The sequence below is a fragment of the Oncorhynchus clarkii genome, chromosome 17 (assembly GCF_045791955.1).
Source record: "Oncorhynchus clarkii lewisi isolate Uvic-CL-2024 chromosome 17, UVic_Ocla_1.0, whole genome shotgun sequence".
In the NCBI taxonomy this organism is placed as follows: Eukaryota; Metazoa; Chordata; class Actinopteri; order Salmoniformes; family Salmonidae; genus Oncorhynchus; species Oncorhynchus clarkii.
In genome coordinates this window covers 24,637,467-24,709,555 of record NC_092163.1, presented here as the reverse complement: position 1 = coordinate 24,709,555, position 72,089 = coordinate 24,637,467, and the positions used below count along the sequence as shown (strand labels likewise).

General features: G+C 42.6%; 2 protein-coding genes across 2 annotated transcripts; one reads left to right on the top strand and one right to left on the bottom strand.

Moving 5' to 3' along the window:
* Window positions 1-15,059: 15,059 nt before the first annotated feature.
* LOC139370589 (GTP-binding protein 2-like) lies at window positions 15,060-23,951 on the top strand. The gene is made up of 12 exons (XM_071110174.1): window positions 15,060-15,461; window positions 15,913-15,939; window positions 16,083-16,267; window positions 16,478-16,589; window positions 16,987-17,184; window positions 17,449-17,623; window positions 18,004-18,223; window positions 19,207-19,342; window positions 19,682-19,740; window positions 20,168-20,339; window positions 20,891-21,055; window positions 21,864-23,951. The coding sequence occupies exons 1-12, from the start codon at window positions 15,246-15,248 to the stop codon at window positions 22,056-22,058; spliced, it is 1,860 nt and encodes a 619-aa protein (XP_070966275.1). The 5' UTR covers window positions 15,060-15,245; the 3' UTR covers window positions 22,059-23,951.
* A 4-nt stretch (window positions 23,952-23,955) lies between these two features.
* Window positions 23,956-68,642, bottom strand: LOC139370588 (tumor protein p53 binding protein, 2b). The gene is made up of 18 exons (XM_071110173.1): window positions 68,126-68,642; window positions 52,054-52,201; window positions 51,469-51,582; window positions 46,942-47,018; window positions 46,752-46,853; window positions 45,646-45,817; window positions 44,914-45,095; window positions 43,248-43,412; window positions 42,441-42,654; window positions 42,114-42,239; window positions 41,120-41,235; window positions 40,141-40,489; window positions 39,120-39,883; window positions 30,463-30,600; window positions 29,822-29,955; window positions 29,378-29,544; window positions 28,945-29,144; window positions 23,956-26,071 (listed from the first exon to the last, which is right to left on the bottom strand). The coding sequence occupies exons 1-18, from the start codon at window positions 68,150-68,152 to the stop codon at window positions 26,030-26,032; spliced, it is 3,237 nt and encodes a 1,078-aa protein (XP_070966274.1). The 5' UTR covers window positions 68,153-68,642; the 3' UTR covers window positions 23,956-26,029.
* Between the last annotated feature and the right edge of the window lie 3,447 nt (window positions 68,643-72,089).

The window sequence follows — 72,089 nt, the reverse complement described above, 5'->3', positions numbered from 1 at the left end:
ACGCTTATCACCTGTGGAAGGCGGGACTTCCAGCGGGATTGTATATCCTTCAACCGAAGTTGCGAGAGTGCGTCTCCCCCATAGTACACAACATGACCAAAAGTATGTGGACACCTGCTCGTCGAACATCTCATTACATGGCATTAATATGGAGTTGGTCCCCCATTTGCTGATATAAATAACCACCTCCACTCTTCTGGGAAGGTTTTGTAACATTGATGAAGGCACTGATGTTGGGCGATTAGGCCTGGCTCACAGTCGCCATTCCAATTCATCCCAAATGTGTTTGATGGGGTTTTGGTCAGGGCTCTGTGCAGGCCAGTCAAGTTGTGCAGGCCAGTCTCAACAAACCATTTCTGTATGGACCTCGCTTTGTGCACGGGGGCATTGTCATGCTGAAACAGGAAAGGGCCTTCCCCAAACTCTTGCCACAAAGTTGATAGCACAGAATCGTCTAGAATGTCATCGTATGCTGTTAGGTTAAGAATAGTTTATCTATCAACAGCAATTAGAGCTGCAAAGCAAGCAATGACATTAAAAATCACAGATGAATCTAACACGCATTGAAGTAAAAAGCAAAGGCCTAAAGTAACTAACTATACATTGCATACAAAAATATGCCAAACAATCAGGCTTCCATGAGGGAAAACCAATGAATTATTAATTTCTGGCATGGCGGCCAGGGCCATAAAGGTTGTAACGTACCATTTAGAAGAGTTGCAGCCTCTTCGATGATGTGCTGAACATCATGAGAAGTTTCTGATTCCATTCTCCTTCCTGGCAAAATTTGGTAGTCAGTTCCCTCTCGAATGCCAGCTGAACAAGCTGTATCTGTGTTCACTGAATACGTTCTTTATGATGAAGGCATTTTTACACATAGCTGTAAATGCCCCCAAATGTTAATCCATGTTGCAGTACCAATAGCGCAGTCTGCATTACTGACAAAGGCCCGCAATATCTCTGAAGAACACTGAGCGTGGTACATTTGTTTTGTTGCTGGCTGTGGTTGCAATTTCACTTTACAAGAATGTGCAAGCCACAATAAACTCCTCTTCCACTGGTTCAGTTTTGGTTAGATCCAACAATGGCTTGACCATGTTCACATCCAAACAGTTTGGGCTCTCAGGATCCATGGCACATAAGAGCTTCCCACCAGTTGACTATTTCCTTCGCTAAATCGTGATGCCATTTCCCCCAGCACGGCATCGAAAGTGCTCAAGAACAGTCATTTTACACTCCTTCTGTTCTCTATCAACAGGCTGACCCAGTGTTCTTTCAACTACATACTCTTGCAGAGTTTTACTCATGAGGCTCTGTCATACGTACTGCGGACAAGTTTGACACCAGTGTGCAGATCAATAGCTTCATACTGCAGTAACTTGTTGAACTTGATTTTGTTGTAACTTGATTTTGTGAGTCAACTTAAAAAACTTGTCTCTGTCACTGCTTTCAATAAGCCTGTGGCCTCAAGTCTCACATCTGTGCCATATGCACAAGTAGATCTGATTTCAGCCAACATCTCTGTGATATTGTCACTTGATTTCAAAATGACTGACACCGTGGCCAGGTGGCCAGTCTATCTCTGATCAAGAAGTAATTTCAAATTTTTCCCAGTGTACTGTGCAGCCATCGTGGGTTTCCTAAAGAAATTGTACTGGGAGCTACACACATTGAAAAAGTATCGAGTAAGTGTCAAGACAAACCTGTACTGGCTCCTCATCACCAAGGTAGTGAGGTGCAAGTGGCTGGGGTAACAGAGGTGCAGGTGCTTGTTGTGATCATACTCTCGTGCTGCTGGTGCTAGGCCATGGCTCTTCTTGATCTTGTTGGTCAGCAGGCAGCACGGGGGGAAGGGTGGGTATTGCATTGGCTGCTAGGCTCATCGACCTCTGTGGTCGGGCTAGCAAGCTGCTAGGTGAGCTCAGCATCGGTCTCGACATGGTGGTCCTCCAGTTTTTTTTTGCTCTTGGCAGTGCCCAGCTATTTTCGGATACCCATGCTGATCAAAGCTTAGCCAACTAGCTATATTTCATAATTCATAATAATTATGATTCATTGCTGTCACGCCCTGACCTTGGAGATCCTTTTAATGCTCGATGTTGGTTAGGTCAGGGTGTGACTAGGGTGGGTAATCTAGTTGTCCTACTTCTTTTTTTGGCCTGGTATGATTCCCAATCAGAGGCAGCTGTCTATCGTTGTCTCTGATTGGGGATAATACTTAGGCAGCCTTTTTCCCACCTTAGTTTGTGGGATCTTGTTTTTGTGTAGCTGCCTGCGAGCAGCCCAGAACTTTACGTTTCATTTGTATCTTTTGGTTTTTCGGTGTTCATTTCATAAATTAAGATGTACGCCTACCACGCTGCACCTTGGTCCACTCATTCCATCAACGAGCGTATTAATTGCGCCACTACCAAAACGTGTAATTGTTTTTAATAACCTGCCCAGGGACTGTGGTTGAAAGTTAGCTGGCTGGCTAAAACCGGCACTTTTACTGAAACGTTGATTACTGTGCACTGTCCCTGTAAAAATTAAATAAACTCAATGAAGCTAGCTGTAGCTGACTGTGAGAAGAAAATAATAATAATTTGACAAATTCTATGTGGGGGGGTCCATTCCCAACTTTGCCATCCCATAAAGGCGGTCCTAGTGGAGACGAAGAATCAGTGAAATGTATTCTTAGTGACATAACATCACTGAGACTTTTGTTCACAAACATCTTGTAATACTCTAGTTATCTTCTTATCTACACACACACACTCGCTCTCTCACACAAACACACATGCACACACTCACGCAGGACCTCCTCCCAAGCTTACTCAACCACCAAATCTTCAGAAACTTTGTAAAAGCAAAGGAACTAGGGCTTTACAATGATGGTGAAAATAAATCCACTAAAATACATTTTAGTTTAAGTGGATTAAAATCTTACTATAAGTTGGAAAACCATGAGGAGGGACATGTCAAAATGCAGATTTTCTGAGTTTTCCATGTGGACTTACATATTGGTGCAGAATTTCTACTTCAATTATCTAAGTGGACCGACCCTTCAAGTAAGCTGTATCCACAGGGAATGGTCACTGGATCCTTCAGTATTTTTTTTATTGTTTAATGTAACCTTTATTTACCTAGGCAAGTCAGTTAAGAACAAATTCTTATTTACAATGACGACCTACTGGGGAACAGTGGGTTAACTGCCTTGTTCAGGGGCAGAACGACAGATTTTTACCTTGTCAGCTTGGGATTCGATCCAGCAACCCTTTGGTTACTGGCCCAACGCTCTTGAGCTCTAACCTGCCACGCCAGTAGATCCAGATAGATTGAAAAACGGATCAAGTCTATGGCCTCTGCCATGTTGATACACAAACTAACAGTCTGAGCAGCGGAGTGCCAGTATAAGTTACAACTGTTTGTTCTGAGGAGTAGGAGTGGCTTCCACTGAGCTCAGCTGTATACTGTCAAAGGTCACTTCCTGGTTTTGTGAAACCTAACCCTGAGGACAGAAAGTATTTGCGTTGGGTTATACAGTAAATAAAGGACTCCTGAGTCATCATCCAGCAAGAAATGTGTTGTTCTGCTTTCTCTCTCGAGGCAAACTGGTCAAGGGAAGCAGACAGAAACAAGTTGCAGTCTGCTGCAGCAGTAGCGGTGAATCACCTCTGTGGAAATGATTAATCATTGGAATTCAGGGCCAGCTGAACACAATAGATGTGAAAGTGGAAGAGAGTCACTGATGCTATGTTTCGCTTGAGCAAAGAGGGGGACGGCATATTCTCACCAGGGTAAAGTAGAATAGCTGCTGGAAGATGACTCAGCATTCAGGCAGCTTGCAGGTGAGCATGTTTTTCCTGTTTTAAAGTCTCTCTTCTCAAGGCAAATGTGTCACCTTAATGTATCTAGATGTACAGTAGCATATGGTAGTACAGTAGCATATGGTTTCTGTTAAGACATTTTAAACAATGTTATTATTTGACACAGAAAATATTTTACACAGCAAATATAGGATATTTCATGCCAGTTTCTAAATGCCAGCTTGTTTGTATAATGCCTAGGTCTGGTTTTGACTGGCATTATATCCAACAACCTTACCACCTGCAATCATGTATCTCATAATTCAGGGATGTCTTATCCGGGCTGAGTATTTTGTTGATTTTTAAGTGCTCAACGTTCTCGCACAATTTACAATTTCGTTTTATCATAAAATATGCTGAACTCTCTCTCAGACGATATTCTTATATTGTTCTCAACCTGCTCCATTGTTCAATACGTGCTGTTTCAAAACCTGAAAGGGTAGCTAGTCCTGATGCCTCATATACACTTACACTTAAAGAATGAAAAATAGAACAAATCTCTAAAGGCAAAGTGTGTCAAAGATATGCTCTCTTTCTTCCACAGACTTGAATGGTACAGAGATGAATGCTTTGTGCACAATTCTTGCGGCACTCACCGTGATCTCTTGTGTGTTGGGGGACAAGTCCGGACAGTACTCCTACGGCTCTGGTGTCACAGAGGCAGCCAACTTTGCCATTGACTTCCATAATCGCATGAACAAATATGCTTTTGCGTACAAGGTCGTCGACATTCTATCTGCCACACCACAGGTCTGTAGTAGACTGCACACTTGCACACCACTTGCAATAAAATCTTATTTGTTTTATAATAGTTTTACAGTCTTCAGAACTAACTGAACGGAAAAAATACTTAATCACTAATTGAGCTAAAATTTTAATTAAGTCCTCGGATTTGGCACTAGACTTGAATGAGAATATTTAAAGTACAAACGTAGATTAAAGTACAAACGTAGATATTTCTGTTGACTTTTAGATTTACCCTCCTGCTCGGGTGAAGCACATCATGACTGTCAAAGTGGGAGAGACTGTGTGTAAGAACGAAGCCAATGTAAACTTGGCTGATTGCAGACTGCAGAACTCTCCGAATCTCAAGGTAATGTATACTTTACCTGCTAAATTACCATTCACCTTGAAGTAAATAGTTAGCCTACAGTATATATTAATACTGAGCTTTTAAGATATACACAGTATTCGCCAGTTTCCCAGACCAAGATAAAACCTAGTCCTGAACTAAAAAGCACTTTCAGTGCAGATTCTACTTTTTGGTCAAGGAATAAGCTCATTGGGGCCAAGGAAACTGGCCCTAAAATATTCAAGTATCTGATGATGTCTGTCTCTCTCTTTTCAGACTATGATTTGCCATTTTGTCGTGCTTGATGTCCCACATTCTGCCTTTCCGACTCCAAGCTACCTTCTGATGGACCAGTGTAATTGACATGGACTTGGAATTTAAGTTTGTCAAAGCATTCTGGAATGAACTAACCCTGCTGCTGCATCACCACCATACATCTACAATTCTTTAAAAGCATCGTATTGTCAACACAAACACAATATTTGAAGCTTGACATTTAAACTTTGATTCACAGTCTTTGAACTCCTTTAGTATGTTTTACATGTTATACATCTTCAATAATCCTTTGGCCACCACAGTCTAGTTCTACTGATTTAATTCAGAGGTTAATAAATGACTTTGAAAAGGGAGTTTTGGTGTTGTTTTTTACTTGATTTCATTGACTTTTAATTGTTCATATTTCTTAGTAGTAGGAACACATTGGTATACTTTATTTCCCCATGGTTTTAAAAAGTGCCTTTGATGTAGGCCTATAAATGTTTCCATTTAGAATGGCAGACAAACTATTACACATACTACACGATTTCACAATACACATAGCTTGCATGCCCTATTTACAGAAAAGCCATTCTTCATTACTATGTAAGTCTACCTTTATGAGCACTGGAAGCAACACTTGTCAATGTGTTTGAAAGTTGTCTTGCTTCCCTTTGTTTACTTTGGATGACTAAGCCATAAAGGCTGCCAGCCTGCCACACAGGTCAGAACAGGAAGGGGAGAGACCAAACACAGGTCCACTTCTTCCACCGCTGTAAGGAACATCAGATATAAGAGACATGAGGTCTTCTTCAGCAATGTTCTCTCAGAGTGTTCTTTCTGTCACAGATGTGTTAAATTCTCATGCAGTCGATACCCAAGCTGTGTATGTATAAGAAAGGGCACTGAGCCCTAGACTACATCATTTCAGTAGAGGTGTTCTTTTAGAATGAGGGGTGCTGTAGCTCTGCTGGTGTTGCTGTTCTGTCTGTCTGGGACATGGGCTCAGGGAGACACTCGGACATAAATTACAAATGAAGCATTTGTGTTTAGTGAGTCCGCCAGATCAGAAGCAGTAGAGATGACCACAAATATTCCATTGAAAAGTGTGTGAATTGGACCATTTTCCTGTCCTGCTAAGCATTCAAAATGTAACAAGTACTTGTGGGTGTCAGGGAAAAAGTATGGAATTAAAAGTACATTCTTTTCATTAGGAATGTAATGAAGTAAAATTAAAAGTTGTCAAACATATTAATAGTAAAGTACAGATACCCACCAAAACTACTTATGTAGTACTTTGAAGTATTTTTATTTAAGTATTTCATACCACTGGATAGGTGCAGTGACGTGTTGTTTTAAGGGGTCAAATAAAAAAATAGAATCAAACTTTGTCACATGCGCCGAATACAACAAGTGTAGACCTTAACCAACAGTGCAGTTCAAGAAGCGTTAAGAAAATATTTACCAAATAAACTAAAGTAAAAAATAATAAAAAGTAACACAATAACAGCGAGTAGCAGCAGTGTACAAAACACTGGGGGGGGGGGGGGGGGGTTCAATGTAATAGTCCGGTGGCCATTTGATTGTTCAGCAGTCTTATGGCTTGGGGTAGAAGCTGTTAAGGAGCCTTTTGGTCCTAGACTTGGCGCTCCGGTACCGCTTGTCGTGCGGTAGCATAGAAAACAGTCTATGACTTGGGTGACTGGAGTCTGAAAATTTTATGGACTTTCCTCTGACACTGCCTGTTATATAGGTCCTGGATTGCAAGAAGCTTGGCCCCAGTGATGTACTGGGCCGTACTGTAGCGCCTTATGGTCAGATGCCGAGCAGTTGCCATACCAGGCGGTGATGCAACCGGTCAGGATGCTCTCGATGGTGCAGCTGTAAAAAACAAATTAGGGTCTGGGCACCCATGACAAATCTTTTCAGTCTCCTAAGGGGGAAAAGGTTTTGTCGTGCCCTCTTCATGACTGTCTTGGCGTGTTTGGACCATGATAGATCATTGGTGATGTGGACACCAAGGAACTTGAAACTCTTGACCCGCTCCACTACAGCCCCATCATTGATGTTAATGGGGGCCTGTTCGGCCCGCCTTTTCCTGTATTCCACGATCAGCTCCTTTGTCTTGCTCACATTGAGGGAGAGGTTGTTGTCCTGGCACCACACTGCCAGTTCTCTGACTTCGATATAGGCTGTCTCATCGTTGTCGGTGATCAGGCCTACCACTGTTGTGTCGTCAGCAAACTTAATGATGGTGTTGGAGTCGGGTTGCGCCACACAGTCGTGGGTGAACAGGGAGTACAGGAGGGAACTAAGTACACACCCCTGAGGGGCTCCAGTGTTAAGGATCAGCCTGGCAGATGTGTTGTTTTCTACCCTTACCACCGGGGGGGCGGCCCGTCAGAAAGTCCAGGATCCAGTTGCAGAGGGAGGTGTTTAGTCCCAGTGTCCTTAGCTTATTGCTGAGCTTTGTGGGCACTATGGTGTTGAACGCTGAGCTGTAGTCAATGAATACGTGCGTTGAAGATGTCGTTCCCATAGCCACGATTAAAACATTCCCTAACCAGAAACCGTGGATTGATGGCAGCATTCGTGTGAAACTGAAAGCGCGAACCACTGCTTTTAATCAGGGCAAGGTGTCTGGTAACATGACCGAATACAAACAGTGCAGCTATTCCCTCCGCAAGGCTATCAAACAAGCTAAGCGCCAGTACAGAGACAAAGTAGAATCTCAATTCAACGGCTCAGACACAAGAGGCATGTGGCAGGGTCTACAGTCAATCACGGACTACAGGAAGAAATCCAGCCCAGTCACGGACCAGGATGTCTTGCTCCCAGGCAGACTAAATTGCCCGCTTTGAGGACAATACAGTGCCACTGACACGGCCTGCAACGAAAACATGCGGTCTCTCCTTCACTGCAGCCGAGGTGAGTAAAACATTTAAACGTGTTAACCCTCGCAAGGCTGCAGGCCCAGACGGCATCCCCAGCCGCGCCCTCAGAGCATGCGCAGACCAGCTGGCCGGTGTGTTTACGGACATATTCAATCAATCCCTATACCAGTCTGCTGTTCCCACATGCTTCAAGAGGGCCACCATTGTTCCTGTTCCCAAGAAAGCTAAGGTAACTGAGCTAAACGACTACCGCCCCGTAGCACTCACATCCGTCATCATGAAGTGCTTTGAGAGACTAGTCAAGGACCATATCACCTCCACCCTACCTGACACCCTAGACCCACTCCAATTTGCTTACCGCCCAAATAGGTCCACAGACGATGCAATCTCAACCACACTGCACACTGCCCTAACCCATCTGGACAAGAGGAATACCTATGTGAGAATGCTGTTCATCGACTACAGCTCGGCATTCAACACCATAGTACCCTCCAAGCTCGTCATCAAGCTCGAGACCCTGGGTCTCGACCCCGCCCTGTGCAACTGGGTACTGGACTTCCTGACGGGCCGCCCCCAGGTGGTGAGGGTAGGCAACAACATCTCCTCCCCGCTGATCCTCAACACTGGGGCCCCACAAGGGTGCGTTCTGAGCCCTCTCCTGTACTCCCTGTTCACCCACGACTGCGTGGCCACGCACGCCTCCAACTCAATCATCAAGTTGCGGACGACACAACAGTGGTAGGCTTGATTACCAACAACGACGAGACGGCCTACAGGGAGGAGGTGAGGGCCCTCGGAGTGTGGTGTCAGGAAAATAACCTCACACTCAACGTCAACAAGACTAAGGAGATGATTGTGGACTTCAGGAAACAGCAGAGGGAACACCCCCCTATCCACATCGATGGAACAGTAGTGGAGAGGGTAGCAAGTTTTAAGTTCCTCGGCATACACATCACAGACAAACTGAATTGGTCCACTCACACAGACAGCATCGTGAAGAAGGCGCAGCAGCGCCTCTTCAACCTCAGGAGGCTGAAGAAATTCGGCTTGTCACCAAAAGCACTCACAAACTTCTACAGATGCACAATCGAGAGCATCCTGGCGGGCTGTATCACCGCCTGGTATGGCAACTGCACCTCCCTCAACCGTAAGGCTCTCCAGAGGGTAGTGAGGTCTGCACAACGCATCACCGGGGGCAAACTACCTGCCCTTCAGGACACCTACACCACCCGATTTCACAGGAAGGCCATAAAGATCATCAAGGACAACAACCACCCAAGCCACTGCCTGTTCACCCCGCTATCATCCAGAAGGCGAGGTCAGTACAGGTGCATCAAAGCTGGGACCGAGAGACTGAAAAACAGCTTCTATCTCAAGGCCATCAGACTGTTAAACAGCCACCACTAACACTGAGTGGCTGCTGCCAACACACTGACACTGACTCAACTCCAGCCACTTTAATAATGGGAATTGATGGGAAATGATGTAAATATATCACTAGCCACTTTAAACAATGCTACCTTATATAATGTTACTTACCCTACATTATTCATCTCATATGCATACGTATATACTGTACTCTATATCATCGACTGTATCCTTATGTAATACATGTATCACTAGCCACTTTAAACTATGCCACTTTGTTTACATACTCATCTCATTTGTACATACTGTACTCGATATCATCTACTGTATCTTGCCTATGCTGCTCTGTGCCATCACTCATTCATATATCCTTATGTACATATTATTTATCCCCTTACACTGTGTACAAGACAGTAGTTTTGGAATTGTTAGTTAGATTACTTGTTATTACTGCATTGTCGGAACTAGAAGAACAAGCATTTCGCTACACTCGCATTAACATCTGCTAACCATGTGTATGTGACAAATAAAATTTGATTTGATTTGATTTGATTTGAATAGCATTCTCACATAGGTGATCCATTTGCCCAGGTGGGAAAGGGCAGTGTGGAGTGCGATTGAGATTGCGTCATCTGTGGATCTTTTGGAGCGGTAAATTGGAGTGGACCAAGGTTATCTGGGAGGAGGCTGTTGATGTGAGCCATGACCAGCCTTTCAAAGCACTTCATAGCTACCAACGTGAGTGCTACTGGGTGGTAATCATTTAGGCAGGTTACCTTCACTTCGTTGGGCACAGGGACAATGGGGGGCCTGCTTGAGAGATGTAGGTATTACAGACTCAGTCGGGGAGAGGTTGAAAATGTCAGTGAAGACACTTGTCAGTTTGTCCATGCATGCTTTGAGTACACGTCCTGGTAATCCATCTGGCCCATGGCTTTGTAAATGTTGACCTTTTTAAAGGTCTTGCTCACATAAACTACAGAGAGCTACAGTTATCACACAGTTAAGCTACAGTTAAACTACAGTTATTACACAGTCATCCAGAACAGCTGGTGATCTCGTGCATGCTTCAGTGTTGCTTGCCTCGAAGCGAGCACAAAAGGCATTTAGCTCGTCTGGTAGGCTCGTGTCACTGGTCAGCCATAGCTTTGAGTTTGCTGATGACCTCCCTCAGGGATTCTCGCTCGCGAATTTATCCCACATTTCAGCGAATTCGCCGTGGGGTGCCAGGCTTTCCAATAAATCATGACCATGGTGCCTGCGGACAAAGATTTTGTATTATAACTTGCACACTACCAACTATTTCCGTTTTATGATAAAAAAATCTTACACCATTGATTTAACTGTAATATATTAATAATCTCAACTATCTATCAGCTGGGCATTAACTCTTGATTATTAGGAAAACATATGAATGAATTTGTGCAGTGCCTGGCTCATGCGGCCATTGTTATCAAGGAAGGCACCAAATAGAAGAAAAGGGACTGACTGACACAGGGAGGGGAACTACCTGGACTTGTCCAATAAGAAACACTTATTTTCATTTTCCGTTGCAAATGTTTATAAATGTTTTCCGTTGTGTGCCATCATGCACATGATTCAGTTCAATTAGCTGGAGGCTCTTCCCACACACTGAGGTATAAAGAACTGGAGACTGCATCCAAGATGCCTGACAGTTGTTGGTGATCTACTCACGTTAGTATAAGCAGATTCATGGATTCATGTAACATTCGGTTGACACAGACAAACATCCACGGCCGATCCTTGCCATTCTGCCACTATAGGCGGGATCCCCGGATGTTGAAATCAGGCTCAATTTTGGTTCTGAATGAAAGTTGAAAATAAGTAATTTAATCCTTGGCCCAAATCAAAGCCAGTCTGGATCCGCACCAAATCTGGACCAATTATAGTCGTCTATGATTGGTTCAGATTTGGTCTAGACCAAACCAAAAACCAATGTCTGTGAATGTGGAAATCAAGGCCAGTCCTGAACTGCACTTAAAAAAGAAGTCCAAAAGGCGTCAGTGTCGGTCAGTCTATACTGAGGTGTAGCCTACAGTGTTGTCTGAAATGTTATTTTATGAATGTCCATCAATGTGGAAAACCTACCATTTGTAAAACGCCAAAACAAGTGGTAGGCTACTGGGGTGTAGCCTACCACTGCCCACCCTTTGTAAAAAACAGGCCACTGCATTGAATTTATTAGTCCTGATTCCCGTGACTAATCAATTTGGCTATTTAAGCTCTGAATATCAGCTACCCAACTTTATCAGAAGTTATCGTCAGCCTATTTACTCAGCAGGAAATATAGAAGTATTTTCTTTTTTGCTATGATCAGTTTGTGAAAAATGTATGGATACAAATGTGAACCCTCTGATCATGACAATGTGGTGAAACTCCTGGACAACAGTTGTGATCGTCCATTCAATATTGTCCATTTTACTTTGACCTGTCCTGTCTTTAGGATATGTTGTTTGTTAATATTGTCCCTCTCATTACATTGTCATACATTTAATCTCCAGCCTGTAGGCTACAGAAAAGGCCACATACTCTCTCTACCATATCCTTTATGTGCTACATGATTTAAATCAGATAAAAAAAATGTTTGACGGAACGTTGGTGTAGCGCTGCAGAGATGCGTTTCTTCAACACCACCCTGGAGAGGCGACAAAAAGCAAAATATTTTGTCCCTTGCCTTTGACAAAGTGGGCACTGTCAAAGGGCGGCGTGAGGAGCGTCTTGGTCAGTTTAGCTCAGAAAATGGCGCCCTCGTCAATCTGCTCTGTGGCGGCTGCCTAACGAGCGGGCCGGCAGTGCAAACATCACATACATGCGCACTAGCACCCAGTGCGCTCAGGGAGCAATGCAACATGGCAGGCATTGGATGAAAATAAAATGTTCATATCTTCGGCAGTGAGTGATGGAAAAAAATTCTGCCTCAGCGACAATTATTTGAATAATTAAATTGATGTTTTGTGCACAAAGGCGGTGACTGAAATGTCATATTAGGAAATTTCAAATCGGACTCTGGCAGTCAAAATAAATTGTCTTCCTGGACCGGACGTCAGTCAAACTGCAGTACAGAAGCAAAACTGTAGGTGCAAACACCCCACCCAACAGACTGTCGACCAATCGCGTTCACGTTATCATGTTGCGTCACGCGGTTACTAAACTAATCGTCACGCAATCCCTTCTTCAGGGTATGAGTCGAGAAACGTGCCTGTCTTGACAGTAAAATAAGCAGAGATAGATAGACCAGATGCTTTTCAGCTTTCTTTGGAGAAACCGTACCCATTACATTAGGAAAACTGTTGTAATGAACACTTATGAGAATGGTGGACTGAATTTTCTGGACTTTACTACTTTAAATAATACTTTTAAGATCAATTGGATAAAACAATTCCTAAGAAGACCCACTTCTATCTGGAATTGTATTCCTCATAATGTCTTCTCTACTTTTGGTGGCCTTAACTTCATGTTGTTTTGCAATTATAATATTGACAAAGTTTCAGTGAAACGTTCTGCTTTTCATTGGCAGGTTTTCTTATCATGGTCCTTAATTTATCAACACAATTTTTCTCCACACAGATATTATATATGGAATAATCGGGATATATTGTATAAAAATAGTTATTTGTTTTTAGAATATTGGTTCTGAAATAATATCTTATTGGTGAGCCAACTGGTAAATGCAGAGGGTCTTTTACTCAGTTATAAGGAATTCTTATCGCTTTACAAGGTCCCTGTAACACCTGAAGATTTTGCAATTGTTTTAGATGCCATTCCCCCAGGTGTTGCTATGTTATTCAGGAACGTGTCAAGACCTGACCCTCAGAGCCTACCTTCTATTTACCCTGTTGACTCATGAGTAGGAAAGATTTGTTTCTCTTTTGGTCCATTCAACAACAGAGCGATACGAACCTTGTTTCAGCAGGATGTTGTACCTTATGTCATGCCTTATTGGAATGGATTTATTGATAATATCTGTTGGAAAAAAGTTTGGATGTTGCCACACACATACCTACTTGTTAACAAAATTAAGGAAGTTTCCTTTAAAATGATTCATAAATATTATTCTGCCAACCACTATATGAAGAAGTTTAAGGAAAACATCAACTCAAATTGCTCCTTTTGTAATGACCACCCAGAAACAGTTTTGCATCTTTTTTGGCATTGTATGCATGTAAGAAAACTGTGCCAAGACATCAGTAGGTTTATAATTGAACACATTTATGAAGATTTTACACTATTGTGGAGAGATGTACTGTTTGGATTCTTAACATAAGATAGAAATAAGCTGAAACATTTTTATGTAATTCATTTAATTATTATTTTGGCCAAATTTCATATACACAAATATAAATTTACAAACAGAAAACCACATTTTCTTACCCTACAAAAAGAAATTGAACTTTATTTTAAAACGGTTAAATGCTCTACTAACAAAAAAGCTGTTCGAATTGTAAGTATATGTATGTCCCTTAAGGTCCTTGTGTAATTGTAATGTGATATTGTACCCCCTAGCTCAATTGTCCATTGTTTGTAACCTATGTATGCTTGTGTTCCCTCATGTGCTTTATGTATTGATTTGTTGTTAATAAAAATAAAAATAAATGTTGTTTAAAAAAAATAAAAAATAAAAAATAAGAGTCGAGAAACTTGCCTATTTTCCTCGAAAGTACCTAATGTCACGATTCCAGAGCTATACAATATTACAGATAGTAAGTTAATTATCTTATATCTTGGAAAATATTTCCAATGTTGTACTTCTTGTTGACGAAATTCATGCTAATGTTGGGGTTTTGAGCTCCCTTTCACTCCTTGAGGGAGAGCTCTTCTTACCCCTTGAATCGCCCAGAATGCACCTTGCGACCCATTGACCCATTGACTTAGCATGGGAAACGTACACAATGGGGGTTAATTCGATTTCAATGGAGTTTCCCAACTCCTCAAAGGTATCTCTGACCTGGCCCGTTGGTCAGGAAGAGACCCGGGAGGTCCTTCCTTCCGGTCGTCACCAGTTACCACAGCCACAAAGTCTCTTAAAAATTGCATTTTAAACCTAACCTTAACGACACTGCTAACCTTATGCCTAATCTTAAATTAAGACCGAAAACCACATAAAAAAATGTAATATTTTTTTTACCATATAGCCAATTTGAACATTGTGATTCTGGTAACTTTTGCAAACCCCGAAGGAAAACCCCAGATCACACGGATACTAGTGGTGGAGGCTCGTTTAAGGCAAGAGCGTCAACCTATTTTTACAGTCCGCAGGGATCATCTGCAAGATTTAGCAGCGGGACGATTTTTTTTGTTGATGGTTGGTGACCAGAACATAATTTGTAGACTGCAAATTGACTGCAAGAAGCCCAAGCAGATATTATATTTGACAACAAAAAAATTGAATAATTTCAAACCTTGCTTACATTTGTTTGAGATCAAGTCTCTCTTTATTATGTGTGGTAATTTGGGAACATAATTCCAAAATTAAAATCACTTGAATCTGATTTCCTGGTGTTTATAATATTGTATGTCCAACAATTAGAACAAATAATAATAGTATAACATTTGTAACATAAATAATATAATATAAATCGGGCCGCGGGCCGCTAGTTGGGGAACCCTGGACTAGTAGAAGGCAAGTGATGGAGAGAAGGCCAGCCTCAGTTGGACCGATTGCGTTAGCTACCCACTCTGAGCCCATATGTATGTGTATTGATTCATTTGCATGAGTAAAACTTTAAGTCCGTTATATTCTTACTGACAGAAACAGTGTGGGTTCGCGTTAGCTAATTCATTTTCGTGATGGATGCGCGAATATCAGGCGGGACTGGCGGTGGTACAGTCGCTAACGTTAGATCAAATTTGCCTAACGTTAGATCAAATTTGCAAGGACCCAGTTCAGGTAATGGGAGAAGGATGACGTCCAAAAAAACGCGTTCAAAAAAAGGGAAGAGAAGAAAAAGACGGAGGAATAAAAAGACAAAGACCAACAAAACCCCACCGTATTTACCACCGGAGGTAAATTGGCTAGCTACTACTGTAGCAGATGTACAGCTACTGCTAGCTGGCGATGTTATCCAATGCTAGACTAGCCAGAGCCTAGCTATTTACAAATTCTGACATTATTTTAGCTAGCATCTGGCAGATGGTGTCGCCTAAGCTTTTCCATGGTAAGAAACTTTTTGGCCATATGTAACGTTGTTATAAGCAGGGAATGGACATTTGTTTGTTTGTTGACATCAACAGCTGGCGTTCGCACATAACAATGTTGTGACTAGCTGCAAGAGAGCAGCTTGGCAGCTCCATGATGTTGCAAGATACATTGTTCCCCTGGTGGTGCATAGATGTAAAATACTGTAGTGATAGCTTGCTGTGGTAGAAGTACATTAGTCAGGGGTGTGTGCTTGTCTGTCAAAATACAGTACAGGCACACATTTTCAAAACATGTCCATCCCTCTGTTTCTCTCAGGCTGAAGAGGGAAACATTGAATATAAGGTACTAGTATACATTTCTTTCTTTTTGCATGTCATCTTCCCTTTCACCTGTAGCTAGTAATCAAAAGTCAAAACACATCCACGTTCACTTGTTGGACACTTGTTGGTGGTGAAGTGCTGTCCCGTGCTCTACCTTCACTGCAGCTGAAGCTGGTGAACCCCACACAATACCGCTTTGAGCACCTGGCCACCCAGTTAAAATGGCGTCTTCAAGAGGGACGGGGCGAGGCGGTGTATCAGATTGGGGTGGAAGACAATGGCCTGCTTGTCGGACTGTCAGAGGGAGACATGAGAGCCTCGCTGAAGACCCTACGGAGGATGGCAGAGAAGTATGTCACTACCTTGTTTCCAAACATCACCAAAGGCACAATCTGGGATACTTTCTTCAACTCCATGGTCATTTCAATTATACCCATTGATTCTTGAAGAAACTAGTTTATAAATGTCTAATTTGACAGTTTGCCATTGTTACTGTATTTAACAGTTGCCCCTCAGTTTGGTGGGTGTTGGTTAGAAATGTGCTATCTCTGCCTCACCAGGGTTGGTGCTGACATCACACTTCTACGAGAAAGAGAGGTGGATTACGACTCGGACAGAAACTGCCGGAAAATCGCAGAGGTTCTTGTCCGAAAAGTTCCAGACGACCAACAGGTGAGATTAAACAGCACCTTGTCTTATTTAAGAGACAATTCACCCAAATTACAAATCTCAAAAGTAAGGCTAGCCTATGGACTACAGAGTGAATAGAGTAGAAGGGCTGACTGTGTGCTGAGACGTGATCCAGTTGTAACACTACTGGCTCCTTGCACATATGCAACTCCCCACTGGAGTCTGTGGTTCAATTCACTTCTCACTGTCTCCTCCTCACCTATCTCCCATTGTTTATTTTCTGTCTGTCAATTAAGCATTAAAATGCAAAAGGAGAGTGACTCTCTTGTTTTGCACTCAATCAATGGTCAATGGTAAGCTGTACATACAATGAAGGATTTCTGCCACGTCAATCTGCTGTAATTTCACTGCAGTGTCTCTTGTGTGTGTATGAGAGCAGTTCTTGGACCTGCGTGTGGCGGTACTGGGAAACGTGGACTCAGGGAAGTCCACACTGTTGGGCGTGCTGACGCAAGGCGAGCTGGACAACGGGCGAGGCCGGGCACGCCTCAACCTCTTCAGGCACCTTCATGAGATCCAAACGGGCAGGACATCAAGCATCAGCTTTGAGATTTTGGGCTTCAATAGCAAAGGGGAGGTGGGTAACAGCGTCTAATAGGTGACGAGATAAAGAAGGAAGGATAAACACGCATGAGTTTTCCCTTCCTTTGAGCAAAGACTATAAAAATACAAATAATCTTATTCCTCAAAAACTACACTGATATAACAAAAAAGTGTAATAACACAAAAAACTGTGTAACAGCACACAAATGTTTTGAACACCTTCCATTTGTTACTAACCCATAAAAACAGTGTAACAACACACAAGTTAATTGAACTTCCTCTCTTGTGGCTTTTGAAGGTGGTGAACTACAGTGACTCCCGTACAGCCGAGGAGATTTGTGAGAGCTCTTCTAAGATGATCACCTTCATTGACCTGGCCGGCCACCACAAGTACCTGAAAACCACCATCTTTGGCCTCACCAGCTACTGCCCAGACTTCGCCATGCTGGTGGTCAGCGCCAACACAGGCATAGGTAAGCCCGATCACATAGCTATAATAACAGTGTAGATTGTGCCGGCCTTTTTAACTTCTACAGGATTTGTTTGGCCCAGCAAGCTATGAAAAGTGATGTGCGTTTAACTACTTACAGTATGTGACCACTGACTAGTGTTACAAAGAGGGCGTTAATTGCAAATGAGGTCCTTGTTGATTAGATGTTTTTCCATAAATCTTCCTATGAACCATATGGTCTATTTACTAGAAACTCATGGACAACATTGACACCATTTTTTTCTACTCAAGTATAAATTACCAAAGTTACCAACATTTCTGAAGTCTGGTAACTTTGGTAAATTACTGGGAGTTTTGCGACCCTACCACTGACCCAACCAGATACGATTTTCTCCCCCTTAGCTGGCACCACCCGGGAGCACCTGGGCCTGGCCATGGCACTAAAGGTACCCATCTTTATCGTGGTCAGCAAGGTGGACCTGTGCGCCAAGGGCACTGTGGAGCGCACAGTACGCCAGCTGGAGCATGTCCTCAAGCTGCCTGGCTGTAACAAAGTGCCGATGGTGGTGGCCAGCCCGGATGACGCCGTCACAGCCGCCCAGCAGTTCGCTCAATCCTCCAGGTAGCTGCTGAAAAGGAGAAAAGACCTATAAGGAAACTAGAATTGAGATTCAGAACCCAATATACACCACATAGGCCTTAGTCCAGAGTGACTAGAAGGGAATTGACTTAGCAAGCATGTACGGCAACGTTGTTTGTATTGGTGGGGGGGGGAATCAATACAGTTACATATTGGGATATTATTTTTGACGATATATCATATTGTTTTGACAAGATCTCAATATTATTGTTTGCGATAGCTGCACCAAAACTCCAGTATTTTTCCTTTTTTGTTCTCCTATCTTTTTAAATAGAGAGCCAATTTGTTTTAGCACTTTTATTTCCATGATTGATCAAAACTTGTTTTCTCATGGCTCTCGCTTGTCCCTCTGCAGGAGACATATGGTGAGAAATATGTTTGGAACATCGAATCACAATAAAATTGCTGCATCAAATCGCAATACATATAGAATTGTGAGAATCGCAAAACATATCGTATCGGCACCAAAGTATCATGATCATATCATATTGTGAGGTCCCGGGCAATTCCCAGGCCTAGTTGGGTGTATACACCCATTTCAGCATCAAGGGACTAACTATCTAAGTGGGCAGAATTTGGCATGGGACATCATAATGATGCAATTTTCCCAGGTGTAAACACATTTTATGGAAGTCAGATAACCAGGTGAGAAGTTTTTTTAGACATCTTTTGAGCAACCATTAAAATATGTCTATCTGGTTGTTATTTGGTTATGTGACCAGATAACATCCAAAATATGACATTTTTATGACTTGATGTAGCAATGAAAAACATGTCTTTACCTGGTTGTAATCTGGTTATCCAATGTCTCCTCAACCAGATAACCAGTTGACATCCAGAGAATGACGTTACGATCACCCAAGCCAATTTCTTTACACTGAATGACACCAATATGATGCCTTTTCTAACGTTATGCTTAGGTTAAATACTGGTTGTAAAAGTCATGTCCACTCTTTATGCCGTAGCATCACACCCATCTTCACCCTGTCGAGCGTGTCTGGAGAGAGTCTGGACCTGCTTAAAGTCTTCTTCAACATCCTGCCTCCTCTCAGCAACAGCAAGGAGCAAGAGGAGCTCATGCAGCAACTCACTGAGTTCCAGGTACTACACCCAGACACATTAACAGATACAATTATTGTGTGAATGATGGTGTGCATGGACATTGTGTGTGTCCACGCACACTCACAACTAACACAATAATACACATGCACACGCGTTTGTGCACAAACAACTAATATATTACCCACATACACACACTCTTTACAAACCAATCCGAACGCATACATGCATTCATGCACACGCATAACAGAACATACACCCACACATACATTGCATACATACGAGATGTGAACATGCACTTTCACACATTCAGATTCACACCCTTATTCTGCATCAATGCTAGCAAAATAGACGTCCTAATTCCTCTGCTTGTGAATATAGGTAGATGAGATATATACCGTGCCAGATGTGGGGACAGTGGTGGGAGGAACTCTCTACAGGTCAGTTGGCCATAAGTCATATTGATACTTATGAATGAATGATAATGGATTGATTTAGCACTGTTCTAGGGATTGTAAGCTGTCTATGGACAAGGTCTGACAACAATCTTGCTTTGGGTTAGTTTCCCTGGCACTGTTTCCAAGTGCTAACGTTTTAGCATTTGTGGCACAAATCCCATTCATGTCATGTTACCGATTATTATTCATTTTTCGTGCATCATGTTCACATCTATAGGTGACTTTGTTGGGCTTTTTTTAAAGATACTTTTAGAGGATTTGCTCAATTAAGCTTTTAGCTAATCAAAAACCAATAGAAGTCGATATACTGCAAAAGGTGTAACCCTGAAGTGCTGCTAAAAATGATTTGCCCTGGAGAGTTCCACTTTGACATATCATAATGTTTTTCCTCCCGTTGACCCGCGGACAGTGGGGTGTGTCGCGAGGGGGAGAGGCTGGTGGTTGGCCCGACGGACGAGGGCCGTTTCCTGAGGCTGAAGGTGGGCAGCATCCATAGGAACCGCTCGGCCTGCAGGGTGCTGAGAGCCGGCCAAGCCGCCACACTGGCCCTCGGCAACTTTGACCGCTCGCTGCTCCGCAAGGTCAGAGGGTTCAGCCACAACACATCCACATCACATGTGTCCAGATGTGAATTTTCATGACTTTTTATCTATAAGATACTATAGTTTCCCCTCCCATTTTCTATTTTCTGCCAATCTCATCCCTTAATCTGACTGAACATTGCAGGGTCACATTTGGAAACAAGACGACTGCACAAACTGCTCATGGTTATGATACTGTCATATGTCCTCTGTTTTGTGTGTTACATGTGAAATCTCAAGTATAGGTAGGAGGTCTGTGTAGCCTACTATGTTTTTGTTCTCTCTTTGTTCTCTCTCTTCTATAAATACAGTTATTATTTTTAAATTGATAGCTGTCAGTGAAAAACACATTTTGGTCCTTGAAGAAATCTGAATGTCCACGCACACTCATAATACAATATAATACAAACGTACACTCACAAACAACTCACAAATCATATGTAGTCAAAATGCAGTGTACTGTTTTCTAAAATGACTTCCACAATGGTTGTTCCTTTCCCATCTCCCAAAGTACTTATTGGTGAGTGTGTGTGTGTGTGTGTGTTGAATAGGGTATGGTAATGGTCAGCCCGAAGATGAACCCCACCATCTGCTGGCAGTTTGAGGCGGCCATTGTCCTTCTCTTCCACGCCAAAACATTCCGTCGGGGCTTCCAAGTGACCGTGCACGTGGGGAACGTAAGACAGACGGCCACCGTGGAGTGCCTGCATGGAAAGGTTAGTTTAGTAATAATAATTATAAACTGGGTAGTTAGAGTCCTGAATGCTGATTGACTGATTGGCTGACAGCCATGGTATATCAGACTGTATACCACGGGTATGACAAAACATTTATTTAGACTGCTCTAATTACATTGGTAACAAATATATAATAGCAATAAGGCACCTCAGGGGTTTGTGGTATATGGCCAATATACCACGGCTACGGCCTGTATCCAGGCACTACGCATTGCGTCATGCGTAAGAACTGCCCTTAGCCGTGGTATATTGGCCCTATACCACACCCCCTCGGGCCTTATTGTTTAAATATACCACTGGTATGATGCAAAACTACTTGTTTACTGTTCTAATTACCTCAGTAACCTATTTATAATAACAGTAAGGCACCTCAGGGGTTTGTGGTATATGGCCAATATACCACGGTTAAGGGCTGTATCCAATCATAAGAACAGCCCTTAGCCGTGATATAAGAACAGCCCTTAGCCGTGATATACTGGCCATATACCACACCCCCTCGGGCATTATTGTTTAAGTATACACTCCTTTTTCTTTTATACAGCATCCTTCATACATTGTAGTATTTAGACAAATTTGTACAAGGTCAATATTTTTTTTATACCAGAAATGAAACCTTGTGCAATGTTCAGATAGAGATTTTATTATATAGTACAAACATGCCACTCTGCCATGTAGAGGAAGAGGAATCAGGTCAGCTCTATCAGCAACGTCTACCTACTGATTGTGGCCCTGCTGCTTTATGAGTCAACACAAACCGTTGTGTGCCCTTCCCTGTTTTCACCACCAGGAGGAGCTGCGCACAGGAGAGAGGGCCGTGGTCTGCTTCCGCTTCATCAAACACCCTGAGTACCTCCGCATGGGCGCCAAGCTGCTCTTCAGGGAGGGCGTGACCAAGGGCATCGGCCACGTCACCAGCCTCCTGCCCGACTCGCATGACCAAAACCAGATCCACGACCAGAACCAGAGGGAGATAGAGAAATAGAGAGGAGGAGAAAGGAGGGAAGGAGAGGAAATTATAAGCTCTCTTGAACTGCCGGCACCGGACGTCATCCCAGTAGATTGGTATTGAACCACACACTGGTATTTTAATCACCATTTGTTTGTATCTAAGTGTGTCTGTACTGTACTTTCCTCATCTGCCCCTCGTGCCATGTAGAGATGTGAAGCCCGATTGAAAACCTTGATCCTTCTCAGTGGTGGATTCTGGGGCGACGCTTTGACGAGGGTGGGTTTGGGCAAAGGTCAGCGTCTTTAGTCGAAAGCTGGGTGACCTCTTCGAAGGCAGGCTAAGCTTTCATCTAATCTGCTGTGGATTGCTTGAAGGAACCATTCCCACCCCTCTCTGGCTCCAAACACCAGAGGGTCATTTCATAACAGATACAATAGATCAAATGCATGCTCTCCCTGTTTTACTTGGACTGGACGATGTGGAACATACTCAGCATACCCATCCTTTGGAGGTTTAAAGGGATAGTTGGCTTTTTAAAAGTTTTAGCTCATTGTCGACTTACCTAAGGCAGGGTTTCCCAAACTCGGTCCTGCCCCCCCAAATACACAGCTGATTCAATTAAACAACTCATCATCAAGCTTTGATTATTTGAATCAGCTGTGTGGTGTTAGAGAAAAAAACAAAGCGTACACCCGTGGGGGGAGTTTGGGAAACCCTGACCTAAGGTGTTGTCGTTTTTAAGTTTGTTATTTAGCAATGTGCAGAATGGCTAGCATTTTTGGAGCATGTAGCGATGCTAGTGTAAATAGGTTGTATCAGTTAGCATTGCTTTCAAAAGCATGTGGAAAGCAGGGAAGTCGACCAGTGGTGGTCCTGTCTGCAAAAGGAAGAGCTCTTCTACCATGCTTTTGAATGCAAGTTTCCTTCCATACTTTTTCCAAAATAGTGTGGTTTACTCTCTGCACTTCTTTCGTCTTGATTAGTATTAAGGAAAAGTAGACTACGTGCTGCCCATTTTGGCGACGCAAATAAGTGGCGACCGTAAATGCTGCCATGCTAATTTTCTAAATGTTAAATTCAACTAAGTCTGTGTAGGGCAGCAATAATGTGTGAGGGTTGAGAATGAGCAGAGTCGAGATGCTTGGCGTAGTCAAGTGAATGTTGCATTGCAAACCCGTTCTGAAAGAAATGTAGGGGCAAGTATCAAGTGATGCAATGTTTTCCATAGTAGAGACGCCGCTTTTGTTACCCTGTTATGTCAACCCATTGAACCCAATGCTGTCTATGTCATAGCTTCAGGCTTGTCTGTGTACAAGGCAGCTTTGTGCAGCTAGATACCCATGTGGAGTCTGCATGCTTAATAGGGACTTGTGAAAATCTAAAAATCAGACTAAATGGACTCCTAAATGACAAATATTTATTGAACTCTAGACTTTATCCCTCACCCTTTACGAGGTTGTGTGCAATTATAACTAATGCATTGAATGTAATGTTACATACACTTCTAAATACCATTTTGAAGCACAAACATTTTTGTGAGAGTTGTCGATTTTGCACTTTGTATTTTTGGAATAGCTTCTGCATGTTTGAGTCCGCCAGAGGTTACCGGACGTAGTCCCGTAGAGCTGTAAGGTGTGCAGTAGTGAAACACGGGATTCAATTTATCATGGTGTTGATGTATGCTGCTTATTCAAGTATCAGCTGATCTTTACATGTTTGCGGTCATAAGAAATATACAGAAAGCATGCAGAGCGCTTTTCTTTTAGATGATATAATAAATATAATATTACAGGTATTATTAGCTTCTTTGGTTGAGACACGTGGCAAGTTTGCAGTATGTGTATGCATTGCATCAAGGTTGCGTAAATACTATTAAACATGTTTTATCGTGACACTTTCTTTCCCCATAAAAGAAACATCAAAAGACATATTTTTGCATATTTTTATTGACTTTAAAAGCTGAACTTATTTGGCTTGATGGTCAACACAGGTTGTTCACAGAACACATTTAATGTGAATTTTGCAGCTTAGCTAAAAGCAACGTTTTGAAATGTCACTGGTTTAAATTACTCAATTCCGTTAATAAAATGTTTACACTTTTATAAATGACTTTCATGAATAGGCTAAAGATGTATAAATAGTTAAAAGGGTCTACATACTATTAATATGACTATTTACATTAATTATTAGGCATTTATAAAGGATTATAATGGCTTAATCATGAAAGTTATAACGTGTAACCAAAAAAAAATGCTGGTCATATTCTGTCTGGTCCACATGCAGGGAGGCCCAACCCTGTTCCTGGAGAGCTAGCCTCATGTATGTTTTCGCTCCAACCGCAGTTGTAACTAACCAGATTCAGTTTATCAACCACCTAATTGTTATAAATAGGATGGGCTAGATTATGGTTGGATCATACAGGACGGTACCTCTCCGGGAATAACATTGAGCAGCCCTTTAAGATATGAAGGATTGGATAAGGAGGTGATGTTGAGCAAAGGCCCTTGAAGCTTGTGCTTTTCAACATTCATTACTAGCACAGCATGCCAGGCTACATACAGTACTTACACACAAAATGTTTGACAAAAATATTGAAAAATAGACATTCATAGGAAAACAAAGTAACTCCACCACAACATTAGAGAGCTTCAAATCCAGGTGGAACTAGGGTGCCTTTAGAAAGTGATCACACCTTGACTTTATCCACATTGTGTTATAACTTGAATTTAAAATGGATTAAACAGATTCTGTGTCGCACGCATACACACAATGTGGATATTATTATTTTAATTACAAATTAAATACAAATGAAAAGCTTTTCAGCTTTTGAGTCAATAAGTATTCAACCCCTTTGTTTGGGCAAGCCTAAATAAGTAGATTTTATTTTGTGGCAAAGAAATTAACTTTATGTACTGAATACAAATCGTTAGGTTTGGCAAAAATCCAACATCACTGAATGCCACTTCATATTTTGAGTTGGCAAAATCCTAGAGGAAACCCTGGTTGAGTCTGCTTTCCAACAGACGTTGGGAGACAAATTCAACTTTTAACATGACAAAAACCTAAAATACAAGGCCAAATATACAATGGAGTTGGTTACGAAGACATCAAATGTTCCTGAGTGGCCTAGTTACAGTTTTGACATACATCGGATTCAAAATATGTGGCAAGAATTGATAATGGCGATCTACAAATGATCAACCAACGTGACAGTGCTTGAAGAATTTTTTAAATAATAATGTGCAAATATTGTACAACCCAGGTGTGCAAAGCTCTTAGAGAGAGACTTACCCAGAAAAACTCAGCTGTAATCGCTGCCAAAGGTGATTATTTCATGTATTGACTCAGTGGTGTGAATACTTATGTTAATTTGACATTTCTGCATTTCATTTTCAATACAAAACATTTTTTTCTCACTATGGGGTATTGTGTGTAGTTGGGGTGAGAAATAAACAAATGTAATCCATTTTGAATTCAGGCTGTAACACAATGTGGACTAAGTCAAGGGGTATGAATACTTTCTGAAGGCACTGTATACCCACAGCAAGATTGTTTGTGATAACCTGATAGTAAGATAATGGAAAATGCCATGACGTAGAAAAAGCTTTACATTTCCAACTGCCACAGTTACAAACCCTTACAAATTGATTCTGCTCAGAATAATCACACGTCTACAAAACAAAACTGTCCAGAAGTCTCCATTACAAATGTTGCACGGTGTATACATTCCTGCAGTGAAAAGGAAACAGCATGACCATGTGTATATTATCCATACATAGGTTGAAAACCATTTAGCATGATATGGTCCTTCACAGACAGGTCCAAAAGACCAAACGATTGAAGTGTAATGCTCGACTTTGACATCCAAAATGACCAGAAGCGTGAAATGTAGTGCCGGACTATTAAAGTTCTTCATTCGCCTTTCTAAGGTAACTTCTTGTTCTTCAACTTCTTCAAGTCGGAGTTGTTGTCAGCGAGTAGGGTGGAACGTGAGCCGATATGATTTAAGCCAAGCTCCTCTGCCGTGGCTTGATCCTCAGATACAGCTAAGAAGAAGAAAATAAGCAGGGGGCTGAGATTCTCATTTAGATGGTCTCAATTTAGATTCAGCACTATCACATAATATTCTTAAAGTGACAGTATTTCCCCCACTAGTTAAAGAAATCTATTCATTCTTGCCAGATAAAGGATTATCTCCGTTATGTGAAATGTCAGAAAAGGTTTTGTCAAGGGGGGTTACACAAGGAGATGGTAGGTCTTCACAAGGCATGCGCGACTAAGAAATGTTAGGTCTTCACCAGTCTTCTAATCAGAGAAGTAGACCCTCAAGGGTAATTTCTTCCCCAAATAGATTGAAAGTTGCACTTTTATACTTTTCCCCAGGGGCACAACTTCAGTTTTAGAAGTGGGGGTGACATAATTATTATTATAAATATTTTTTCACAATTGGATAAACACTCCAAATAGCCTACTGGACCGCTCAGTGAAAGTTGCACCCCTGCTTTTCACTGAACATATTATTTGACCTCCAGCACCGGGGCCAGTATTCACAACATCTCAGAGTAGGACTTTTGGTATTTGCCATAATGGATAACTTTAAGCGCCCAGGTGTTTATTTGCTTAAAAACGCAGAGCTCACTGTTATTATCAGGTTTCCAGCTCTACAAGTTGATAAAAAAAGCTACTGTCATTAATAGGTTCACCGACAGTCCTGTTTGCTAATTAAAACACGTACATTTAGAACACATGGCAAATGTTAGGCTACAAAAGCAGCAAAGTGGATTGTGGTACAGTTAGTTTGAGGTTGGAAGTTGGATATACAGTACCAGTCAAAAGTTTACACACCTACTCATTCCAGGGTTTTTCTTTATTTTTACTATTTTCTACATTGTAGAATAATAGTGAAGACACCAAAACTATGAAATAACACATATGGAATCATGTAGTAACCAAAAAAGTAGCCACCCTTTGCCTTGATGACAGCATTGCACACTCTTGGCATTCTCTCAACCAGCTTCATGAGTTAGTCACCTGGAATGCATTTCAATTAACAGGTGTGCCTTGTTAAAAGTGAATTTGAGGAATTTATTTTCTTCTTAATGCATTTGAGCCAATCAGCTGTGTTGTGACAAGGGTGTGGTGGTATACAGAAGATAGCCATATTTGGTAAAAGACAAGGCCATATTATGGCAAGAACAGCTCAAATAAGCAAACAGAAAAGACAGTCCATCATTTCTTTAAATTTCAAGAATTTTGAAAGTTTCTTCAAGTGCAGTCGCAAAACCCATCAAGCACTATGATGAAACTGACTCATGAGGACCGCCACAGGAAAGGAAGACCCAGAGTTACCTCTGCTGCAGAGGATAAGTACAGAGTTACCCGCCTCCGAAATTGCAGCCCAAATAAATGCTTCATAGTTCAAGTAACAGACACATCTCAACATCAACTGTTCAGAGGAGACTGTGTGAATCAGGCCTTCATGGTCAAATTGCTGCAAATAAACCATTACTAAAAGGACAGCAATAATAAGAGACTTGCTTGGGCCAAGAAACACAAGCAAAGGACATTAGACCGGTGGAAAACTGTCCTTTGTTTTGATGAGTCCAAATGTGAGATTTTTGGTTCCAACCGCCGTGTCTGTGAGACGCAGAGTAGGTGAACGGGTAGTCTCCACATGTGTGGTTCCCACCGAGATGCATGAGGGAGGAGGTGTGATGGTGACACTGTCTGATTTATTTAGAATTCAAGGCACACTTTACCAGCATGGCTACCACAGCATTCTGCAGCGATACTCCATCCCATCTGGTTTACGCTTAGTGGAACTATATGTTTTACAACAGGACAATGACCCAACGCACCTCCAAGCTGTGTAAGGGCTATTTGACCAAGAAGGAGCGTTATGGAGGGCAGGGAACTCCTTCAAGACCTCTGGAAAAACATTCCAGGTGAAGCTGGTTGAGAGAATGCCAAGACTGTGCAAAGCTGTCATCAATTCAAATGGTGGCTACTTTGAAGAATCTCTAATTTACAATACACTTTTTGGGTTACTACATGATTTCATGTGTTATTTCATAGTTTTGATGTCTTCACTATTATTCTACAATGTAGGAAATAGTAAAAATAAAGAAAAACCCCTGAATGAGTAGGTGTGTCCAAACATTTGACTGGTACTGTATCTCTCTAACTAGCCCCATAGAGCCGAATGTCTGTTGAATATCCAACCTCTATCTAGGTCGTCATTCTAAATAAGAATTTGTTCTTAACTGACTTGCCTAGTTAAATAAAGGTTCAACTAAAAACAACACGGTGGTCAGTTTTTTTCGCTGGCTAACAGACAGAATTATTGCACTTTGGCAGGTTGGGATCAATCATCCAGCACAAGGTAGAGAGAGAGGTTTGAAAAACAATTCTGAACTCTTTGGTAGAGATGCTGTGAAATCCCAGTGGAGCAGTGCGAGAGAATGCGTGCGTGCATAACCTACTGGTAAATTACCCTGTTTTGACCCTACATTTAATAGAGACTGGCATTTATTTTGCGATGCCCGGCCATTAGAAGAGACAGGCGTTTGTTGGAGGCCCTGCATTTGGATGAAGTTTTACGGTATATGGACAGATCCTAGATCAGCATTCCTCCTTTTAGACGCTTTGTGGAAATGGCCCCTGGTCAAAACCAATGGATATGTGTATGTCCACTTTTCCTATACTAAACCACTGCTCTGAATACAATATGGAGCTGCAGCCTCCAGACAGACACTACTGCTGAATTCCAAAATTGACTGCTCTTCACCCTGCCTATGATTTTTGCCATATTTCTTACACCGATCCCATCATTTCAGATCTACAGGAGTGCCTAGGACTTAGGAACTAGGGGTGGAGCACATGTGTGGCCAGGCTAGTGTCCCCCCTCTCTCCTGCTCACCCCTAGCAGGTTCCTTGGAATGTAGCCCTCTCGGTCTCCGCAGCGGGCCCACCACCACTCTATCTCGTCCTTGTCCTCGCGCCGCAGCACAGTCATGCAGTCGCCTTCCTGGAAGGCCAGCTCGTCGTCGTGCTCGGCCTCGTAGTCCCACAGGGCGTACACCACCCCACGGTTCATGATGCCTATCTTCTCCTGTACACCTGCATCAACACAAAATCCCACCCACCTTGTCAGGAACAAGCTGTTCAAATTCAATATCCGCTAAAACATGTTACGGAAGGACGAACGTCAGTTAGAGTAGGTGAGGGTAGCTACATTTTGTAAACAAGCAGAAGGGTCGAGTGCAAAACGGAAAAAGAATAATAGGCGCACAGTGTTTTGAGCAAATAATGTTTATGCTTTGCCTCCAGTCAGAGTACACCAGCGGTCTCACCGTAGAGGAACTGGGAGCACTGTGCGTAGCCCTCCTCCATCTCCTCGCACTTGTCTGCCGCTGTCTGCATGTCACTGTAGGTGGTGGCGAACACAGCAGCCCCGGACTCCACCAGGAACTTACACACCTGCACGTTGTTACAGGAGGCTGCGCAGTGCAGCGGAGTCCTGGGAGAGAGACACGGAGAGGAGAGGTGGGGACAGAGGGAGGGAGGTAGAGAGGAGGGCAGAGGGAGAAAGAGATAAGAGGGAACAAGGTGGGAGAGTTGGAGGATATGAGAGCAAGATGATGGGTGAGGGAGAGTGGGGGAGTGAAGGAGGGGAGAAATAAAAAGAGAATAACCGGGGGTGACAACAGCTTTGATAAAGCTACTGTAAAGTGACAACAACCACTGTAAAGTTACTGTAAAGAGGCAATGGCCACTGTAAAGTGACAATGACTCACCAGCCATCGCTGTCGGCGGCGTTGGCGTTCACGCCAAACTGCACCAGGAACTTGACGATCTCGGTGTGGCCGGCGCAGACGGCGTTGTGCAGGGCTGTGATGCCCTCGTCATTGGGCAGGCTGGGGTCATCCACCTACAGGGCACAAAGTTAATATGTTCAAGACATTTCCTAGACAAGGTCAGTTATCCGTCTTTAACCCTTACAGTTGATGTTAGGATTTGGGGAGGGATTAGCTGATCTTAAATATTTGCCTAAGTGCAACATGGTTGAGGTTAGGATTTGGGGAGGGTTTACCTGATCTTAGATCTGTGCCTAAGTGCAATATGGTTGAGGTTAGGATTTGGGTAGGTTTTAGCAGGTCCTATAACTGTGCTTAAGGGCAACTTCTAAGCTAAGCGTTTTGATGGACGTAGACCAGCGTTTGTAGTTGCTTAAGAGTACTACTTAAGTATTACTTGCAGCGGCATTGCAAAGCCTTCGCTTAGAAGAGTCGTCTGAGCTATTGACATTGAAATTAGGAGGGCTAATGATGTAAAACTCACATCACTGAGTTCGAATCCAGCCAACAACCCTTTGACTCCCCACCCTACTTATCTTCTCAACACTCTCTCTTCAATTAAAAGGAGTGGGACTACTCACGTCATAGATGACTCTCTGCACCAGATCATACTCGCCCTCCAGTGATGAGTCCAGCAGCAGGGCCAGGGGGTTGAACTTCACCCGCATGCCGTGGTCGATGCGCTCCGAGTCGACCTTCCGCAGGTTGGTCCTCTTGCCCTGCAGGAGGAGAGTAGGAGGAGCGGAGTGAGGGCTGTAGGTGTTTCACAATATGATGCAGTGACATCTGTTAGCTATGGTCATCGAAATTGCTAAAAGGTTTTAAAATGAATTATAATAAATGTAACACTTGGACAATGGATGAAGATCCTCTAAACTTTGTTGAATTTGTATTATCCATCAGATATTGACTGAATTAAAGCACATAAAACATTTTACTGGCTCGGACAAATAATGAATGCAGTTCAGTTATTCAATTTGTCCAATATGCATTGTTATTGTATCAGGTATTTATTTTTGGATGTGTTAAAACATTTAATGATATGTGCATCATTTGCATAAATACACTGGGTGTACTTGCATATATGTAACATTAACATAAAGGGGTGGAACAGGGCTAAAACCACCAAACACTTGCTCAGTCTAGCCTACCTGCACTGTCTAGACTGCTTCATTAATTACCGTGGTCACGTACTCTTGCATAGTTCAACAAGTCTGTCAATAGCAGGATACCCTCGTATAAAAAAAATCAACACGCTTGGCTTTAGAATGCACCCATCTAAACATACTTTACATTGCTCGCGAGATCAGACAATATCACTATAATCCAAAATATTCATTTTCGGAAGTTGCTTTCGTTTCAGTGCATCTTATTTGTTATAATTTTAACTTTATTTTTTAAATCCCAACTGCATTAAATCATTTCTTTTCAATTCCACAAAAAATGAACACCCATCAAAATAAAGTAATATTTATTTACTCTTTATTGTGATGTAAGTGTTGAGACGGTGTGTAAATCCCAGACGAAGCTTTAGTGTTCTTATAGAGTCAACAGAAAGACAATGTATTCCACTGAGCCCATTTCAGCCATTACCGGGGTATGTTTGACTGGTCATTACAAACATTTCCACGGTCGTAATGTTAACAAGAAAAAAAACTACAGGCACAAGCAAGAGTATGAAAGAGTTGCAGGAGTAAAATGAAAACAATCAATCCAACAGGATTTAAGTGACAAGTAGGGCTGTGGCGGTCACGAAATGTTGTGAGAGTTAGTCATGCAAATGTCTGCAAGTTTCACGGTAATTGATAGTTAACAAACAAGTTTAGCATCTCCAGGCCTCCAAGCATACAAGCCATTGATGCGGCTTATGAAGAAAATGTATTTCAGAAGAACAGAATGAGTTGGTCTATGCATGTTATCTGGCTATGCGCCATAGGCTGTCATTTAGAAAACAAGATATGCTTATAATTTCCGTGCTATTATTTTACACAGTATTACATGATTTTATAGTAAGAAGAATATAATTTACAGTGCCGTCGGAAAGTATTCAGACCCCTTGACTTTTTCCACATTCTGTGGAATATATATATATTTTTTTAAATAAATTAGCAAGAATGTCTAAAAAAACGTTTTTGCATTGTCATTATGTGGTACTGCGTGTAGATTGAAAAAAAATCTATTTTAGAATAAGGCTGAAACTTAAAATAAAATAGAAATTATATTTTTCCTTTTCCGCGCATATGAAGTGGCTATGTTGAGCGTAGAAGGGAATTTGAAACAGGTCCTATGCACTACATTTAGAGTTATTTGGTAACTTTAGTTGTGAATGATACAAACCTTAGAATGTCTTAGCAACCAGAACATAGATGGGCTGCATGATAGGCTATTGATGACTTGAAAAAGTTGCAAATAAAGCTTGCACTCTGTTCTTTGCCTCAGACTGCACATGCTGTTCTCTCATCAAGTGATCATATTTTCACCCACCAGACTATTCTCAATTTAATCTCGTCTTTACTAATACAGTACCAGTCAAAAAAAGTTGACACACCTACTCATTCCAGAGTTTCTTAATTTTTACTATTTTCTACATTGTAGAATAATATTGAAGAAATCAAAACTATGAAATAACATACATGGAATCACATAGTAACCAAAAAAGTTTGAGATTCTTCAAAGTAGTCACCCTTTGCCTTGATGACAGCTTTGCACTCAACCAGCTTCATGAGGTAGTCACCTGGAATGCATTTCAATTAACAGGTGTGCCTTATTAAAAGTTAATTTGTGGTATCTCTTTCCTTTTTAATGCGTATGAGCTGTTAGATTCTGGGTTAAACATGGAACATTGTTATAGAGACATGATACATCAGGAGTAATACTATAGTATCTGAGGAGTGATATAGACTGGTTTTTACATCAGAAGTTAATGGTTATCTGTCAGAGGCAGATGGCTTTGGAATGTGCTGGGTAGAGGGGAAGCAGTCACGGGAGTGCTATAGGTGATACGGGTGGAGAGCTTTGGATTAGGCATCAAGGGGGTTGAAGTCAGGTCACCTTAAGTGAGGAGGAGCGGTTTATTACCCCATCACTTTGTCTTCCTGTCGAACCATAACAGATGTAACGGTTGGAGAGAAGGAGTGCATCTAAATTGAATTTACATATATATTGTGCAAGTTCTCCCACTTAAAAATATGAGAGGCCTGTAATTTTCATCATAGGTACACTTCAACTATGACAGACAAAATAAGAAAAATCCAGAAAATCACATTGTAGGATTTTTAATGAATTTATTTGCAAATTATGGTGGAAAATAAATATTTGGTCAATAAAAGTTTCTCAATACTTTGTTATATACCCTTTGTTGTCATTGCCAGAGGTCAAACGTTTTCTGTAAGTCTTCACACACTGTTTCTGGTATTTTGGCCCATTCCTCCATGCAGATCTCCTCTAGAGCAGTGATGTTTTGGGGCTGTTGCTGGGCAACACGGACTTTCAACTCCCTCCAAAGATGGTCTATGGGGTTGAGATCTGGAGACTGGCTAGGCCACTCCAGGACCTTGAAATGCTTCTTACGAAGCCACTCCTTCGTTGCCCGGGCGGTGTGTTTGGGATCATTGTCATGCTGAAAGACCCAGCAACGTTTCATCTTCAATGCCCTTGCTGATGGAAGGAGGTTTTCACTCAAAATCTCTCAATACATGGCCCCATTCATTTTTCCCTTTACACGGATCAGTCGTCCTGGTCCCTTTGCAGAAAAACAGCCCCAAAGCATGATGTTTCCACCCCCATGTTTCACAGTAGGTATGGTGTTCTTTGGATGCAACTCAGCATTCTTTGTCCTCCAAACACGACGAGTTGAGTTTTTACCAGAAAGTTCTATTTTGGTGACCATATGACATTCTCCCAATCTTCTCCTGGATCATCCAAATGCTCTCTAGAAAACTTCAGATGGGCCTGGACATGTACTGGCTTAAGCAGCGGGACACGTCTGGCACTGCAGGATTTGAGTCCCTGGCGGCGTAGTGTGTTACTGATGGTAGGCTTTGTTACTTTGGTCCCAGCTCTCTGCAGGTCATTCACTAGGTCCCCCGTGTGGTTCTGGGATTTTTGCTCACCGTTCTTGTGATCATTTTGACCCCGCGGGGTGAGATCTTGCGTGGAACTCCAGATCGAGGGAGATTATCAGTGGTCTTGTATGTCTTCCATTTCCTAATAATTGCTCCCACAGTTGATTTCTTCAAACCAAGCTGCTTGCAGATTCAGTCTTCCCAGCCTGGTGCAGGTCTACAATTTTGTTTCTGGTGTCCTTTGACAGCTCTTTGGTCTTGGCCATAGTGGAGTTTGGAGTGTGACTGAGGTTGTGGACAGGTGTCTTTTATACTGATAACAAGTTCAAACAGGTGCCATTAATACAGGTAACGAGTGGAGGACAGAGGAGCCCCTTAAAGAAGTTACAGGTCTGTGAGAGCCAGAAATCTTGCTTGTTTGTAGGTGACCAAATACTTATTTTCCACCATAATTTGCAAATAAATTCATTAAAAATCCTACAATGTGATTTTCTGGATTTTTATTTCTAATTTTATCTGTCATAGTTGAAGTGTACCTATGATGGAAATTACAGGCCTCTCATCTTTTTAAGTGGGAGAACTTGCACAATTGGTGGCTGACTAAATACGTTTTTTGCCCCACTGTATATACATACACTTACCAAGTCCATATTTATGCAAGAACAGCTCAAATAAGCAAAGAGAAATCATTACTTTAAATTTCAATAACTTAAACAAATTGACATTTTCCTCATTGACTGACCTTCATGTCTTCACTATTATTCTACCTTCATGAACTTTCACTTTTTTTGTTACTGAATGATTTTATAGTTTTGATGTCTTCACTATTATTCTACAATGTAGAAAATAGTAAAAAATAAAGAGAAAACCTGGAATGAATAGGTGAGTAGGTGTCCAAACTTTTGACTGGTACTGTATGTAAAATGAGTTTAGATTTAGAATGGCCCCAAATGGCCAGGTACAGGGGAAAAAACATTTGCACTCGAATAGTGAATGTAGGCCGCTTTCCTGCTATGGCGGGCAGGCTACTCTGGATTTATGGTGGAGCATGTGCTTAATATGAGCAGCTGAAAATAAACATAGTAGCAGCTGGGAACCTCCTATTTTTAGTGGCAACCATCAAAACTCTGCTTTCACACAGGACTGCATATAGAAAAGTCTGGGTTTATAACAACACTTATTTCAGTCCACGCATCAACCACTATTTGAGGAGCATGTGTAACAGTTGTTGAAGTACTATGTGAATTTCACCAGGTTCATATATCAATATGTTGTGTTGATTTGTTATGCATGCCTGCATCCTGGGAGAAGGGGAGTGTGTACTTACGTTTTGCCCGGCGTGCTCGTGCTCAAATCATTTTGATGCACTGAGAGAGGTAGGCACGCTTTTTCTGTCTTCAGAAAAGTTTGATTCTTTTAAGTACAAAGTCATACACACAATGTTTTGTTCATGAATAATGATGTATATTTAGAGGTTACTCATAAATGGATGGTATTGTTAAGATGCACTTGTAATTGTACTTTTTAGGACGATATCAATATTCTGAATTCAACATGTGGTTAATAGCTAGCTAAGGTATTAGCAGGCTATTGTATGTGTGAACGATGGCTAGCTCCTCGAATGATCCCAGTCCCTCCTATTGTGCATCTGTTGTAGAAAGAGGCGACGATTCTCAGAACAGATGTGCTCTACAAATGTTTTATTTCCTTTTGGATGCAGGTATGTGGTTTTATCAATGTAAAATATGTTATGTATAATAAGGAGAGAGTGTATTAATTTTTGTATTTAAAAATCATTTTGATGCACTGAGAGAGAAAGAGGCGACGATTCTCAGAACAGATGTGCTCTACAAATGTTTTATTTCCTTTTGGATGCAGATGCAAGATGCAGAGAGTCAATTCTGCTTGATTAAAACTACCTGATCTCCAAAGTCCACGTTTATGGTCTCTATCAACCACACACAACGCAGAGTTACAGCGGTGTAGTATAGCACCGGCTACACATGCAGCCTCTCGCTACGCAACAGGTAATATTCCGCCCAAACTCCGTATGCCATGAGCTCTCCAACCCTGTTCCTTCATTTGGGAAACCAATTGAAATATGTTCAGGAACATAGATCGTAACATGTTTTCACACTAAACACATTTCTGTTGACAGCCCCTCATTGTTGACAGCCCTCTGCACGCTCGAGAAAGGAATGAGGGGAGATGGAAACGCACAGTGGTGAGATATTCTGTAGTTAAAGTTAATGTGTCAGCCTTTTAATTATGACCTATTAAAAAAATGCACTATTACTAGGCTATTCAAAATCAAACACAAATTGTCTATAAGAATAGGTTAACTCCGTAAGCTGCACAGCTCAATTTATGAACCAATAGCATCGCCTAGGCCTATATGTTCCCTCCCAGACTCATGGATAGAACGTTTGGAGTATAGAATAAAAGGTAACCAGTCCATCCAGTATGGATAATAATACAGTCCACACTCAAAGGGGATTACTTGAATATGTTTCATTTTGTAGTATAGGCTAGCTAGACCAATTATTTACCAAAGACATCTTAAATAAATACAAATAGTTTTATGCCGTGTGTAATATGCGGTAGGCTATGTATTACAGAATGACACAACCATTATTTAAATTAATTTTATTTTGGGGGATGGGGGGGGGGCTTGGGTTCATATAAAGGTTATGCGTACACAGTCGAAGTCGGAAGTTTAGTCATTTAGATTGAGTCATTAAAACTCGTTTTTCAACCACTCCACAAATATCTTGTTAACAAACTATAGTTTTGGCAAGTCGGTTAGGACATCTACTTTGTGCATGACAAGTAATTTTTTCAACAATTGTTTACAGACAGATTATTTCACTTATTAATTCACTGTATTCACTTCCGACTTCAACTGTACATAAGCTCTAATATGCGTACGGGGGATTTGAATTAATCACCTCAGAAAGAGCTGTCGATTTTATTGTGTTAGGCTTTGAAACAATATCCAGAATGACCATGTTTTCCAGTCAATTTGACCGGTTGTTTAACTCCTTCAAATTGATCATCACAGTGAGGTGAACTTTAAAAATCATGATACTGTTTTGATGATAAGTGTTTGAGGTGATTTTCCATTGTATTTGCATTGATGTCAGAGTGGTTAGAGGAACAACATAGCGCTGAGTACCAGGCCGTTAGGACTTGATGGTCATTAGGGAGTTGGGTACTACCAACGCATGTCCAGAGTGCATAAGAGGAGATTACTGTGACTCAGCGGTCACATGGAATTTTACTGCCGTCATGACTCATGACTGCCGGTGTGGAGGTAATATGGTCACCGCAACAGCCCTAGTGACAAGTGGATCTTACACCCTTCAAACACAGATGGCTGAAAAAGACAGATCGTCAGGTGGGCGTATACAGTTGAAGTCGGAAGTTTACATACACCTTAGGCAAATACATTTAAAAACTCAGTATTTCACAATTCTTGACATGTAATCCTTGTAAAAAATTACCCGTTTTAGGTCAGTTAGGATCACCACTTTATTTTAAGAATGTAAAATGTCAGAATAATAGCAGAGAGAATGACTTATTTCAGCTTTTATTTCTTTCATCACATTCCCAGTGGGTCAGAAGTTTACATACAGTCAATTTAACATTTGGTAGCAGTGCCTTTAAATTGTTTAACAGATTATTTAGTATGGGTCAAACGTCTCGAGTAGCCTTCCACAAGCTTCCCACAATAAGTTGGGTGAATTTTGGCTGGTGTAACTGAGTCAGGTTTGTAGGCCTCCTTGCTCGCACACGCCTTTTCAGTTCTGCCCACAAATTCTCTATAGGATTGAGGTCAGGGCTTTGTGATGACCACTCCAATACCGTGACCTTGTTATCCTTAAGCCATTTTGCCACAACTTTGGAAGTATGCTTGGGGTCATTGTACATTTGGAAGACCCATTTGCGAAGCTTTAACTTCGCTACTGATGTCTTGAGATGTTGCTTCAATATATCCACATCATTTTCCTCCCTCATGATGCCATCTATTTTGTGAAGTGCACCAGTCCCTCCTGCAGCAAAGCACCCCCACAACATGATGCTGCCACCCCCGTGCTTCACGGTTGGGATGGTGTTCTTTGGCTTGCAAGCCTCCCCCTTTTTCCTCCAAACATAACAATGGCCATTATGGCCAAACAGTTCTATTTTTTTTTCATCAGACCAGAGGACATTTCTCAAAATCTTTGTCCCCATGTGCAGTTGCAAACCGTAGTCTGGCAGTTATGCGGTTTTGGAGCAGTGGCTTCTTCCTTGCTGAGCAGCCATTCAGGTTGTGTCGATATAGGACTTGTTTTACTGTGGATATAGATACTTTTGTACCCGTTTCCTCCGGCATTTTCACCAAGTACTTTGCTGTTGTTCTGGCATAGGATTTGCACTTTTTGCACCAAAGTACATTCATCTCTAGGAGACAGAACGCGTCTCCTTCCTGAGCGTTATGACGGCTGAGCGGTCCAAAGGTGTTTATACTTGCATACTATTGTTTGTACAGATGAACGTGGTGCCTTCAGGCGTTTGGAAATTGCTCCCAAGGATGGACCAGACTTGTGGAGGTCTACAATTTTGTCAGGCGAAGAGGCACCGAGTTTGAAGGTAGGCGTTGAAATACATCCACAGGTACACCTCCAATTGACTCAAATTATGTCAATTAGCCTATCAGAAGCTTCTAAAGCCATGACATAATTTTCTGGAATTTTCCAAGCTGTTTAAAGGCACAGTCAACCTAGTGTATGTAAACTTCTGACCCACTGGAATTGTGATACAGTGAATTATAAGGGAAATAATCTGTAAACAATTGTTGGAAAAATGACTTGTGTTATGCACAAAGTAGATGTCCTAACCGACTTGCCAAAACGATAGTTTGTTAACAAGAAATTTGTGGAGTGGTTGAAAAACAAATTTAAATGACTAATCGAAGTGTATGTAAACCTCCGACTTCAACTGTTTGTTATATATGTCACACAAACAATACATCAAATGAAATGGTTTCCCCAATACCAAATATCTCACCATCCATGTACCCCAAATATCTACACCAACACACCTTTTAGTATGTTTGGCTAAAATATGAATTCATACTATGTAGTATGCTAGTATGGGGCATTTGGACACAGGATGTGGGTGTGGCTACGTACCGGTGGCAGAGTGACTTGTCCCGTGACCTCCGGAGCCTGCATGCTGAGGGTGTCCTCCCCCAGGTCCTGCTCCCCCGCGCTGGGGTATGGAGGGGGCGGGTAGGGTGGGTACTCCTCCAGGTAGGCTTCTGTCTGATGGGGGGGTGGGGGGCAGGGCTCTGGCTCTTCCTCCTCCAGCGACTGGGGCAGTGTGTGGCTGGAGGAGGAAGAGGGCTCTGGGATGGGCGAGCGGGGCGGTTGAGGTGGAGGCACTTGTGCGTCTTTCTCTGTCTCGGCGAGGGACGCTGCGGTGGCAAAAACTTGGGACATAACCGTGCGGTCTCGGGATCCAACGGCACTGGCGCCCTCCTTCCATGTTCCTCCACCTTCACCCTCGTAGGGAGACGCCACAACAGTCTCCATGGCTGCCAGTGTGGTCTTCTGGTAGAGCAGCTTCTGGATGTTGGGCCCCGCGGGGCCCTCAGGCTCTGTAATGGAGCTGCGCTTCTTGAGGGGCCGCGGGGCATGGTGCAGCCGGCGGCGCAGGGCCTCCAGGTCGGCGTCACTAGGGTGCCGGTGGGGGTGCGAGATGAAGGGGAGGAGCTTGGTGGGGCTGAGGGGACGAGGGGCCCGCTCTGTCTCCTGGCCCCCCTGGCTCTCAGGGGCCGGTGGCGCCAGACTGGGACCCCCCTGGTCCACTTCGAAATCGCCGGACCCCGAATAGACGGAGTCCTGAAGGAGCGACTGCTGCCCCCCACTGCCTGGGATAACTGGCTTTCCATACACTATCAGAGAAAGAGTGAATGATCAATGTGTGTGAATGGGATCAAGCAAGCTGCTTCATAGCTATAAAACAATCTAGCACGCTAACACAATCCCCATTACATATTTTAAAAAAAGAGTAAGGCTGTAAGTAGGGACATTTAAGGCAGGTATTTTGCAAAACAGAAATTGCAGAATTATTTTAACAAATTACTCAGTTTAGTAACAGAGTCACAGGATTAGCCAAGACACTACAGTAGCCCATGGCTCCTTCTCTCACCTCTGGGCTGCGTGCGTGTCAGAGTGCCCCCGCCTGTCCTGGGCTGTTGGGTGTACATGGAGTAGATGGAGGAGGCCGCCACCGTCTGTGGCTTCTGGAGGACAGGCACGGCCACTGTGGACTCTGGAGGATCGGGGGTGAAGGGGCGCACCGTGGCCGCCGGAGGAGCCTCCTGCTTGGGGGGCAGAGGCAGGGTGTGGCTGTGGATGGGAGGAGGTGCACACAGATGGAGGGAGGCGGACGGTTTTGCCTTGCCTGGGAAGGTGCCCGTGCTGTAGGGCGGTTTGCCGAAGGTCGGGGGCTTGGTAGGGATAGGAGGTGGCACCTTGCCCAGAGCCTTACCACCAGCCTATTGAGTCAAGAAGACCGTAACATACATAGTATGATGAAAATGAAATGCATAGTAATATCACTGCAACAAATGTCAGTTAACAGCTGGTTTTATCCAATGCAACTGACAGTTCACACATATCTGGTATTACATATCAAATCTCCAACTAAAAAACAATGCAACCACAGGGTACATTGAAGCTGCTTCATTGACTAATCAGGCATTTTTGGAAAAAGCTAAACAATGGAGAGTGGAATAATCTATATCTCTCTGACTACATTCTCTGTGGGTCTGTGATAATTTCTAGCAAGAAAGGAAGTCCGGTAGGGAGAAACATAGCAAGGGAGCATCTTTTAAGTATACTGTATGACCCTTGAGCCTCTGTGGATACTGTATGGGCTCCCGAGTGGCGCAGCGATCTAAGGCACTGCATCTCAGTGCAAGAGGTGTCACTACAGTCCCTGGTTCCAGGCTGTATCACATCCGGCCGTGATTGGGAGTCCAATAGGGTGGCGCACAACTGACCCAACGTTGTCTGGGGTTTGGCCATCATAGTAAATAATAATTTGTTCTTAACTGACTTGCCTAGTTATATAACAAAAAAAAATGAAAGGTTCCTAAAAATGCTTCTGAAAATCAGTGCAGTACCTGGGCATCCCTCAAGAGGTCCTCGCTGCTCTGATTGTTCCTTGAGGGGACGGGAGGCGGGGCGTCAAACATAGAAATGTGACGCCCCTTTTGGTCCTTGAGGGTCTCGGCATCTCCTGCAACCACAGAGGAAATCACATCAGAACATTATCTGAACCATATGACATTTACATTATCAAAACCATATGACATCCATGTCATATTATTTTATTTTATTTTTTTTATTTTACCCCTTTTTTCTCCCCAATTTCGTAGTATCCAATTGTTGTAGTAGCTACTATCTTGTCTCATCGCTACAACTCCCGTACGGGCTCGGGAGAGACGAAGGTTGAAAGTCCTCCGATACACAACCAACCAAGCCGCTGCTTCTTTAACACAGCGCACATCCAACCCGGAAGCCAGCCGCACCAATGCGCCGGAGGAAACACCGTGCATCTGGCCACCTTGGTTAGCGCACACTGCGCCCAGCCCGCCACAGGAGTCGCTGGTGCGCGATGAGACAAGGACACCCCTACCGACCAAGCCCTCCCTAACCCGGGCGACGCTAGGCCAATTGTGCGTCGCCCCACGGACCTCCCGGTAGCGGCCGGTTACGACAGAGCCTGGGCGCGAACCCAGGGACTCTGATGGCACAGCTGGCGCTGCAGTACAGCGCCCTTAACCACTGCGCCACCCGGGAGGCCCTTTCCATGTCATATTAGAACATTATGCAAACCATATGACATCCACATAAGAACGTTAACCGAACATTATCAAGATGGTAAGAATCAAATACACATCAATCACTGTAACCAGTCTTTATTTTGAATATATTCCCAGCAGCAGTTTAATAAAACACTATGCTACACCTCAGGGGGTGACCTGACATTAATTGCGAAATAATATGGCCTTTGCAAGAATTCCCTTCTTTAATTCAAAATTATTTTCTATTCGGATTTGTTCATTCATGCAGTGGAACTGACGCCTGGTTCCTAGCCAAGTCTAAGGAAGATACCTGAGCCCTGTGAGGAGAGGCTGGACATGCGAGGCAGAGTAGAGGACATGCCATGGTGACTGCCGCTGGACTCCGCACTGGAGCTGGACCAGTCGGACAGCTTGGACATCTTGGATGACTGGAAACCTGTCCGAGCGTGGAGAAGTGTTAACACATGGAAAGAGCACTTGAATTGCAAAATGCAAATAGATGTGCACAATCTACTACTGCACAGTTACACACACACTAACACACAGCCAACGCATTCACTTTCCAACGCATTCACAAACACAAAATCGCAATTGAACACACAAAGTAAAATCATCCATAACGAAACAACGTTCTTACCGGAGTAGGGTTTAAGTGGTCTAGGAGGGGCCTTCATGGAGGAGTCTGGCATTGGTAAGGTGGTGGTGCCGTCGGGGTAGGCAGGCTTGATCAGGAGCTCCTGTCGGCTGGGCACCGGAGGCCCTGGGGCCGCGGTGGAGGACAGGATGTAAGGGCCCACGGCCGCCACCCTGGAGGGGCCACACGGCTGCAGGGCCTGGCTCTTTGTGGGGACCTGGAGAATGTTTGGGTAACACTATCTAAAGTTAGCAGGTATGATGCTTTATTAGTATGAGCCTTAATCATATCTTATTATGAGTCTTATAATATGTAATGTTACCTTATGTAGGCCCGCGGATCATTTTCCATAAAAAAAATATATATAATAATAATAATAATAATAATAATAACAAAAACAACGTTTTTAGGAACTCAGGTCTCAACTTACTGCTGAGAGTTAAGGGGGCTGCTAAAACGTTTTACTTGCATGGTGAGGGGGGGCAACAATTTCACTTAAGTGCCCCCAAAAGTATGGATTTGGGTACTCGACACTTGAGCCACTGTGGACCCTCGTGATAAGTTCGGATTTTCTGTGACCCCCATCCCCATAAAAGTTTCCCATCCCTGATGTAGGGACGCAGGAGTAAAAGATTACTCCTGCACACATCACATTGATCTCGTGGACTGCTCTGTCTATGTATTGGTGATACATGTCCCTGGCCCCACTCCTCAGCTTAGTTCCAATACATGTGGAGCTGATGTGGTCTGATGAAAACTGCATTAAGGGAACAATAAAGCTTTTTAACTTTTAACCTCGTCTTGACTCACGGGCAGGTTCTCCTTCTGCTGTAGCGCTGCCTTCTTCTTCCACAGGCGTTCGCGGAGTTCGGCCACTCGCTTGTCCATGGTGGCCACCTCCAGGTTGCGCTTGCTCAGGCTCTCACGCTGCTGTTGCAGCTTGGCACTCTGGTCCTGGTTCAGTTTATTCCTCAGCTTAAAATCGGGAGGAGAAGTGAGAAAGAGCTAGAGTCAGCTTTGTGTGTGTATAGAGCTTTCCCACTACTGAGCAGAACTAAGCCGAGGCAAACCAAGCTCTACTGAGTTCTAAGAAAAGCTCTAAGAAAACTTCAGAGACAGCAGTTTTATTCTGGGGTATACACTATATATACAAAAGTATGTGGACACCCGTTCAAATTAGTGGGTCAGGCTATTTCAGCCACACCCGTTGCTGACAGGCCCATAAAAGCGAGCACACATGCCATGCAATCTCCACAGACAAACATTGGCAGTGGAATGGCCTTACTGAAGAGCTCAGTGACTTTCAACGTGGCACCGTAATAGGATGTCACCTTTCCAAAAAGTGATTGTCAAATTTCTGCACTGCTAGAGCTGCCCTGGTCAACTGTAAGTGCTGTTATTGCAAAGTGGAAACGTCTAGGAGCCACAACGGCTCAGCTTCGAAGTGGTAGGCCACACAAGCTCACAGAACGGGACCACCGAGTGATGAAGCGCGTAGTGCGTAAAAATCAATTGTCCTTGGTTCCAACACTCACTACCAAGTTCCAAACTGCCTCTGGAAGCAACGTCAGCACAATAACTGCTCGTTGGGAGCTTCATGAAATGAGTTTCCATGGCCAAGCAGTCACACACAAGCTTAAGATCACCATGCGCAATGCCAAGCGTCGGCTGGAGTAGTATAAAGCTCCCTGCCATTGGTATCTGGAGCTGTGGAAACGCATTCTCTGGAGTGATGAATCACGCTTCACCATCTGGCAGTCCGATCAATGAATCTTGGTTTGGTAGATGCCAGGAGAACGCTACCTGCCTGAATGCATAGTGCCAACTGTAAAGTTTTGTGGAGGAGGAATAATGGTCTGGGGCTCTTTTTCATGGTTCGGGCTAGACCCCTTAGTTCCAGTGAAGGGAAATCTTAACACTACAGCATACAATGACATTCTAGACGATTCTGTACTTCCAACTTTGCGGCAACAGTTTGGGGAAGGCCCTTTCCTGTTTCAGCATGACAACGCCCCCATGAACAATGCAAGGACCATACAGAAATGGTTGGTCGAGATTGGTGTGGAAGAACTTGACTGGCCTGCACAGAGCCCTGACCTCAACTCCATCGAACACCTATGGGAATTGGAATGCCAACTGCAAGCCAGGCCTAATCGCCCAACATCAGTGCCTGACCTCACTAATGCTGAAATCAGTGGCTGAATGGAAGCAAGTCCCCACAGCAATCTTCTAACATCTAGTTGAAAGCCTTCACAGAAGAGTGGAGGCTGTTATAGCAGCAAAGGGGGGACCCAACCCCATATTAATGACCATGATTTTGGAATTAGATGTTCGACAAGCAGGTGTCCACATTCTTTTGGTCATATAGTGTATGTTTGTCGTCCTGCTGTGTTCATTATGTTATTTTGCAGAGTCTACCTGTAAATGCCACAAAAATAAACTTGTGTGGAAGCAGGTTAATATAATATTTTCTTACCTGCAGCTCCTTGTAAAGACGCTCCAGCTCGCCGGCGGAGCTCGGGCCGTCCTGAGAAGACTCCATCTTGACGCTTTTCACGGTCTCCAGCTGCCTGCTCAGCTCCTCCACTCTGGAGACGGCAACCAGGAGCTCGCGCTGCTTACTCTGAAACAGCCCGTTCATCTGCTCTATCTCCTCCACTATATGGCCAGGCACACACGCAAATCAACAAACACATGCAAGCATGCACACACACAGACAGAAGGACACACGTTAGTCAAACTTGAAAAGTAACATTTAGAGAATGCTAATGTGTTAGTTCAAAGCAAAATCTAAATGTTCCGTTAACTTCAAGATTTGATCTTAAACCTAAACATGTTGTCTGGTATGGCACATTTTTTTTTAAATTATTGAGAAATGTTTTAGCTAACATTCCCCCAAAAATTGCACCTTCAGGTTCAATAGTTTTTTTGATGTCCAAATAAATAACCTTAATACACAACGTTCCCATAACTGTCAGGTGTACATTCTCGGAATACACAGAAAACTGGACAAAAATAATATTCTGGAAACTAAAACCTGGAATCTTCTTTTGACCCAAAAGTAGTTAGCTGGGTGTACGCTGTAGGCCAAAGCCAACCAGCTAAAACAGTGGCATTTCGTGTGAAGCAATGTCGAGTGTGTCAAGTTGGGAAAAAACCCCTCTTCATCGAGTGTCCTCGACTCCTCCCTCCCAACCTTGGCACTAACCCAGTTTGCTGTTGCTTTGGCGTTTCTGCTCCACTTGACCCTTGAGGGCCCGCACCCGCCGCAGCTTGGTCTCCTGGTTCTCAGCGTTCTCACGGAGCTGACGTAGTCTCTCCTGCTCTGACGCCTGCTGCTGCCGCTGCTCTTGCAGCCTCAGGTAGCGCAGACGCTGCTCCTAGCCGACCAAACAAGAAAACACGTTCAAGTTCAGATTCAAGTTTTTAATGCTACCCACGGTGTAGTAGTATTAGTAGTAGTATTATTTGGACCCATATCCCTGGCACACAATGACCACATCAAGTTTTTGACTATATACAAACTCAGCATTTGCAGTTTGTTTTTGGGCGTCTTTGGTATCATGTCTTGCCCAATAGTAACTAAATACAGAATATTGTATTGTCATTCTGGAGTCACTTTTAGTGCATGCGAGAATAGAAGATGTTTCTGAACACCTATACAGTCACATGGAGAAGCACAAAGATGATAGCCCCCTCGCTCTAGATAAGAGCGTTAGCTTAATGACTAAAATGTACATGTAAAATGCTAACCTTCGCTGTTACCGGTAATGGCGAGAGGTTAGCATTCACTATTGTAGCCTTTGTAAACTTCTAACTCAGTGTAGGAGGTCACACAGACGTTCCCATGTCTTTAAAGAAAAATACTTGCCTTTATTATTAGAGCTTAATAAAGAGAAGGCAGAGGGGACCGTGTGAAGAACTGTCTAGGAGGAAACCTCGAGAGGAACCAGACGCTAGAGCAAGCCTATTCAACTGGAAGCCTATGTCAAGCTAATAAGCATTGGTAAGAAAGGGAAAGAAACAACTTTTTTTTATTGGACATTGTCTCCTCTAGAGCCCTGCCATACAGGCCTATCTGCCTCACGCTGGCCTCGGCATGAGACGAGGTAAAGAATTACATGTTTTGACCTTATTTAGTGGCGGTGCTTCTCTGCCAAACGAGTCAATGGGCTTGTTTGACATCGACTGCACGGATCTACAAATCCCCTTGCATCATAAATAATTACTGATGATTATTTATAGCCAAGTCGGTCAGTCAAAATTTACCCACAACGTGTCATGCTCTCCAACATGGCCAATGTCTTGCCCTACCTTTGAGGCCAGGAGCTGCTGCTGCGAATTGATCTGCTGCTGTTGCCGTGACGCCATCTCCTGCAGCTCCGAGAGGGTGATGTCCATGCGAGGCGGTGCCACCTAATGACAAAGAACGTGTCACACAACACCATTAAACCACCGGCTTCCACCTTCCTTCATTTTAATGTTGTACAATTGTTTCACTCACCCCATTTTCCATGCATCGGTCCACAGGGACCATGACCATGTTCCTTTTGGCTGAGTGATCGGAAACCCTTGATCCACCTATACAAGACAAAATACAGCTGTCTTGTGTGTGTGTTTGTGTTTGTATCTAACTGTTGGAGAGGGACATGCATTTGCTTCACAACTGATCATGGGAAGTGTAAAAAGAGGTGAGAAGCTAATTGCTATTTTGGGAAATTGGGGGCTCCAATTTGTTTGTGTACTACAGTCGGTTTATGACCAAAGACGGAACAAACATGACCCGGAAAACCGACACAAGACCCGAGCACTGCGCCATGAATAGGGGTCATACTCCGAAGATACGGGATGAAAAGGACAAGCATGAGTTGTAGAACTGCTCATTATGTAATAACTGGTGGAGCAGCCAAAAGAACCAGGCCTCGTCCACACAGTTGCTCTTCCCGTGCCAGTGTCTGACGGTTATGCAATGCTGTTTTGCGAACAGCTTATATGGGTAACCAAAAAAAGGCAGAACAACAAGGCTGATCCCTTTAATAAGCTCTTTGGGGGTCCACAACTCAGGCTTATTAGTTATACAACCCAAATCCTACACCTTATACGGTAATAACAGCACAAGCAAAACAAGGAGCCGAGCCAGACTGGTTGTAATTGACTACAATCGTGTCCCGAGAACAAATAATAAAGCCTTTGTGCTGTGATATCCCTTGCACTGCTCTGTGATATCCCTTGCACTGCTCTGTTGCGTAATACGGCTTAGTCCTGCGTAGGGGGCCCGTCATTCCAAGCAACTAGAAACCCAAACACATGGACCTACACAAGGTTCTCAAATGAACAGAGAGCCTTGGGTTAAGAAAGAAAGGGCTTTCTGTTGTTTTCAAGTGACATAAAGGACTAAGTTATGAAGGGGCATCACATAGTGGTACCATTGAAAAGAACATGACCTTGGCTAATCGTCTCATGAAAACGCAATGCAGATATTCGAGGAAAAATAACAAGCACAAAACCTAGATCACAGCAATGAAAGTAAAGTGTATTGTTCCCTTTGGGCTCACTTTAACCATGAGGATGGGCGTATTCATGACACCAATTCTGTTGCAAAGCGGTTCTTAAATGGAAGCAAACGGAGAGGGGCCTACCTGAATTTGGCCAATAAAAACATGTTTTACTCTGTTTGCTTCTGTTTGGTTCTTAAAATGGTAAATGGTTTCCATAATGAATACACCCCAGCTGAGAGGGCGGTTAATGGTTAGCATGCTCTCAGACTACAAGGTGCAGTTGTTTAAAAAGGTGCTGACACATGTGGAATCTATGTGAACTGCAACAGCACTAGGCTGCATTCAAAACAAATGTCCCCCCTCCCCCGTAACATGGCGGAGACTCGCGCTTGAGCTGTTTACTTTCGGTCGTGGTCCACCAGCTTCAAACAGCTGTAAAAACTATATTTTTTTGTTATGAAATATATTTCACAGTGATGTAGATGGTACAATGATTCCCTATACTATTCAGTGCTTGTTTTCTCACATAAACTGAAATTGAGTGAACAGTGTTGAATTTTAGCACCCAGGAATTGACAGAGCAATTTCTACATTGGCCGCTTGACCTGATTTCCGCTAAACACAGCCACAAAAACAAAACAGCTTTCCCATTTTGACAACAGATCATCAAGTTATAGCAGAAATCTACCTCACCAAGCAAAGTGAGAAGAATAAGAGCACCACATTGAAGCTGCCCAGCAACACCTGTTGGGGTGGTGTTGTCATCATGTTTGACAGTCTCCTGGAGGGGAAGGAGTCTCTCCAAGAAATGGCCATATCAGTCTGCCGATATGGACAGCCCCATCAAGATGATCCTCCTGGATGATGTATTTTGGGAGAGCAGCCTGAAACTCCTGAAACGTGTAGCAATAGCTATTGCATGGATTGAGAGAGACAATGCCATCCTGTCTGATGTTCAAACTCTGCTTGCAGATGTAAGAGAAGAAATCCGTACTGCCCTGCCCACTTCACTGTTGCTCCAAGCAGAGGAAACTGCAGTTCTGAAATGCATCAAAAGCGTGAAGACTTCTGCCTGAAGCCCATACACACCGCAGCATACATGTTGGACCCCAAGTATGCTGACAAGAGCATTCTGTCTGGTGCAGAGATCAACAAGGCCTATGGTGTCATCACTACTGTGTCTCGCCACCTTGGCCTGGATGAGGGCAAGGTTCTTGGCAGTCTGGCGAAGTAACACTTCCAAGCAAGGGCTTTGGGATGGAGATGCAATATGGTAGTCGTGCCAATATCTCATCAGCCACCTGGTGGAAGGGACTTTGTAGATATGATGCTGTTTCCCCTGTTGCCTCCATCATCCTCCAAATCCCACCAACAACAGCCGCCTCAGAGCACAACTGGTCCTTGTTTGGGAACACACACACACACACACCAAAGCACCAATACAAGGGTTGAGAAATTGGTGGCCATCCGGGCAAATTTGAGGCTTTTTGAGCCTGACAACGAGCCATCCTCAACAAGGTTGGAAAGTGACAGTGAAGATGAGGCCTCAGTGTCTGATGTTCAAGAAGTGGACATTGAGGTCCAGGGAGAAGACATGGAAGCCTGAGAGGAAGACAACCAAAACATACAGATGTATGTTGAAAGCTTTATGGGAGATGCGATGGATCATTGGAGATCATTCAATGTTCCCTTTCTTTTGTTGTTCAGTGAAATCATCCCATGTAAAGAGTCTACTCATTTAATTAAAGTTACATTCGTAACTAAATATATTTTTATTTCTATTGGAAGGATGGAATAATTTGCAATTAATATTATTTATTTTTTTACCCCTTTTTCTCCCCAATTTTGTGGTATCCAATTGTTTTTAGTAGCTACAACTCCCGTACGGACTCAGGAGAGACGAAGGTTGAAAGTCATGCGTCCTCCGATACACAACCCAACCAAGCCGCACGGCTTCTTAACACAGAGTGCATCCAACCCGGAAGCCAGCCAACCCGGAGGAAACACTGTGCACCTGGCAACCTTGGTTAGCGCGCACTGCGCCCGGCCCACCACAGGAGTCGCTGGTGCGTGATGAGACAAGGTTATCCCTACCGGCCAAGCCCTCCCTAACGCGGGACGATGCTAATTGTGCGTCACCCCACGGACCTCCCGGTCGCGGCTGGTTACGACAGAGCCTGGAGTCTGATGGCACAGCACTACAGCGCCCTTAACCACTGCGCCACCCGGGAGGCCTGTAATTTGCAATTAAGTCTACTTATGATAAGGTAAAAGGTTTATGTTTCTGTCTCCATATGATATGGTAAATATATCCAATGCAAAAAAACATCTACATTTATATGGAATTAGTATTAAATTGCATATAGTCCCGTTAATTCCCACAAAGTTTCCACCTCTGAATATTCCCCAAAATATGCAACCCTAATCACAGCCAATCACAACACTGGCAGGTCAGTAATACTGCGAAACACCGTCATTTCACTATTACTGCAGATATATTATGTACATTTTCTGAAATTACAATGCAAAAATGAAATACAAATCCTATGTGTAGCACCTTTAAAGTGTGTTAAAGTGTTCCATATTCTACATCATATGGGGGTGTGTTCATAAACTGGATTGTGTTATTACAACCAACAACCACAACGGATGCTGTGGCAATAGTGCCACTGGGTTATGGTAAGTTCATATAAAATATACAAAATATAGAAGATAACGCAAAAGTAGCAAAAGAAGGATTAAGGACGGCTGAAGAATCTTTCTGCCAGACATTTACATACGTCTTGGTATGTGTGGGCCATGTGGCACACGGGGTGGCATGGCATTGCTCAGGTTAGTCACAGACAGTGCCCGTGGCATATCATCATCACCACACACAGGCTGCATCATGAACTGCATCCTATTCCTTATAGTGCACAACATTGGCCAGGGCCCATAGGCCATGTGGGACGCAGTCACAGTCAGAAAAATCCTGGGTGACCTTTGGGCCTGAGAGAATGCAGGCAAGACATAAAATGAGAGTGTACCCTGTTAAATAACGATGTCCCCAGCAGCCGCAAGAGATCACGGAGATTTTAATTATCTCAGCAACGTTTAGAATGCTTGGCATTGTGCCATGGTCAAAACCGCATGCGTCACTAAATAACAGGAAGAAATACAATCTTATCACACATTTTTTCTTTGTTATTTTGAGTTTTTACTTCACGTGACATAGTTCAAATCCAATTGTGGCCATGTAGCAACTCTAATATGGTAACAATTGTATTGAAATTCATCATCCCAACAATGGGGACAACGAAATGTGTCTGCCAGTTAGAATAGTAGCCGGCTGTATTAACTTTGGCTCAAATGTAACGGAATATAGGAAGAATAGAACATTGTGTATACCACACATAACAGTCAGTAAACACACCTGACTACCCAGGCGTCCCCATTTTTCAGGCTACACTTGACACATTCAGTTACCACACTATTTAACATCCAGGGTACTGGTGGGGGATGGGCATTGATAAATGTGTGTTTGTGGCTCTCACCCGACTCTCTGCAGGGTGCCCGTTCGTGGCGCAGGAGGAAGCGAACCTCCCCCCTCTGCTGTCCCCAATGCTGGAGCACGTCCAGCATTCGCTCTCCGTCACTAATGGCGCGTTCTGGTGTGACAAAGAAAGATGCCTGAGTAAGCGGTTCTTGATTCCAAGGCACGGTTCCATTTTGGTCCCTTGCCTCTTACCCTTCAGGTGTTCACATCTGACGGGATAGTGGTACTGCTTTCACCTATTACATCACTTTTAAGATTAGTGAACATCGAAGCTGTAGGGGCTAGAGAGTGAAATGGAACAGTTTTTGGGGGGGGGTTACTCCTACCCACCACTGAAAACTTTGGCCTTCGATTGGTTTCATTCAGTTCAACACTGATGAGTGCAGCCCTCCTTAACATAAACCTAGAGTTAACACTGCCGTTAAAAGTTAGCCAGGATATGTCCTGGCTGGTCTAGCAGTCATACCACAGTCTCACACATGACTACGGTGAAGGGCCCATGCCCTTCTAGCACTCCTCTCCTACTTACTTCACTGTCTCTTTTTACTGCAGAAGACGGAGTAAGAACCGTTCTGAAACTCACCTGAACCTCGCCACATTTCAGCTAGGTAGCATTCTCCCTCCCCGGGCTCCTTGCACAGCTCCACCACATCACGACACAGGGTTTCCGGGGTAACGGGCACCTCTGTGAAATGCTGGTCGTTGTTGCTGAGGTACACGGTGAGGAACATCTAAGACACAGTGAAAAATAGACCATTAGAACAGCGTTACTCGACATTGGTGCTGTGTACAATATGATAGAATGAGAAGCCCTGTTAAAAGAACATCTGGGTCCAACCCCAGACAAAGACTGAGCCAATTCAGAAAACCCATCGCAGTGGGGGACTCGCAAAAATAGTGAGAACAGAATAAGTAGCACATTAGGTACCTGTTCTATTCGAAAACAAACAGATGGTCAATGTCTAGTTTGGATCCAAAAACCTTACAGGGAGTCATTTGTCAGTGTGGTCTTTTTTCCTAATAGGGACAATTCCATGGTAACGGAATTGTGCTTAGACTCATATTTTTTACTTAAAATGTATGCCAAACAAAAACCATTGATTTAAAAAAAGTTTACAAACCATACAACTCTATGCACAAGGACTACTTTTAAGAAATTACAATGAACATAAATAAAAAATAAAACATTTACTGGAAGTTTGGTAACAGAATTTCAGTTAAATCTCCCTCAGTTTATGTGACCACATTTCCAAACACTTAAAAATCTGCTCCGAATTAAGATTCAGAGATGTCTGCAGAAAGAATGGGATGTCAGCTATGACATGACACCCTGAATTTGAAAAAAATCTATTGAACGTGAAGTGGATTTACACCCGGTAACAGAATTGAGGCAACAGAATTTCATCATTGGTCCTTGATCTATACTACACAGAAATGCATCATTTTGGATATGAAGGTCATTCACCCTAAATACGTATACAAAGGTGCAATATCCTCGTTTGCATATGGAGGTATTATTCTACACACTGGCTATTATTTTATTGAGCTCCACCACCAAACAAGACCAAATGTGGTTGGTCTAGAACAAATCTGAACCAATCAAAGACGTCTATTTTTCACACGCTTGGACATCAAAGTACAGCACAGTAGAGATATGTAGAGTACAGTACAGAACACAGTAAATATAGTAGAGTATAGTACATTATAGGGTAATGTACTGTACTTTACTGAACTATATTCTACTTTTATTTACTGTACTGTGCTGAATTATTCTCTACTTTTGTTTACTGTAGTGTCCAAACGTATGAAACATAGGTGTCCGTGACCAAATAAAGAATTTAAAGAGAGGGGGCTCATGGGGAGGTGTTAGTAAGAGCCGGGAGAGGTTACGTTAGAGATAGAGAGAAGAGAGGTTGTCCTGACTTGTTCTGGTTGTTCTTCCTCTTTCTCTGACAACCAGACGACAGAAGGAGAAAGGAAAACATTTATCAGCTGAACATAATAGTACGCCAGCAAAATGGAGAACAGTAGCAACTGTTGTTTGTGACTATTATGATTTCCCATTGTACCATTTCAAATGCAGACATTCCGTTACCAATTTTTCTGACATTCTGTTACCGATTTGGTAACAGATTTGAGTTTCAATCCCTTAATAATTCATGAAACAAAATCGATATCAGTGAAAACACTCATTGAAAACACGAATTAACTGCGTATGATTTCTTAATCTATCCCTGCTCATGTAAAGTGTTGGTCCCATGTTTCATGAGCAGAAATAAAAGATCCCAGAAATGTTCCATATGCACAAAAATATGTTCTCTCAAATTGTGTACAAATTTGTTTACATCCCTGTTAGTGAGCATTTCTCATTTGCCAATATAACCCATCCACCTGACAGGTATGACACATCAACAGGCTGATTAAACAGCATAATAACTACACAGGTGCACCTTGTGCAGCAACAAAAGGCCACTAAAATGTACAGGTTAAAACAACAGGTATTTCTGTCTGTAATAAAGCCTATGCCCTCCCAGGCCCACCCATGGCTGTGCCCCTGCCCAGTCATGTGAAATCCATAGATTAGGTTCTAAGAAATGTATTTCAATTGACTGATTTCCTTTTATGAACTGTAACTAAGAAAATAGTTAAAATTGTTGGCTGTTGCATCAGTTAGCAGGGGTCTAATTCAACATGATTGTGTTTTGATGCATTTCTAATACCTTTTAAGACTTTCTGGTAGATGTTTTCTAAGACCCCTTTTCCATCTGTTTGACAATTTGTTTATTCCTAATTTTGAGGATGGAAAATGATTGAAACGCATATATGCCTTAATTTCTCAAAAATATAGACTTGTGGCTTTCATTTGTCACCCAATTTGACATGGTCCTATGAACTTCACATGTTGTGCTTATGGGTCCTTTTACATAGAAGTTCCCACAGGGAATTCCACAAATAATAATGGCTTTGCTTCAACATCTGGAGTGAGCCAGCCCAAAGACAGAATCTGGACAATCTGGGAACTACTCCAGAACCCCCTCTGGAATTATAAAGGGGCGAATGCAGTTCTGAACATTTTTTCAAAGAGAAAACTGGGTCTCAAGCTCCAGTCTCTGAAAATGAAAACATGATGAAGAGGCAACACTGTCAAGGACACTGGTCCTCGAGAAACGGGGGCAGGCTCTGTGAATTTGACCTTTCACAAGATTCTACATAGGTCAATGGTTTCATTTCAAATGCGCAAACGCTGCAGCCAGCCACTGTGACAACTGTATATGGGGGACAATAAAGGGTTATAGAGCCAAGTGCAAGTCAGCAATTTCTTCGCACCATAAAGAGCAGGCCAAGCCAAACACGCTCCGCTGCCCAAAGGTATAGAGGATGCAAGAAGCGATCATTGACTTGTTGCTTCGTAGTGGTGGTCTGGCATGGGGCCTGAAAGGTCCAGATCACTGAGGTAACAGATGGGCTTTAGACTGAAGATGCATCCCAAAATGGCACCCTTTTCCCTAGTGCATTACTTTTGACCAGGTCCATGAGGTGCCATGTGGGACACATCCTGAGAGTAACATGGAAGCTGTCCTGTAGACTCTGCCATCGCTGCAGCACTACGTTCCCACTAACAACCTACAGAACCTACCATTCCGGAAACCTCTGCCTAAAACCAGTTATAATTTGGAGATAATCCATATAAAATCAGGAGATTTAGAACTTACTTAACTATCAATCTGATTGGTTTTCAAATTATTTGTCAAACAGAGCCGTCTACCAATTTCCTGAAATTTGTCAAAGGTGTTCAAGCCTGAACCCATTCATGATAAATCTATGATGTCAAGCACAGTTGGATTATGGAGAGAAACATAATTATGCCGGGCAACAGTATAAAATAATAAAGCCTTCCACATCCGCCACAAACATCTGGCATTTAACAGAAGTGGCTGAGAGACACGTAACAATGCTAAACCACTCGTAATGCCGACTGATCCTACATTTGTGAAACCGTGGCACAAGCTTGCCAGCTGACACTCCACGCACCAATTCAAGTATCCGGTTTGAAGCAGCTGTGCACTAAAGGTTTAAAAAGAGGCTTTTTTTTGTCCTCTTTTAAAATATGCTCTCAATCTGGGCACTGGATCGGACTACAGCTGGGGATATGACTGACTGCCTTTCTGTCCTAGTCACGCTAGGAGTACAAGAAATCCACAGACTGGCAATTAGAGTTAGGATAACATCATGGCCATGTGCCCTCTTAAAAGGTAGACTCCACCATATGACATCATCATGCAAAGCCAGAGGACTTCCTGTTTGCAGAAAACAAGATAATTAATGTCCGCAAAAAGACTACTTCCCAAATTCCGGCCTCCCTTCAGACATGCACACATTGGGGAGTGGCAAATACCCATTGTGACGCACAGATGTTCCAAACTCAGTTTTAGACGAGACTGACTTTATGACCAAAATTTGCGTATTTACATTTTGTAGTCAATTTTGACACTAGAATAACTGTTTCTGACTCCTATCAATGCCACATAGGGGATTTGCAAGGGGATTTTTAAAAGGCAGTCGCTCTTTAACAGTATATAGCTGATTTGAATCCTATTTGTATCTTGTAAAGCTGCTTGAAGAAAAATGTGGACGCCAGCTTGTTCCTCTGTATACCGCACACTTCTCAACAGCAAATGTATTTAAACTAACGCTGTTCATCAACCAAACCACACTAATGTATTCATTTATTGAGTGGTTTAAATGAAAACGTTGGACTAAATACACATCTTAAGGAAGCCCATGTTTCAACCAGTACAGAAGTGGGGCATGGTGTCAGAGGTTGATAAAGTGAAGGAGGCTGTCATTTCCTGTTTCACTGCACTGGGCCGTCATTTTAATCACATAGGGCAAGGGCTATGGGAAAAGGTAGGCACATTGGGAGATCTGAGTGAGCCTTGAGGCCATCTAGGACAATCAGAGATGAAGTGCACCCTACTTGGTAAGGCTCATTAAAAAAAAGTTCATGTCTAAAAAGGCTAAAAATGCTGTGAAAATGCCCAAATATAGCCTCATTAAATAATGAGCAAAAGATAATATTTTATTTACAACTACAATTCTGAAAAAAAGGGGGCCGCGAACATTGGGGGCTTATGCTAATTCCTTGGCATGTCCCTGTTTGCTTGGCACCACTCACTGAATGCATGGCTTTTGTAAGACTTGTCGAAAACAATTCGACCGAATATCAAATTACATGCAAAGTAGCACACTTGTATTTCCATACACAAATGTATAGGGGAGCTATCATTGCTGGCTCTTGGACTTGCATCCGAAATTGCACCATATTCCCTATGTAGGGTAATACTTTTGACCAGGAACCATAGGGATCTGTTAAAAAGTAGTGCACTATGTAGGGAAAAGGTTACCATTTTGGATGCATCCTTGCAGTGGATGATCAAGCCTTTAACAGAACAGGGGAATGTTCTTTTCCCCTCAGAATAATCAGCCATTATGGAAATTTGGCTTTTTTTTGTTGTTGAATGAGCGCCAATGTCAGCCCTTGTGCTATCCCCCACGGTAGATGATCACTTGATCTCGTATTGTATGTACAGTGGGGTCTGAAATGATTAACACCCTTGATAAAGATTAGAAATAATGACTGTATAAAATCATTAAAATACTGAGCTATATTGTGTGCAACAAAATCATTTTTTGCGAAATTATATAATTGTATACATTTGCTTAAAGAAAGAGATTTTGTATAACAAGTCTCAAAAAGGTAGGGGTTAAAATGATTGACACCCCTAAAGATTCTTAGAAATAAAGTAGTCAGAAGTGTAGTACTTGGTCCCATATACCTAGCAAGTTATGACTACATAGAGCTTGTGACTCTTCAAAGTTTGTTTTGGTTTTGTTTCAGATTATTTGGTGGCCAATAGAAATGAATGGTGGGGCCGCCCAAGTGGCACAGCGGTCTAAGGCACTGCATCGCAGTGCTTGAGGCGTCACTACAGACCCAGCTTCGATCCCAGGCTGTGTCACAACCAGCTGTGACTGGGAGTCCCATAGGGCAGCGCACAATTGGCCCAGCGTCGTCTGGGTTAGGGGAGGGTTTGGCCGGGGGGGGGGGGGTATCACTTGGCTCTAGCGACTCCTTGTGGCAGGCCGGGTGCCTGCAGGCTGACTGATCGTCAGTAGAGCTGTGTTTCCTCCGACACATTGGTGCAGCTGGCTTCCGGGTTAAGCGGGCGTGTGTTAAGGAGCGCGGTTTGGCGGGTCATGTTTCGGAGGACGCCTGACTCGACCTTCACCTCTACTGAGCCCGTTGGGGAGTTGCAGTGACGAGACAAGATCGTAATGAAATTGGGAGACATAGTCATAATATAGTCATTAATGTATTGTGTCATTTTAGAGTCACTTTTACTGTAAATAACAATATAATATGTTTCTAAACACTTTTACATTAGCGTGGATGCTACCATGATTTTGAATATTCAAATAAAAATAAAAATCTTATTGGTCACACACACACACATGGTTAGCAGATGTTAACGCGAGCGTAGCGAAATGCTTGTGCTTCTAGTTCCAACGGTGCAGTAATATCTAACAAATAATCGAACAATTCCCAACTACCTACAGCTGAAGTCGGAAGTTTACATACACCCTAGCCAAATAAATTTAAACTCGGTTTCTCACAATTCCTGACATTTAATCCTAGTAAAAAATTCCCTGTCTTAGGATCACCACTTTATTTAAAAATGTGGAACGTTAGAATAATAGTACAAAGTGTGATTTATTTCAGCTTTAATTTCATTCATCACATTCCCAGTGGGTCAGAAGTTTACATACACTCAATTAGTATGTGGTAGCATTGCCTTTAAATTGTTTAACTTGGGTCAAACGTTTTGGGTAGCCTTCCACAAGCTTCCCACAATAAGTTGGGTGAATTTTGGCCCATTCCTCCTGACAGAGCTGGTGTAACTGAGTCAGGTTTGTAGGCCTCCTTGCTTTTTCAGTTCTGCCCACAAAGCTTCTATAGGATTGAGGTAAGGGATTTGTGATGGCCACTCCAATACTTTTACTTTGTTGTCCTTAAGCCATTTTGCCACGACTTTGGAAGTATGCTTGGGGTCATTGTCCATTTGGAAGACCCATTTGCGACCAAGCTTCAACTTCCTGACTGATGTCTTGAGATGTTGCTTCAATATATCCACATTATTTTCCTCCCTCAGGATGCCATCCATTTTGTGAAGTGCACCAGTCCCTCCTGCAGCAAAGCACCCCCACAACATGATGCTGCCACCCCCGTGCTTCACGGTTGGGATGGTGTTCTTTGGCTTGCAAGCCTCCCCCTTTTTCCTCCAAACATAACGATGGTCATTATGGCCAAACAATACTATTTATTTCATCAGAACAGAGGACATTTCTCCAAAACGTACAATCTTTGTCCCCATGTGCAGTTGCAAACCGTAGTCTTGTTTTTTTATGTTGGTTTTGGAGCCGTGGCTTCTTCCTTGCTGAGCGGTCATTCAGGTTGTCGATATAGGACTCGTGTTACTGTGGATATAGATACTTTTGTGCCGGTTTCCTCCAGCATCTTCACAAGGTCCTTTGCTGTTGTTCTGGGATAGATTTGCACTTTCCGCACCAAAGTACCTTCATGTCTAGGAGACAGAACACAACTCCTTCCTGAGTGGTATGACGGCTGCATGGTCCCATGGTGTTTATACTTGCGTGCTATTATTTGTACAGATGAACGTGGTACCTTCAGGCATTTGGAAATTGCTCCCAAGGATGAACCAGACTTGTGGAGGTCTACAATTATTTGTCTGAGGTCTTGGCTGTATTTCTTTTGATTTTCCCATGATGTCAAGCAAAGAGGCACTGAGTTTGAAGGTAGGCCTTGAAATACATCCACAGGTACACCTCCAATTGACTCAAATGATGTCAATTAGCCTATCAGAAGCTTCTAAAGCATGACATATTTTTTTTGAATATTCCAAGCTGTTTGAAGGCACAGTCATCTTAGTGTATGTAAACTTCTGACCCACTGGAATTGTGATACAGTGAATCATAAGTGAAATACTCTGCCTGTAAACAATTGTTGGAAAAATTACTTGTGTCATGCACAAAGTAGATGTTAACAAACTATTGTTTTGGCAAGTCAGTTAGGACATCTACTTTGTGCATGACACAAGTAATTTTTCCAACAATTGTTTACTGGCAGTCTTGTTTGGCACTGTATTATCCTCAGAGTGGGCAAAGAAGGTGTTTAGTTTGTCTGGAAACGTGACGTCGGTATCCGTGACGTGGCTGTTTTTGTTTGTGTAGTCCGTGATTTCGTGTAGACCCTGCCAAATACATCTCGTAACTGTTTGATTGCCTTGCGAAGGGAATAACTACTGTTTATATTCAGCCATATCCCCAGACCTCTTTCCATGGTTATACGTGGTGGATCGCGCTTTCAGTTTTTCGCGAATGCCGCCATCCATCCACAGTTTCTGGTTAGGGTAGGTTTTAACAGACACAGTGGGTACGACATCTCCAATGCACATATTTATAGTGTATAGATCAATGTTGTTCTCCGAGGCCAACTGGAACATATTCCAGTCCGCGTGATCAAACAATCTTGGAGCGTGGCTTCCGATTGGTCAGACCAGCGTTGAATGGTTCTCGTCACTGGTACATCCTGTTTGAGTTTCTACCTATAAGCCGGAACTAGCAAGATGGAGTCGTGGTCGGATTTGCCGAAGGGAGGGCAGGGGAGGGCTTTGTATGCATCGCAGAAGTTAGAGTGGTGGTGGTTAAGAGTATTAGCCCTTTGTGCCATGCAATCAATATGCAGATAACATTTAGGTAACATTGATCTCTAATTCGCTCTGTTAAAATCCCCAGCTACAATAAATGCAGCCTCCAGCCCCTCTAATTTTCTCACTCATTATTCATGATTATCCATAATCATGGTAGCATCCACATTAATGCAGAAGTGTTTAGAAACATATTCTATTCTTGTTTATAATAAAAGTGACAATACATTATTTACCATTCATTTCTATTGGGCACAAACTAATCTGAAACACAACCAAAACAAACTGCAAATGCATCCAACATGTTTGTAGTCACGAGCTTGACGTAGCCATTGCGTGATAGGAATATGGGACCAAATACTAAACTTTTGACTATTTGTATTTATAAGAATCTTTAGGGGTGTCAATAAACTTGACCCCTACCTAAAAATAATATATGACTTGTTAAACAAAATCTCTTTCTCTAAGCAATTGTATTAGTACGAATTATTTTATACAGTCATTATTTCTAAACTTTATCAAGGGTGTCAATAATTTTAGACCCCACTGTATATCTTGGAGAACCAGAAGTAGAATAGAATACTTTACTTCCTGTGAGAGAATTTGTCCTATAGGCTACACTGTATTCCAGGTAGCCCCCACATACTGATAATTCCAGTTTTCAGAATAAGACGTGTGCATAGGCAGTAGTTGTATTAATAAAGCCTCGATAGAATAGAAAACAATCCATTCTAATTCTATGGATAGATTCTATATAAACAGGAGGCTTGATTGAATACAATTCCCCTGATTCACACAGGGGAAAGGCAGAGCACTTTGACTTTGCGTGTGGGAGCAGCCCTAATAACACAACATCGCCCTTCTATTCAGACAGATCAGACAGCTTGGGGGTGAAGTTTCCCCTAAGTACATATCTAGGATCAGCATCCCCTCCCCCAATCCTAAAAATGCTAAACTGACCCATGATGAGTGTCTGGGGCAACTTAACACTATTCTGATCAGACATTGGCCTGGGAGGTCTAGTCTGTGGTAAAAAATATAAAATAAAATGTTTCACAGTGTGGGGCATCTAATGAGATCGGTGAGTCTAAGCTTCTCATTAATTGCGCATCAGTGTGACTGAAAACAAACGTCATTAGCAATAGGGATTCTAATTGGTGGAGAATAAGGTGATGAGCTAAGTGCTATGAGATCTTTGGAAAGATTAGCTGTAATTGCAAATTGTTCCTCTGTTATTAGGTGACATAAACAGGCATTTGACCACGATGACTCGGACTAGAGAATCTATAACACATTCTCTTAACAAAATTTCAGCTAAAAGGTTGTGTATTTTATCATGTAATCATGAATAAATCACTGTTGATAGGGATAGACCAAATTAATCGTGGATGGTGGTCTTAATCCGAAATCTAATTACTGACAAAGCCCTTCTTGCGCCTGAAAATCTCTTCCCAAAAAACAACTTTGCATGAGACGCCTTGAGGAAATCAAAATAACCTTTTTTTGTGACATTCATTCTTGGTGAGTTATTGTGCTGTGGTGCTAAAAATGCTGAAGTGCTCAAAAGTAGGCATGGGAAGAGAACAAGTTGAAATGACACACGCAAGTTGTTATCGGACCAACTGACCATTACATTTGGTTAAACAGGTTGAGTGAATTGTCGATATACCATGACGGACACAAATTGAAAGCTAATTAATTGGAAATAGAGAGTTAAGTTTGCTGTGACGGCAGTTACAAGCTAGAGGAGTAATCCAACCCACTGGAGTCATTAATTATTCATGCCAATAACAGCATACAACAAATGAGCATCTGTCAATACATGCATCATCGGGGCAAAGCCATCCTACGGAGTCCAACTTCAAAGAACTGTTGTGTTCCCTCTTGAAATAGGGACCTTTTCAGTTAAAGCGGTATCCTTTTCTCCATTCCATGTTTTAAAAAAGATATTAGCACTAACCCTTGACTTGTGGTTGTGTGGATCTTTAATAAAATGTTGGCAGATTGAGATAGGCTTGCGAGCCGCCACCGCCGGTCAGCTCCCAATGTTTTTAAGCTGCGGCCTGGACCCAGGCCATATGGCCAGGCTCACGTGACTTTACTATTGAATCAGCGTAGGAGTAGCAACCCTCCCCCGTTCCCAACCCCCACTGTGCTGAGCGTTACTCTGGGAGCAGAAAAACAGTACTGGGTGAAAGCAAACACAACCCAGTCGCTGAAATGTTTACATTTTGACATAGGCATTTTGGGACAATGGGAAATGTCATTGTAAATCTCCACCACAGCCATGGAGCAGTACTTTTGAATAATCGCCTAATGAATTTAGAAATAGCCTAAATGTCGCAGCAGAAAGAGTGTGTGTATGTGTGTCTGTGTGGTTGCTACTGGTCACAGTGGTAACAGTTGCAAAGGCACTCTGTAACCTCAGGTGTGAGATGAGTTTAACAACAGTAATCAATGATATTTGGAACAAGAAAACAAAATTAGGCCTAGCCTATAAACTAATCTATTATTTACCCCTATCTGTACCACCCCTGACCATGCTAAATAATCACTTGAAGATAGGAGGTCCTTGCAAGTTGAGTAAAAATCTATTCTCCGTTCACATAACCACATGATGGAACAGCCTGAAATAGATTTAGCCTAACCACCACATTTATGAGTTCCACCAGGGCTAACACTAATTTTCCAGGATCTCAACCTATATAAAGAAACACAAGATGTAGGGCCAACACTATAGGGCTCCCAAGAGGAACAAACAGACATGCTGAGTTATATTTCGCTCACCGTCATTACAGTTTAACAATGCAGGGTCATTGTTCTTCAAATAGCTGTACTTCTTGTTTTGTGTCTACTTTCCAACCCATGTTTAACTAGCAAAATTACACAAGTGATAAGACAACTGTCCTCTTCTTCACTAGGTTCAACTGTTGTCAAGATATGTCATCCACTCATTAGTCAAGGTTCCTTTTAAAGATCAGTGTCTGGTTGAACAAGAAAAGGGAAAACGTTTAGATGTTGTTGAGGATGACATGTTGGCTCTAATTTACACATCATCACTCGGGTATATTGTTACACAGTTATAATCATGTACTCTACCATGTCCAAGGGCTATAAGGACAGTAAATCCTCACTTGGAAACACCGGACCTCAAGGGAGCCAAACAAGTGACGCACTCAAGAGCTTCGATAATATCTGGATTTACCATTCTGCAGACCAGCTAATAATAGAACACCATTGTGCCCATTGTGTGTGGAACCCTGCACCCACCTCATGGAAAATCTAAACATAGAAGCCTATCCAGGTTACGACTGACAAAGATTAGAGCAATGCAGGAAAGCCTGTTCAAATTTGTAAGAATGTTAGTTTGTATTTTGTTTCACATAGTACAGTTTTATAAACAAATTCAGTCACACTTTCTTGCAGCACACAAAGAGGATCTTGTAAGTGTCAAACCCAAGAGTGGTTTTTATTTAACTAGGCAAGTCGGTTAAGAACACATTCTTATTTACTGGTTACAGCAGTCGTGCTCTGGGTGTGGGGTAAGATTTGAGGCTCACACTACCTCTCATATGACTATGCATTGTATACATTCTACTCTCGATGTAAGGGCCTGAGACTGCTATGAATGGGTGCACTCAACCAAAGTATGCATTATCTGCACCTAAACAGTTTGCAATGTGCATTTACCTGGAGTCAATGGCAAGTTTATGAATTGCCTGACTGGGCAGATGAGTCAGATGGAACCACCCGTTGTATAAAAAAATCCCAATAAGGGTTACATTTTGTAAGCTGGGATGTTCTATATGAATTCAGTCACTTTTTGACAGCAACCCTTTTGATTTGAACGAAACCTTCCATTCACATTTTCCCACGGTAGAAGTGGTCAGACAGTGACTTTTTGGACAGGAACGACAAAATATTCAGAAGATGGAGGCGCTCGAAATGGACCCATTTTGCATGCTTCACCATGAGACATCCATATCTTCATCACTGAAAAATATCAACAATTGACTTTGATATTATTTCAAAGCTTACCGATTTGTCAAACTATTGTTACATTTATTTTTATACATTTTTCAAAAAAATTGTCTTATTTGCTTTTTTACCTTTAAAACTAGAATGTGTAAGTTGAAACAATAACAAAGAGGACACCCTGTCTCTGTTTTGGTGAAAAGCTAACAGATGGGCATGGAGAAATGATAGACAGAGATATGGATTCAAGGACGGACTATCCATGATATCGGGGCCTCCCGGGTGGCGCAGTGGTTAAGGGTGCTGTACTGCCAGCTGTGCCACCAGAGACCCTGGGTTCGCGACCAGGCTCTGTCGTAACCAGCCGCGACCGGGAGGTCAGTGGGGCGACGCACAACTGGCCTAGCGCCGTCTGGGTTAGGGAGGGCTTGGCAGGTAGGGATAACCTTGACTCATCTCGCACAACGGAACACGCACGCAGTGCCAGGTGCACAGTGTTTCCTCCGTCACATTGGTGCTGGCTTTCGGGTTGGATGCGCGCTGTGTTAAGCAGTGCGGCTTTGTTGGGTTGTGTATCGGAGGACGCATGACTTTCAACCTTTCCAGAGCCCGTACGGGAGGTGTAGCGATGAGACAAGATCGTAGCTACTAACATTTGGATACCACGAAATTGGGGAGAAAAAAGGGGTCAAATTCAACCACAAAAAAAAAGGTTGAAGTATCAAATTTGGGGACAGGTCGAAAAGCATTAAACATTTATGGCAATTTAGCTAGCTTGAATGCTGTTGCTAGCCAATTTGTTCTGGACATTGAGTTGTTATTTTACCTGAAATGCACAAGGTCCTCTACTCCGACAATTAATCCGAAGTCAGCCGAATCGTTTCTAGTCATCTCTCCTCCTTCCAGGATTTTTCTTCTTTGGACTTTATATGGCGATTGGCATCTAACTTCTATAGTATTACCACGACAACGACCGACCTCACCCACGTGGGTATAACCAATGAGGAGATGGGAGACACAGGACTTGCACCACGTTCAGCATCACAAATAGAACTTACTTTATTTTAGCGCTTGGCAACCCAGACGCTCGTTGGCGCCCGCGAGCAGTGTGCATTGATTGAATGACATGTATGTGTACATTTATTTTGCAACGTGAGCGGTGTGGTCAGCATGTAATGATGAATTATGACTTTCCATAAGTGAAATAGGCTATTCTCAATGGGCACAAACAGTTTTTAAATTTTTAGGTGCTTTTTTTCTCCCCAATTGGTAGTTACAGTCTTGTCTCGTCGCTGCAACTCCCCTACAGACTCGGGAGAGGCTATGGTCGAGAGCCATACTTCCTCCAAAACATGACCCTGCCAAGCCGCACTGCTAACTTAACCGGAAGCCAGCCGCACCAGTGTGTTGGAGGAAACACCGTTCAACAGGAGACCGAAGTCAGCTTGCAGGCACCGGCCCACCACAAGGTGTCACTAGAGAGCGATGGGACAAGGAAATCCTGCCCTGCCAAATCCTCCCCTAACCTGGGCCATTTGTGCACCACCCTATGGGACTCCCAGTCACGGCCGCTTGTGTGACAGCCTGGGATCAAACATGGGGCTGTAGTGACCCCTCACGCACTGTCTTAGACCACGGTGCCACTCGGGAGGCAATTGTTTTTTTTATTTTGTCCATACACAAAAAGGCAATGGTCAAAAACATTATCACCATGTTATCAACAATGTTGTGTATGGACAGAATACACTTAGTTTGTGTCAGACAACCACAAACCTTTAAATTGGGATTTTACTTGTGTGTAGTCCATTGAAGTTTTTCTGGCTAAATAAGGTGTAGTAGCCTAACTGGCAGTTAACCTCATATGCATGCTGCATGATTTTAAACCATTCTTTAATTTCTGAAATGTCATGAGATATGATAAGGAAAGCAGAACCTGATAGCTAGACATTCAGAGAACACATGGAATTTCTGAACTACATTAGCATGAGCAACAATAGTGGTATCGGTGGTTCACCATCAAAATAAAAGTCTGCCATTGAAACTGATGCAAACAGATGAAACTAGAGAAAATAAAGTCCCACAATAAGAGCTATGACACTAATATTTGTGCATACTCTTTAGAATTGTAATCTGTGGGTGTCACAGAGTAGGCTGGAACCCCATTTCACGAACCCAGGATCCATAGGTAAGGCTGTACATGTTCAATAAACAGATAGTAGGTTGACTGGTGAGATTGGAAGGAAAAATCCACTCCAAACCCCACATTCCTTTAAAATTTACAGTGTTCAAAAAACAAATATGTGAAAACAATATTTTTGTGAACAAATGTCTAACTTTGGCATTATAGTAAGGTTGGTAGCAATAATGAAAATCATTGTGGAAATCTGTGGCATCTCAAGTCGTTTATAAAATCCATAATGCAATGCTCTCTATGGGCTGACTATCTGGCTAGATAGCTTACTAGCAATCTGGCTAGATAGCTTACTAGCAAACGTAGCTACACACAATAATACCAAAGAAATATCAGCATGTAAAGAATCTAGTTTGCTGTAAAATTGCCTAAACAAACTGCACTATCAATTTAGGAGTCTACAATCTTAACCTGCAGATCGATGTGCCTCACAGAGTGGAGTTTGACATTCGCAATGGCAGATATACTTTGAGATGGGAAACGTTGCCCATGCTACGTCAATGGGCCGTGAGGTGCATTCTGGGCGATTCTGGGGCAAGAAGCGCTCTCAGTCAAGGAATGAATGAGTATTGGCGGTAAAAACTCAAACTTAACATTAGCACGAATTTCGTCAACAAGAAGTACAACACTACACATCTATTCCGAGATATGAGATAATTAACTTGCTATCTGTAGTATCGTATAGCTTTGGAATCCAAACATTACAGCAGGTAGCCTAGTGGTTAGAGCATTGGACCAGTAACTGAAAGGTTGCTAGATCGAATCCCTGAGCTGACAAGGTAAAATAAAATCTGTATTTCTTCCCCTGAACAAGGCGGTTAACCCACTGTCGTCATTGTAAATAAGAATTTGTTCTTTACCAACTTGCCTGGTTAAATATAAAACATATATGTATGCCCCCAGTGCAATTCTGAAGTCTATACATCCGCAGTGCAATTTCAACTGATTTTTACTTTTGTGTCAAATTAACTAGTTATTGTATTTTGTTGAATTTATATAACACTCCATCTTTGTTTAGCAGTATCTAGTACAATGATTCCACAATGTTTATCGGTTTTCATCAGTTTCAATGGTGGTCTTTTATTTTGAAGGCAAACCTCCGATTCCACTATTGTTAATCACGCTAACGTTGCATACAACACTCTGGTCAAGGAAGCCAATAATTGGCCAAGATGTGGGGTATTCAAACAAACCTGTCCTGTATTGTTACCCTGGATTGGAAGACTGGGTTTACTGAAAGTCATTAATGCAGCCAGGGATTAATTGAAAATTGAAGGCTACAAGCGCGGCAGGTAGTTTAGCGGTTAAACGCGTTGGGACAGTAACCGAAACGTTGCTGGTTCGAATCCTGACATGACTAGGTCTAAAATCTGTCGACATTGCCTTGGTACTTAACCCTGATTGCTCCCATAAATTTGCTAAATGACAAAAATACACAGTATTTACAGAACCTGCTATTGTTACCACTGTATGCCACTGTTGCCAGCAACATGTTGATTGTCAGTGTGCTAAAAACCTACTCAGATTTTGTGTGGAGATCCTGCCTTTGTCTCAATATAAATAGAGAACTAGATGCTATAGGCTGAGGAACTAGATAAAACATAGCCTAAGGAGAGAGGGCATATTCTAAACAATTCTGTCTTGTCTAATCAAAATCTTAATCATAACATCAAAGGAACATGTAGTCTGTTAAAATAACTCACCGGCATCATATTGGCTCCGTATCGCATGCAACGTTGGCTATTGCTATCTTCGATTCGAGGATATCAAATCCCTCACGTATTCGATAACCCAACAGAGCAGTGACATCGGATCAAGTTTATTCCTTTTTTCTGTCGCCCCCGTGTATTATACGCACGAGTGCCTCTCTAATTTACATTCTCCTGTTACACAATTATTGATGTCGTCTTTACTGGAGACCTGTTGCAGTGGTATTGTAACAATGCCCTTCTCAATGACAACGATCTATCTATCCCTTGAAATAATTTCTCAGGATTAGTCCGGTGGCCACCTGATCGAAATGGCCATTTGGCCCAACAAAGGTTTTGTACAAATGTGCACCCGTGAATAATAGAACGGCAGAAATAGTCCACTGTTAAATCCAATTTTCAATCCGTATTTAATCTATCTATTAAAGACTAACATTTTTAGACGAATGTGTATCTTTACGGGCATTTGCCCACTAGGAAAGCTATCAATTGAATTAACAAACGACTGCAACCCAACCCAAACTCGAGTGACGCGATCTGCGAATATAATAGTGCTGCGTTCATAACCAAGAGGGAAGGTGGTAATCATCAGTTGTGAAGCGGTAAATAGGAGTTGTGTGCGTTCACATGCGTTCAACTCGTTTAGAAACGCTAATTGGCTAATGGCACACAAGCTGCGTCAACCATAATTTAAAACTAGAGCTATCATGCACATTGGACTACAAAAAATATATGAACAGATTCGTTTTTATGAATACTATTTTGTTGTTGCATGTAACTGCCGAAAATGCTATTATAGTGGCCCGGTCTTATTAAACTATCCGTAACATTGTAAAGTTACAGTCCAATGAGTATGATATGTTACGTTTGGTATATATGGTTATGTAAGACTTTTTGGGCGACCAAATTCAACATTTTCACGTGGCAAATACTGTGAAATGTTTACTTACAAGCCCTTAACTCTTATTTTTCTTAAAACTGCATTGTTGGTAAAGAAAATATTTACTAAATATATATTTTAAAGTAACACAATAAAATAACAATAACGAGGCGATATATACAGCGGGTACCGATACCGAGTCAATGTGCGGGGTGACTATGCATAGATAATAAACAGCGAGTAGCAGCAGCGTAAAAATAAAAAGGGGTGTCAATGCAAATAGTCTCGGTAGCCATTTGATTAGCTGTTAAGGAGTCTTATGGCTTGGGAGTAGAAGCTTCCAAAGAGCCTTTTGGACCTAGACTTGGCGCTCCGGTACCGCTAGCCGTGTGGTAGCAGAGAGAACAGTCTATGACTAGGGGGGCTGGAGTCATTGGCAATTATTAGGGCCTTCTTCTGACACCGCCTGGTATAAAGGTCCTGGATGGCAGGAAGCTTGGCCCCAGTGATGTACTGGTTCGTACGCACTACCCTCTGTAGCACCTAGCGGTCTGATGCCAAGCAGTTGGCATAACAAACTGTGATGCAACCATATTCTTGATGGTGCAGATGTAAAACTTTTTGAGAATCTGAGGACCCATGCCAGATCTTTTCAGTCTCCTGAGGGGGAATAGGCATTGTCATGCCCTCTTCATGACTGTCTTGGTGTGTTTGGACCATGATAGTTTGTTGGTGATGTGGACACCAAGTAACTTGAAGCTCTCGACCTTGCTCCTCTACAGCCCAATCGATGAGAATGGGGGCGTGCTCGGCCTTCCTTTTCCTGTAGTCCACAGTCATCTCCTTTGTCTTGATCACATTGAAGAGATTGTTGTCCTGGCACCACACTGCCAGGTCTCTGACCTCCTCCTTCCTTAAAGGCTATCTAATAGTTGTTGGTGATCAGGCCTACCACCGTTGTGTTGTCAGAAAACGTAATGATGGTGCTCGTGTCGTGCTTGGCTATGCAGTCGTGGGTGAACAGGGAGTACAGGAGGGGACTAAGCACGCACTCCCGAGGGGCCCCTGTGTTGAGGATCAGCATGGCAGATGTGTTGTTGCCTACCCTTACCACCTGGGACGTCCCGTCAGAAAGTCCAGGATCCAATTGCAGTGGGAGGTGTTTAGTCTCAGGGTCATTAGCTTAGTGATGAGCTTTGAGGGCACTATGGTGTTGAATGCTGAGCTGTAGTCAATGAACAGAATTTTCACATAGGCGTTCCTTTTTTTCAAGTGGGAAAGGGCAGTGTGGAGTGCAGTAGAGATTGCGTCATCTGTGGATCTGTTGGGGCGGTATGCAAATTGGAGTGGGTCTAGGGTTTCTGTGATGATGGCATTGATGTGAGCCATGACCAGCCTTTCAAAGTGCAACAGGTTGGTAGTCATTTGGTCAGGTTACCTTGGTGTTCTTGGGCACAGGGACTATGGTGGTCTGCTTGAAACATGTAGGTGTTACAGACTGGGTCAGGGACAGGTTGAAAATGTCAGTGATTGCATTTTTGGTCAACACATGCTCTGAGTACACATGCTCTGAGTACACATCCACGTAATATGAGTTATAGATATGTCATTCTCATTGAAAGCAAGTCTAAGTAGAGGTAGATCGGTTTTAAGTGCACTATTTCGATGCTTCCCGTTCATAATTTTTTGTATCATTTACTTTCAGTTTTTATACACCAGCTTCAAAAAGCTGAAATACTATATTTGGGGGTTTTGAAAATATATTTCACAGTGGTTTAGATGTTAAATGATTCTCTACATTGCTTGTTTTGTCACAAACTGAAATTAGAAGAACTATTAGAATATTAGCATCCAGGTAAAGGCGGAGCGATTTCTGCATATTGCACCTTTAAGGCAAAAACTAAAGTAGGCGTACTAGCTACTTAGCATGTTAGCTAACCCTTTAACCTTACTCGTAACCTTTTAACCTCTAGCCTAGCTAACGTTAGCCACCTAGCTAGCTAATGTTAGCTAGGTGGCCGGTGTGGCTAATGCTAAGGTTATCAACAACAAATCAGAATTCGTAACATATATGTTTTGTGAAACGTAACATATCATATGAATTGTAATTTGTAATATATCATACGAAATGGATGATGGACATCCACAAATTAATAGATTACATACTAAACGTAACACTTAATAATTGGAATGTACCGGATTTACATTTACTATGTTACGTCTACCCCTGAGTGCAGGTTGGTTATAGAGGTCCTTTTCCTTTGTCAACAACATCAGAGTTGAGCATGTTCATTTTTTTTTTTTTTTAACTAGGCATGTGATAGAAGTGGGTGCTTATGCCGCGTTCAAATGCTAGTCGGAACTAGAAAACACGAACATTTCCGAGTTGCTAATTCGATGAAAGCAGCATATGTATAACTACAACCAGTTAGCAAATCGTAAATTTCAGCGTTTCCTAGTTCCGACTAGAATATGAGAGGCATAAGCATCCACCCACCCATTGTCGATGATAAACGAGTTTCCCAGTAATTACCAGTTGGAGGGCCGTTCAAATGGATTCATCCAATCATATGTTAAATACCAATTTCCCACAAAATTGTGACCGCAGCTTAATCCCACCTGGCAACAATAAACTCCTCCTTGTTTCACCGTGCTGGGATGTGGCTTCTACCACCCCCCTGACAGCATGTTGAAAAGAGGGATGTCCACAGTAGCATCGAAATCCAGGTACAATGTAATGTAGTTTAGGGAAGTTCAATCAAAAAGGCTGGTCTGAATGCTTGCTTTAACTTAATACAGTTAGCACAATATAATTTACTTTGTTTCCTATTATACATGCATAGTGGGAATGTATATGTTAGAGGTTACAAACGTTATCAGCATAGAGCCCCACAGTGGTGTCATAATACCCACAAAAGCTAGAGGTGAAACAGGGAAATGGTTCCACCATTGATTTTTTTCCATAGGGGATTTTAGAGAAACTTAAAATAAGTGCTGTGTTTCGTGTAGGCTTACCCTGGCGTGTCGTTTTGATAACCATGGAAATCTCTCAGACAAGGTGATTTTTATGGATATGAC

Excerpts from the sequence above, each read along its gene's own strand:
- LOC139370588 (XM_071110173.1), bottom strand. The coding sequence starts at position 68,152 with ATGCGATACGGAGCCAATATGATGCCG. Across the intron at positions 42,240-42,440 it reads ACCACTTAAACCCTACTCCG|GTTTCCAGTCATCCAAGATG; the intron begins GTAAGAACGTTG and ends ACGCTCGGACAG. Across the intron at positions 29,545-29,821 it reads GCCGCCGACAGCGATGGCTG|GACTCCGCTGCACTGCGCAG; the intron begins GTGAGTCATTGT and ends TCTCTCTCCCAG.
- LOC139370589 (XM_071110174.1), top strand. The coding sequence starts at position 15,246 with ATGGATGCGCGAATATCAGGCGGGACTGGCGGTGGTACAGTCGCTAAC. Across the intron at positions 15,940-16,082 it reads AGGGAAACATTGAATATAAG|CTGAAGCTGGTGAACCCCAC; the intron begins GTACTAGTATAC and ends CCTTCACTGCAG. Across the intron at positions 19,741-20,167 it reads GTGGGAGGAACTCTCTACAG|TGGGGTGTGTCGCGAGGGGG; the intron begins GTCAGTTGGCCA and ends ACCCGCGGACAG.